Below are 72,089 nucleotides of genomic sequence, written 5' to 3'. Positions count from 1 at the left end.
AGGTTGAAGAAATGAACATGAAAAACAAACAAACAAACAAACAAACAAACAAAAAACAAAAAAAACAGAACCTGATACCGAAGGCACTATATGTGGAAAGATAGCCTGTGATCATAAACTGTCTGAGATGCCCATAGTGATAGAAGCTGTTGATGGTTTCTATGCAGTCCCCATTGAAATTCCAAAGGCAGTTTCTGCAGATATAGAAAAGAAAATTCTTTAACTCACATGGAACTACAAAAGACTTGAGCAAGAAAATCTTAAGAAAGGAGGAAAAATAAAAGAGACTTTTGACTTTCCGTACCTTGCAGAAGGTAAACTGCAGTCACGTGACTTACCGCATGTGCAAGCAGGCACATGGACGGATCCAAATAGAACAACACACACTCATCCATCATCAATATTTAATAAGGGTGCCTATAATGCTTGATCTTGAAGGATAGTTTCTTCAGCAAATTGCATTCAAAGTACTAGGCAGCTGCATCCAAAAATATATTTGTATTTTACCACAAACACAAAAATTAACTCAAAGTGAATTAAAGATTAAAGCAAAATCTGAAGCCATGTAAACCCTTAAAAGAACACATAGGGAAAAACTTCAAGTAACGCTGCACACACTACAACGGGGTAGGAGGGCAGCACAGAACGGGAGGGGAGGGGAGGGCTGGAGGGAGGGGGATATTTGGAACTGCATTTATGGTAGTGGGGTGCTATTCTGAACTATGGCTCTCAACCATCCTAATACTAGGACCCTTCTAATATGGTTCCTCATGTTGTGATGATCCACAACCATAAAATTATTTTTGTTGCAACTTCATAACAGTAATTTTGCTACTGTTATAAATTGTAATGTAAATATTTGTGTTTTCTGATGGTCATAGCGACCCACAGATTGAGAACCACGGGTCTAAAGGATTCAAGCTTGTTAGTTCAGTAACACTAACAAGTCTCTTTAGTAGACATGTACTTACATTGTATCTGTCTTTCACAGTGATCTGCAACACTGTATAACACCTTCCCAGGATTGGAAGTGTGGCCCACATTCTCCCTGACCTTCTGTCTGTCTCTTTTCACTTGTGATTGTATTTGGTAGCTTTGCATGAATGTTTTTCTTATTCTGAGAACAATCAACACAAAAGAAAGACAAAGAGGAACATACTTTGTCAGCATCTGAGTAACACTACAAAACTTCACTGAAGACCTTCACCAACAAATAAATATCTCATGGCGACCAAACTCAACCTTGTAGCCCCAGGACTAAACCTCTTCCGGCCAATATGTCTTCCACACAGCAGTGCTACATTCTGCTGTACCGGAGCATCACAGCTTCATGCAAATGCTTGGCTATGATAAGCTGTGTTTGTGTCTCCATCTTATAACGGGACTCCCTCTAGTGGTACAAGAAAAAGCTAAGGTCTGGCTACTTGGATACAGAGACTTCAAACCAAAGTAAACAGACGGTGGTGGTTAAGAGGTAGCGGCTGTTGTTGGAGGTTCTGAGAGATGAACTAAGTAATAGAATCTCAAGCTTCCACGGGAGGAACTCTGACACCTCTCTTTTGTGACTGCTTTTGCTGCCTTAAGCCTGCCCCATAGAAACAGTTGTTGGGGGGGGGTGTTATTGTTTGAATCCAGGAAGAATGATGAAGTGAGTATAGGTGAACATTGGGAGAAATGTCTACTGTTTGACCAGCGGCAGGTCCATGCAATGATGGTTGTGTGGGACCAGTCCCTGCTGTTTGAACTAAAATGGCAAAGCACAAAGTTTTCTTCCTCTCCATCACTTATTTACTGCCAAGTGCTATGCTAGGTGCACTGTGGGACACCACAGGCTTACAGTTCAAGGGAAGAGATAACATTTTAATGTAGCTATCTAAAACACATTAAAGAAAGTGTTAAATTTCATAGCCAGATGGCCATAAGAGTTACACCAAGTGCACTGGGGATGAAGTATTGACTTCTACTTGGTAGAATGACGAGACACCCTTCACACTGACTGGTAGCAATGATCTATCTATCCATATCCATGCCTGTGTCTCTAACTTTTCCACGCACATATGCACACATATAGTTATACATGTAAAGTCAATAAAAGAAACCCCAGGGTCTATAAAAAAAATAGCTGGCCACTTGGGAAAAAAATAGTTTTAATAAATAAAGAATTCTTACATATGAGAACAAACAAAACCAACTTCTTACTAACAATAAAAGAACTAGAAGGCCTGGCATGGTGGCACACGCCTTTCATTCCAGCACTTGGGAGGCAGAGGCAGGCGAATTTCTGAGTTCGGGGCCAGCCTGGACTACAGAGTGAGTTCCAGGACAGCCAGGGCTACACAGAGAAACCCTGTTTCAAAAAATAAAAAACAACAAAAACAAAACAACATCAACAAAAAAGAACTAGAGATAATAATGTGTAGCAAATGCTTTTCAGTTTACTAGAAATTACATAAATTAAATCTTTCAATTAGTTAAATTAATTTTAGTTACTATTTAACTATTTAGCTAACTAAACTAAGTGCTGTTGATAATGACAACCTAGAGAGTCTAGGTAAAGCAGTAAGGTTTAAAAGGATCAACATTTACTAGTAATCACACCGAATGTGTAGGTGGAGGATGTGCTTGGAAGAAGCCGAATGATGTGGAGTCAGAATGGGAAAGACTTGAATGTTTTGGAATTTCTTGAAAAGGAACAAGCTGCTACCTGATGCAAGAGAGCATCTTTTGGAAATGGCTGGCACTTGGCACTCATGAAATCACAGAAATTTGGTTGGCTGCCCAGTGACCACGCCAGGCAACATGCTAATGAGAATGGAGAAAATTTTCACAAGGCCTCACACCTAGATGAAGAGCTGCAGGCAGGCAATGGTTGCCGAAGGAGGCAGGATCAGTTTTCTTTAGGGTTGATTCTCCTGATAGGTTATCCAAGGAAAGAGCTCAGCCCTAAACATATGTGCATACAGGCAGCAGTAATCAGACTCAATAGGTTGTGTAAAACACATATGTATATGTAACAATGATAATTGGAGAAGTGGAGGTCACGAGTTTGAGGAATTGGGGGAGGAATGAAAAAGGGGGTGGGGAGCAAAAGGGAGGGGGGCAAATGATGTAAATACAATATATTCCTGTATTAAATTCTCAAAGAAATACAAGTAACTTTTTACTGGTGTTTTAAATCTGGTCTAAGTCTGACAGGCCTGCCTTCATAGGTTACTCGACAGTTTTCCCTTACTGCTTTTAATATTCTTTCTTTGTTTTGTACATTTGGTGCTTTGATTATTATGTGACGGGGGAAAATTCTTTTCTGGTCTAGTCTATTTGGAGTTCTGTAGGCTTCTTGTATGTTCATGGGCATCTCTTTCTTTAGGTTAGGGAAGTTTTCGTCTATAATTTTGTTAAAGATGTTTACTGGCCCTTTAGGTTGGAAATCTTCGCTCTCTTCTATACCTCTTATCAATGGAGTGGGTGATTATATGGAACTATTTGAAGGGGTGGAGAGGTGGCTCAGTGGTTAAGAGCACTGACTGCTCTTCCAGAGGTCCTGAGTTCAATCCCCAGCAACCATATGGTGGCTCACAACCATCTGTAATGGGACCCAATGCCTTCTTCTGGTGTGTCTGAAGACAGCTACAGTGTACTCACATACTTAAAATAAATAAATAAATCCTTTTATTTTTAAAGAACTGTTTGTATAATAATCTCCTGGTAACATTCAGTGTAATAGCAGATAAAAGAGCTAACAACATCCAGCCCTAAGTATGTTGCCGTATTGTGGTGGCTAAATAATTGGAGACAAACACAGAGCATAACATGAAAGAAATTCCATATGGTTGGTCTATATCCATAACATTATTGTAAAGAATATTAATTTTAAAGTGAAAACAACTTACAGAAGAACATTGCGACACAGGATGACAAAGACTCTGTCCACAGAGTAAACTCTGTGCTCATTTGAATCAGCTTGGAAGCCTTTCTGTAGCGTTGAGATTACAGAAGCTTTCCTTACAGTTTTACCTTGCTCTGTTGTGTACCCTGCCCCCACAGTTATGACAAATTGCTTTTATTAGCATATAGACCAGTTAAGTGATTTTTATATGGAGAGCGAGACAGCTTAAGAGATTTACCAAAACCCCCATCAAAGTCTCTTAACTACATTTTCCGTGAGGCTTCCTAATCCACACACGTAATTTCTTGCTTCAGTTTATCATAGTGCTGAGGTCAATAACGGGAACAGTAAAGGGGTTCAATCCCTTCAGAACACAAAAGATCCAGTTCACTAGTGAAAAATGCTCTCTTCTGACCCTCTAGGCACTGGAGTGAGGTTCCATACCTTAGGGATTTAGAAAGAAACATGTAAGGACAGGAAGCCTCACTCAGAGGGGCATACCAACACATCTCCATGGTAAGAACACTCACCCCGTCTACACTCTATACTCGTACATACTGGTTCCTTAGGGCCTGGTGCTACTCAGGTTCAAGCTTAAGAACTAAGAAAATGGCTAGGGATTGCTGTCCTACACAAGGAGAGGGTAGAAGTGGCAGAGGAATCCATTGGCCTTATTTTTCTACACTTGAAGTCTCTCTGATTCCATCCTGCCTGTCCAATCATCATGCTAAGCTCTCAACTTCTCCGAGATAGGATTCTCTGTCCTTAATATTGTGGCCAAAGTTACTCTGTCTGTTACTGTAGTGGAGCCAGGCAGAATTGCTCTGGAATCTTAGTGTTATCATTAGTATTATGGTATTATATCATTCTACTTAAGAAATAAGCGAACTCTCTAAATTTTCTTATCTATAGGACAGCATGATATTGTTACATTTAATGCAGGTGAAGTAGAAGGTGATTTAAGTATAGTGCCTAGTGTTTCAGAATTGAAAACCAAACCATTCTCTATTAAAGCAAAGCAGGAATTAGCCTCTATTAATCAGGAGTTGGCTGGCTATATAATTTGTTAAACAAATAAGATAATTTTTGACAGTGAAAGTGTGTTTGCTTTAGTTATGCCAAGGCACAAATGAAATCTGGAACAGTCTCTGGGAAAGTTAAAATGGTCATGCTAGTTAGAAGATTATTAACATAATGCCTTTGATTTTACTTTATTTACAACGACTGGTGCTTTAAGGAGAGTTTGAATCTCGATGGTTTATATAGTGGGAATGATTTGGGAGACTCTGATCATTTTCTGAGCATGTGTGCATCATACCATATCCATGGTGCCCAGAATATTGTACATGATAAATAAATGTTAAGTGAATCTATGTCCAAATGTCCCCAAACTATTAGTTTCAGCTGTCAGGAAATCACGGGGGCAAACTACTCCAACAGTCAGCCTAAGAGAGCAACAATCATCTTTACTGGCTAAGTGTCAAGAATAGAGGTAGCAGATTTCTGTTCTCTACACAACATCTTGGGAATTTTTTAGGAAGACACTCTGTAGACTCTGTTTGCCTGTTGAGTCACATGTTGAGTCTACTAGACTACTATTTTAGGGCAGGTACCACTAAGGTCTCCTTTGTGTTTGTGTTCCCAGAAAGTACAGCAGGGGCCCAATAAATACTTGGAGGAGTAAGAAACAGTAATGATGAAATCATTGTAAAAGAAACAATCATTAAATAAAAGGCACATTGTAATTTGCCATACAAATTTAGAAATTTCATTTACCTTTAGGTTTCAACTTCATAGCCATAGGAGAAAGTTGGGTAATAAAATCTCCTGCCTGCCAGTCAGCACCTGAGTCATACACATTACTAAGAGAGTAAGTTTCTATATCACTGTGTGCTTCATGCTGTTAGATTTGGGTCTGGGAGGACTGGAGTTTGAATGTAACTTTTGTGAAGTCATCCAAGTCTTAGATTCCAGAACTGTAATGGTTAAACTCAGTGCTGTGAAAAGAAATGACTACTACCTACTGTTCAATGTATAGAAGATGTCACCACTACATGTTGTTATCTAAGATTACTTTAAGGATTTAGAGTTCTATTTTTTATTCTAATTGAGTTAATAATGCTCATAAGATAAAAGTCATAGCATTCACATTCCTATTCACAATGAGGAAAAGAGAAAACCTTATTTGATTTAGACCGTTGGGCATTGATAGTGAATTGGTAGATTAAATAAACAGAAATTGGTATGCACTAAAAGCTGCCTATGGGTACAACACATTTTCATAAATACAAAATTCTCACCACCAAGAATAAATGATGGACTGTTGGCACGTTTTCCTGGATTATTGTGAATGACGTTGGTCGCTTACCCTAGTATTTGGATTCTCATGGACGCTCATTATCTGGCTGATTCAGGGGGAGTCTGATAGTCCAAAAGTTCCCACTCTTTCTCCATGAGAATATGAGAATGTAAGTGCATCAGGAAGATTGAAGGGAGTTGAATGAAGACTTGTCAAGTGAGGGGCAATGGTTTTGGTAACTGTACAAGGGTACACATTTGTGAGCCCATGTGTCTACACACGGGAAAGAGGATGTCAGCAAGAAAGAAACACTAGACAAAGAGCCAACAGCACATCCTGAGCCGAGGAAGAAGTCGGGACACCTTGAAGTTCGTTGTTGTCTTTAGAAGAGTTTCATTATTTTTTCTCTTTTAAAAGAATTATCCTACAAAGTACAACTTTTCTTATGCTGTTTGCAGACACAGTTCTTATGGATCGATCCCCATGACCTCCTCCTATTCCTCCTTTTCATGGCCTTATCTCCAATCCCCACTCCACTCTTCTGCCCTCAAAGGTCCCCTGACCACTCTTATACCCTTTGTGTCCTAGTACCTGCCCTCCCCACATGCCTCCTTTAGCCCTCCTTGTCGGTCTCACGGGCCCTTCCCACACTTACCACCATGTAACCATACATATTTAACCATTTAGAAACTAGGGTGCACATGAGAAAGCGCATGTGGGGTTTGTCATTTGGACCCTGGGTTCTCTCACTTAATATTTTCTAGTTCCATCAATTTTCCTGAAGATTTCATAACTCCTTGTGTCTTCAAAGCTGAAGTTCCATTCTATGTGTACATTACATTTTCATTATCCACTCATCTGTTGAAGGATCTAGGGCATCCATTTTTCACAGTTGCAAAATAGTGGCAATAAACACTTGGGTGAGCTAGCACCTCTGTAGCAGGGTATATTACATTTTGGCCCAGAAGGGTTAAAGCTGGGTCAACATCATTCTGTTTTAGCCTTTGAAGCTGCCTCCCATTGATTTACATTGCAGCCACACCAGAGGACACTCCAGCTACAGAGAATATGGTTTTCCCACTCCTCACAACCCTGTCAGCATGTATCCTTTGATTTCTAAATGGTCATCACTTTGAATGGGGCTAGACAGAGTTCCAAGGTACTTTTAATTTGAGTTTTTCTGATTGCCAAGGACTTTAAATAATTAAAAATATTTGTGGTCATTTCTATTTCCTCTATTGAGAACTGTCCAGGTCATCCACCCATTTATTCATTAACAGTTTCTTTCCCTTCCTTTCCTTTTCTTTTTCTGCTTGCTCTCCCCACCCCCAGGTCTTTACATATTCTAGATATCAACTCTCACATATATATCTAGGAAGGAGTGTCTCTCACTGTGTAGGGTGTTTACTCTGTTGATAACCTCTTTTGCTGTCCAGCATGTTTTTAAATTTCATGTAACCCCACTTGTCAATTTCTGGGGCTATTTCCTATGCTGTTGATTTTCTACTCAGAACTTTATTATCCACACCTGTGGTGGTTTGAATATACTTGGCCCATGAGAGTGGCACTGCTAGAAGGTGTGGCCTTGTTGGAGGAATTGTGTCATTGTGGGGATGGGTTCTAGAGGTCTCCTTCTATGCTCAAGCATCACCCATAATTAGAAGAGCCAGTTTCTCCCCATTGCCCTTGAATCAAGATGGGGAACTCTTATCTCCTTCTCCATCACCATGCCTGCCTTCATGCTGCCATGCTTCCTGCTATGATGATAATGGACTAAACCTCTGAAATTGTAAACTATCCCCAATAAAATGTTGTCCTTTATAAGAGTTACTTTGGTCATGGTGTCTGTTCACAGCAATGGAACTAAGACAGCAGCTGTAAACCAAAGTGTTGTTCCAATGACTTTCTTTTGCACTTTCAGCATTTTAGGTCTCAAATTAAGGGATCTTTAATCTGCTTAAATTTATTTTCATTCAGGTCATATTGGACTACATATCTGTTTTTTTGTGTCAATCACATATTACCTTTGTCATTTCTGTTTTGTAGTCTAGTTGAGAACAATACTAAGAATTCAGGGGATAGAGGAAGGAGATGAGATAAAAATCAAATGTCTTTGTCAACCTATCTAAACCTAGAGAAAGAAATAGACATTAAAACACAGAAAGCATTTTAGATGCCAAGTAAATATGAGAAAAAAATATCCATATCATATCATATTATATCATACTATATCATAGTAGAGATGTCAAAACTACAAAACAAAACAAAAATATTTAAAGCTCTAAAAGTGAAACACCAACTAGTGTACAGTGGCAGAAATGCTAAAATAACATTAGATCTGTTATCTAACACTGGAAGCCAGAAGTGATACACTTTATAGTTTTGAAATTAACTGTCAACTAAGATTGACAGTTGTACCAACAAAATTATCTATTAAAATAAATGGGGAAATTGGAATATTTTAACACAAATACATAATGGCAATTCATGGCAACTGAGCCAGAACTTGTGAAAAGGCATAGCAGAATTCTATGCCCAAGGGAAAAAAAAACCCAGTGGTTTAAGACACAAGAATACAGGAAAGAAAACATTCATGAGAGCAATAGACAATAAGAGGAGAGCAGGAAAGAAAACAACCAGGTCCAGCACAGCAAACTAGGAAGCATCCAGCAGTATTAAGAGAAGATCTGCCAACTAACCAATCAGAGAAAGATCTACCAGCTAGCCAATCAGAGAAAGGTTACCAGGTAACCAATCAGAGAAAGATTACCAGCTAGCCAATCAGAGAAAGATCTACCAGCTAGCCAATCAGAGAAAGATTACCAGCTAGCCAATCAGAGAAAGATTACCAGCTAGCCAATCAGAGAAAGATTACCAGCTAGCCAATCAGAGAAAGATTACCAGCTAGCCAATCAGAGAAAGATCTACCAGCTAAACAATCAGAATGATAAAGAGCAAAGCAAGCTGTACCAATGTCTTCTCCTTACTTCCACTGCCTTTCCAAGCACTTTATGAAGACTTATCAACTTTGACATTTACAAATCTATCTAGTTAGTTACACTTATTGCTCGATATTCCCATTTCAAATATCTTCTTTACATTTCTGAAACTTCACTCAAGACTCTAGTGGAAATACTGACAAATAAATCTTACTGTATTCTATGTATTGTGAAAACAACTAAGATCTAGTCAATGATGTAGCAATCCTGTGAGTTTCATTCTAAATGCCAGATACAGAAACAGTTTCAGTCAGTTGTCTTGGATGTTTTGTGGCTTTAAAAAAAAGTTGTTACTTTTTTAAGAGAATAGAGGAATGTAATCCTCAGAAAGCAGAAAGCAACTCTATCTCTGGGTAACTGAAGCTCAAGACTCCCCTTGTAAGTCTGTGGCTTTCTGGGCAAACATTCAACCCTGCATGGAGAACCAGCTGGAGAGTCTAAAATGAACTGTCTTTGTTTAGCTTAGACTCACGATGTTCTATTTCAGCCTTGAAAATAGCTACCTTTCTGACCAAACTATTTCTAAGTGTTTATTATGTGTTTTGATATCCCCAAAGAAGTAGAATGAAAATTTGGAGGAAAACTTCCCAGTTCTGTAAAATATACACTGAAATTGTATATATTTTTGCATGTATATGCATGCATATAATATGATTTTCTTGTACAACCTTTTACATTGTTGTGGCTAGCACCTTTGTGCTGTCCAGTCACTTGCCTGAATGATTAACTAAGCTGAGATATCAAAAATGGATAGAATGTTAATGGAGTTGACAGGTATTTAAGGAGGAGAATTTTTTCCTTCTGGGAAAGGTCAGCTGGTGCTTTCTCTGCCTCTCTTTCTAGCAGGCTTTCATCCCACTGGCTCCTGAGTTTTCACTGGTAAAAATCAAACAATTGGAATTTAGTTTTTTAAAACAACAAAACCCTCATGACAACTACTCTTAGGCTGTCCTTTCAAACAGTGGGTCCACTTATGTGCATCCTCCCCTTTCAGTCACTGCCATCTTGTCCATTGTTGGATGAATTGCTCTCCTAACCTTTTGCCTCTGGTGTCAATCATGCAAACCTTCTCCAAATGATCACTGGTTCAAAGCAGATGTTTCTATTTTCTTTCTTTGAGTAAGAAATGTCACAATCAAAGTATTGATTTTTACTTTAATCATTAAAGTTCAAGGCGTGGTTCTGTCACTTCCTTCCATAAACTTAATACAAAGGCAAATCTTTTCTATAAGTAAATCTTCAATAATGTTGAGGTTTGGATGGGTGGTGAATGGTTCTCAAAGGAGGAGTTCCTAGAATGATGCTACAGTAAGGTGATGGGAAGCTTAGAAGTTAAATTCAATGATAAGTTCTTATACCACTGAGGACTGGCATTCAAAATAAGCCAGGTCTATTCTGCATGTGGCTTCTGCCCTCCTGCTCATGAGGTAATTGGTTTGTTCCACCACCAACTCCTGCCACAGGGTATCTAATAACTACCTGCTACTTGTGTATTCCTATCCAAAACTCAACTTTTATTCCAGAAATTTACAAGAGAAAGAGTAGCCAAGCCCAAGTTCCTCTGAGACTTTATATTGAAAGATTAATTTTAATCAAGTCAAAGTATACACACTCATTTTTTCTCTGTTCTTGAGCACAAGATCTTCCACTCTGTCTAATAGGTTGTTCCAAAGTAGTCATCTTCCTGCTACCTGACAAAAACATCTCTCGTGGTGATGGATGCCCCCTATCCCTTTTCAAACTAGATCCTACTGTAGTGAAATAGACTTACCATCAAACACCCCCACTCTGCTGAAGGAAAGGGGAGCTGCTGGTGACATTGAGAGGTAAAGGAATCTTCAAAGAACTCTCAGCTCAGCTTACAAGGCCCGCAGCCTGCCTGTGCCCCACAGCTATCACTCAAGAGTATTAGATGGCAAGCTCCAAATCAAAGTGTGGAGTACAGCTTGGAGGGCCTCCTTATGTCTCAATGCAGATGCCCTCAATACACCCAACCAAGGCACGCCATCAACTTCTGCATCATAGTCATCCAAAGACTGCAACATCTCTGAAATTCCACACTCATAATTGTGACTGGAACAGTATATGGGTTCCAATGACCACCCATCCTCAGTCCACATGAAGGAGCAGCAATGATACTGTTGCTTGGGAGATGAAAACTACCCTCTGAACCATCAGTATACATTTTTGGGGAAGCTATGAAAATGTGTTCTTATTCTGTTGGTCTGGTCATGCTTACTGAGATGCAGATCAGAATTTCCTGTATGGAAATATTTCAAGGTATGATTTTATACATTTCTGTTACCTCGGGTAGTGTTTAAAGAAAAGTGACGCATCTGGCTCAGAGTGTAAGTAGTTGAAAGTTCCAAGAGCCTACTGCTGGCTCTGGTAAGGTGGTAAGGTTCACTCTTGCTGTGTTACACAACAGAGGATGCCATTACGACCAGAGTGCAGTGTGTGAGAGAGATCACACACTCTTGCAGTGATAGGACAGGGAGAGAGAGAGAGAGAGAGAGAGAGAGAGAGAGAGAGAGAGAGAGAGAGAGAGAGAGAGAGAGAGAAATTTGCATGAGTCTGCCACTAGTTGGACTGCAACCAAGACAGCTACAGCAAGCTTCAGAGGTAAGCTAAGATACTTGCTTACCTTGATAAACACTGTGAAGATACTGTCCACCATTGCTCTGGAATGAGCAGAGACAGTCTCAGAAATATAAAGACAGTCGACAGATCAAAAATCTCTTTGTATTTACTTGGTGCTGAACCAATGTGCTTCCTGTGTAGTGACTCAGGGAGTCCTTACAACACTATTAAGTAAGAAAGGCTTTCATTCTCATTTTACACATTAGGCAGGGGAAGGAGATGAGTTGTAATGATTGGCTCAAGGTCACATAGTTATTAAGTGACAAAATTAGAATTCTAGAACTATGTGGATCCATGTCTGAGGGCCCAGCTACTAGAATAATTTCTCTTACGTGAAATCAATCAATCTCTCTCTCTCTCTCTCTCTCTCTCTCTCTCTCTCTCTCTCTCTCTCTCCTCTCCTCTCTCTCTCTCTCTCTCTCTCTCTCTCTCTCTCTCTCTCTCTCTCTCTCTCTCCCTGAAGAACTATATTTGACTATTAAAGTGAAAGGGTGAAAGACAACAGTTGAGTATAGGCATACAAGGCAGAAGGGTCTCACAAGCCTTCCCATACAGCAGCAGTGAAAATGACTGATCTTCCCAGGTGAGGGGAGGGTGGTCCATTCTCCCTGTATTCTCCCTGTCCTTGATCAAGATTGTCCTTCTGTCCTGTCTTGTGTTATGATTGTTTGTCCTTTAAGGCATGGTTAGGAAAAAGTGCTTGCAAGTTGTGGCTTAGCTAGATGTTTGGGTCAGAATCGGGTATATCAGAGAAAGGGAGGAGTTTGGAGATCATCTAAGTGAAGATTTCAGAGGTAGAGAAGCTTGGCAGGACCGGAAAGCCCAGAGTTTAAGACTGCCAGTGCTAGAGTCCGTGGATGCATCAAAAACAGCAGAGGAAGAAATGGAAGTCAAACTGAATCTTTAAAAGCTCACGCAATGAGTTGGATAAGATAAATAGTAGCAAAAATTGACATTAAGATGTTCTGTCTCCTGTTTAAGGAAGCTGATTAACTCACTTGCATACACTCTCACATTAAACCTCATCGAAATCACACGAGGCAGGAATTTAAAATAATGTTTGGTCAATTCTTTGAGAATTTCGTACGCTATATTTTAATGACTGGCAGTCTCTACCTCCCACAGACTCACAGATTTAATTCCACCTCCTTACCCATCCACTATAGTCAGCAATACATGACCAACCTACTGGTTAGTTACAAAACTAACTCTGCCTCTTTCAGAAGCTGCTAATTGCCAATAGCTCCTCCGCTAGGGATGGAACTTCATGCTTGTCCCACCCCTGATCCATGCTGGGATTTGGTCTGGCTCTGGCTTGCACAGGCCTTGCACATGCTATCATTACTACTGTAAGTTTATATATACAATTGTCCTGTTGTGTCAGGATAACACTTTTCACTGTAATCGTCTACCACCCATGGCCCTTACCATCTTTCCTTCCCTCTTCTGTGGTGATTCCAGAGAAGGGTGGAATATAGATGTTCCATTTGGGGCTGAGCAGTCTAAAGCCTCTTATTCTATGCACAGTGGTCAGGCTCTGGTCCCTTCTGTCAATCACCAGCTACTGCAAGATGAAGCTTCTCTAATGAGGTTTGAGAGATGCACTAATCTATGGATGTAGCAGTCAGTCATTAGGAGTGGGGTTTGTACTATATCCATTTAGCAGAAGGATCATCTTTCCTACCACCCATGGCCTATCTTGCCTTAGGTTCTTGGCCCTGACAATGGTGCCAGGTAAGGGTTGTCTTGTGGATCAGGCCTTCCCTTCAATCCAATTATAAAGTGTTTGGTAATGCCCATAATATTTGTGCCACTATTGTCCAGGTGGCCTATTTTGACAAGCTAGTCTTTAGTAGTTCATGGGGTCAACAGATAAATTAGGTTGAGTAGTTTTTACTCTAGATGTGTGCATAGCACCTTCCAACACTATGAAAGCAAGACTTTTGGGATGAATCTTCCAGGTAAGTACCAGCTTGATCTCCCCATGTTCTATGACTCAAGTGTTTGGTAACATCAGAAATGAGTTCTTGCCATCAAGTTCTGGAGGGCAAGCAAGAGCAATGACAGCAGAACTTAGGGACATTTATGAGTCCCCAGTGGCCAATACTTGTTACCAAAAGAGGTAATCCATTTCTATCACTACACTGTAGTTTCTGGTATCAGTATTATACTTCTGCTATTGTGTAACTCTATTTAAATTATGTATATATATATATGCATATATATAGAGATATAGGTATAGATATATAGATATTCCACCTGTCTTTTAAAGAAGATAAGCAAGGTCTTTTCTCCCCCAAATGTCCTGTGTTTTTACATGCTCAAATTGCATTTTGTAATCTCTGCTATGGAACATTGTTTTTCATTACTTTTGTGTACTTTTACATATGCATTTCACAGAACACTATATATATATATATATATATATATATATATATATATATATATTATAGTTTAGAATGCTTTTGCAACCTCAGTCTTTCATCTGACTTTCTCAAAAGGCGTTTAGAGTTAGTTTCCTTTCTCTATGCTTTCCTCTCTACTCTGACCTCCCATTCTCAACCTCACTTAATCTTTTCTGTCCCATTATTCCACTCTCCCCCTATGTATCAGTGCATGTTATCTTCACTCCCCATAGTTCTTTTTTAGTTTTATGGCATCTATGAATTTTTCACATAAATTTCTGATCTTAGCCATTCTGACTGGTGTGAGGTGGAATCTCAGGGTTGTTTTGATTTGCATTTCCCTGATGATTGAGGATGTTGAACATTTTTTCAGGTGCTTCTCTGCCATTCGGTATTCCTCAGGTGAGAATTCTTTGTTCAGCTCTGAGCCCCATTTTTTAATGGGGTTATTTGGTTTTCTGGAGTTCAGCTTCTTGAGTTCTTTGTATATATTGGATATTAGCCCCTATCGGATTTAGGATTGGTAAAGATCCTTTCCCAATCTGTTGATGGCCTTTTTGTCTTATTGATGGTGTCTTTTGCTTTACAGAAGCTTTGCAATTTTTTGAGGTCCTGTTTGTCAATTCTTGATCTTATAGCACAAACCATTGCTGTTCTGTTCAGGAACTTTCCCCCTGTGTCCATATCTTTTCCCCACTTTCTCCTCTATAAGTTTCAGAGTCTCTGGTTTTATGTGGAATTCCTTGATCCACTTAGACGTGAGCTTTGTACAAGAGGATAAGAATGGATCAATTCACATTATGCCCCAGTATAAGAGAATGCCAGGACCAGGAATGGGAGTGGGTGGGTTAGGGAATAGAGGGGAGGCGGCGATAGGGAATTTTTGGAGGGGAAACTAGGAAAGGGGATAACATTTGAAATGTAAATAAAGAAAATATCTAATAAAAATGAATTTTTCACATAGGAAAACACCCATCTAAAGATTCAAAGCTGTCTTAGTCAGGGTTTCTATTCCTGCACAAACATCATGACCAAGAAGCAGCTGGGGAGGAAAGGGTTTATTTGGCTTACACTTCCATGCTGCTGTTCATCACCAAGGAAGTCAGGACTCGAACTCAAGCAGGTCAGGAAGCAGGAGCTGATGGAGAAGCCATGGAGGGATGTTCTTTACTGGCTTGCTTCCCTGGCTTGCTCATCCTGCTCTCTTATAGAACCAAGATTACCAGCCCAGAGATGGTTCCACCCACAAGGGGCCTTTCCCCCTTGATCACTAATTGACAAAATGCCTTACAGCTGGATCTCGTGGAGGCATTTCCTCAACTGAAGCTCCTTTTTCTGTGATAACTCCAGCTGTGTCGAGTTGACACAAAACTAGCCAGTACAAAAGCTATTATCCACATGTGAGAGAAAGCATAATATTTGCCTTTATGTATCTGAGTTGCTTAATTCAGGATGACTATGCCCAGCCCCATCCATCTGCCTGCAAATTTCATTTTTCTGAACAGATGAGCATTCTGTTACAAAGATGTATTATGGTTTTATTGTCCCATCATCAGCTGATGGACATCGAGATTGTCTCCATTAAGGATATTGTAAATAGAGCAGGAAGGAGCATGGAGGAGCAAGTGCCAGTGTAGTAGGATATAGTGTGCCTTGGGTTTATGCCTAAGATGAGATAGCTGGATCCTGGGGTGTATCCACTTCTAGCCACCTGGGAAACCTACACACTGAGTTTCGTATTACCTTCTCCAGCTTGCAATCCCACTGTCTCCTCTCTCCCCACCTCTTCACTGTTAATTTTCTTTCTTTTCTTTTTTTTTTTTTTAAATCCATTCTGACTGGGTAAGATGAAATCTCAAAGCAGTTTCAATTTGCATTTGTATGATGACCTAAGTGCTAAGTTCGATAATAACTTTGAAAACATATTTCTCAGTCATTTTTATTTTGTCTTTTGAGTGCTCTCTCTAATTATTTGCACTGGTTTTTAATTGAGCTGTTCTCTCTCTCTCTCTCTCTCTCTCTCTCTCTCTCTCTCTCTCTCTCCCTTCTTCCCTCCCTCCCTCCCTCCATGTCTGTCTGTCTGTCTCTGTCTCTCAATGTTTAGTTTTTCAAGTTCTTTGTAAACTAATAACCTTTTTACCTTTTTTGTTTGTTTGTTTGTTTTCGAGACAGGGTTTCTTTGTATAGCCCTGGCTGTCCTGGAACTCACTCTGTAGACCAGGCTGTCCTCAAACTCAGAAATCTGCCTGCCTCTGCCTCCCGAGTGCTGGGATTAAAGGTGTGCGCCACCACGCCCGGCCTTAAACTAATAATCTTGATTCTAACCTTCCATTGGCAAAGGCTTTATTACCTCATTTATATGTAAGATAAAGGAAGCTCTATGAGATCAAGGAACTTGCTTAAGAAGATCCCTACTGGCCTCTAGTCTCAGCTGGCCTGGAATTCACTACATCACATTTGCATAGGCTCAGACTGAAGGGTGAGAAGAGTTTTTACTTCACAACCTCAGGCCGTTTTTTAATTAAAGAGCATTTTGCAATTCAAAAAGCATCTCAAAGACCAGACTGGTTAAATGTAGATCTTAACATTCTACCATGGACAATACGTGTTAATCACAGAGGCAGAAACAAAGTTATCATTGAGATAGTAAGCCAGACAGTTAAGGGGAAGAATTAAAACCTTAAGTCTCCATCACAGGATACAGAATTTATTGTCTAAAGAGGGAAGAAACCTCTAAATGAATCAAGGTAAAAGTTTCTAGTTGCAAAGGCTCAAGACACATCCCTTTGGGTATGTTTCTGGGTATTCTAAGATGCTGATCATGTTTTACCCCTTTGGGTGTGTTTCTGGAATGTTCTAAGATGCAGATTACATTTTATTGATTAGGAGTTAGGGATTCTCTGTTCATTGAAAACTTGTTTTCTCTGAAAGACTTAACCTTGTATCTCGGCGTATTTCCTTTTTTTTTTTTTCAAATGCAACACAGCAAGAAACATTTTAAAAACCCTTCCTCAGGAAAAAGCAAAGAATGGAAAAATGTTTATTTGAGCTGTTTTTATTTTTGTAATATAGGATGAAAGGTCTTTGTTACTGGAGGAGAAGGATACACGTTCAGGAAAGCTTAACACATCAGTAGTGAAGAACCCTTCACAGTTACACTGCCACAGCCTTGGAATGGACCCGACTAAGGAACTAAATGTCTTGTCCTATCTAGGAACTATAGTAAAAAAGATGTTTTTCTCACCTAGTAAGGAAGAAAATCATTACCAATATAGAAAGGCAACAGTCATTAAATAAATTACAAGCATCTTTAAACTTTTTCCATATACATATAATATATATTCCAATTGCCATGGACTGTACAAGCATTAAATTTTCAACTAAAACATTTACAGAAACTAATGTGAAAAGTGGAAGAGAAAGCTTTGTCTTTAGAAAAGTGGAGATCATTTTATCGTTCAAAAGCCACATAGAAACACTGAGAAATCAGATTTACCCAAGCTTCCTTACTCAGTTGCTTATTCATCCTTACGTGTCAGGAATGCATAGCTATTCTCTAGCCCAACCTTGATTCAACATGTTCAGACATTTGCTACTCGGTAGCATGGAGAAAATGTAAAGCTTCAAGATTAACTGACTAGTGTCACTAATAAGCATTGTATACGTCAGACTGATGATACTGGTACTCACATTGTTTTATGAAATATTAAATGGATAATACAAGTTCTCTACAGAGATAGTAAAGCATTGTGTCAGTGAATAGATGAGCATCGGTGAAGACGCAGCTAGCTAGGGTAGGATTTAACCTGGAACACTGCAATCCCGAGGTAAAGGCACTCGATATTCCAGTTCCATTCTACAGCATTAAATTCCTTAAATTATATATCATTCACACAGGTTACAATGGAGAGTTCTTAAAATACTGCATGGATATGGGGAATCCCTTAGCTGGAATTCTAGGAAACAGTTATGAGAAATAGAATGCATAGATTTGAGCCAGATGGGGTCCCAGCGCTGCGAACAGGAAGTAGACAAGGCTCCACTCCCAACGAAGAGCCTGTCTGCAATTGATACCCACTTGCAAAGGAAAAAAAAAATAGTTTTCTTCAATGGAGTGTCACTGGGTATATTAATCACACTTAATGGTAAACCCTATGCCCAGGAATAAGTGGTCAAAATAGACCAACTCAGTGATATTCTTGTAGTCTTTTTTTAAAAGGAATTATTTTCTTAAAATGTCTGTCTGTCTGTCTGTCTGTCTCTGTCTCAGTTGCTGTTTCTGTCTTATTCTATCTGTCTTTCTGTCTCTAACTTTGTCTGTCTGTCTCTGTGTCTCTGTCTCTGTCTCTGTCTCTCTCTGTCTCTGTGTTTCTCTCTCTCTCTCTCTCTCTCTCTCTCTCTCTCTCTCTCTGTGTGTGTGTGTGTGTGTGTGTGTGTGTATTTGGTGTAAGAATGGCTAGGACACAGATTGAGAATAGAAAAAGAATGATGTTGAGAAGGGAGAAAGGGCAAGCAGATTTTATTTAGAAAATAGCATTTCAAAACGTAGTGCTTTTTCCCATCAACCCCAAAATCATAGGAGAGTTTTCAAAATCTTGTATGGAAATGTGTACCAAACACATTGCAGATGAGGCGCTTATTTAATATTGCACTTAAGTAAAGTCTATTGATTTAAATGCCGGCCAATTTACTTTAATTCCCCCTACTAGGAGTCATTTTTTTCCCCATGTGCATGGTATTGTACCTCCAACTTAGAACACGCTGAGAGTATGGCCAGCGGCTGTTTAGAGCAACAGTCAGTGGCCTTTCTCTGCTGCCGTGCTGAGAAAATGTCAAAGCTCAATGTGGGCTTCCTTTTGCATGTTAACCATTAATCAAAGTTAAGTTTTAGTTAGTCAGTACTTGAGAATTTTTATCATCCCAAGAAGACTTGACCACACTTGTAGGATTTAATACACAAAAATTAGGAATGGATTTGAGTTTTGAAAGGCAACAGAAAATAGAATATAAAAAGCTGAGAAGGGACACAAAGGGTTACCAGGGTTTGGGGTTGGTGGATCTTCAGGAGAAGTGAAATTAAGAGTCTCAACAAATCTACTCAGGAAAATAAATTCTATCTGACGAAAGACCCATGAATATGTAGCTTTGTGTTTCTGTTTTGCATTTTGCTTTCAAATTTGTCAGGAATTTTGTTAAAAAGTAATTTTATTCCCCACTGGAGTTTGAATGTCTGTAACTTCTTCATGTTAAAGGGAATCCAGGCAACCTTGGTCCTTGCACTTAGTCTTTCAAACCCCCTGTGTCTCCTTGAGAGTTAGGACAATTCCACAATATGTTAGGGGCTTTCAAAGTGGAAAGAGCTTTGCCTGGATGTCTTATGTAATAGCCTTCAAATAGAACACTGCACAGTGAACCTGTTGCTTCGTCTGATTTATGAACAGAGATACTTGCACCATTTCTGTATCTGCTTATTATGACCCCTGAAAGGTGATGTATGGAACAGCTTTTTAGAAACCAAACTCTCAGCATGTCCAGCTAAACAGATCAGCCTCTTGCTTTACCCATGGGAGTTGCCATGCCCTTAAAACATGACACACTCCATCACTATTTCATAATGACTAAACAGCTGATAGCTACAGGCAAAGATGGGAAAAACATATATTCTGATCTCATACATGCTCTGTAATGGAGCATTTATATCTAATCATCATATAAGAGTGATTTAAGATCAGGAGTGTCCTCAGAGACAAAGTGACCAACCATCTATGAAGTGAAATCACTTCCATCTTCCAGGTAATTACAGTTACCAGAAGATCTTTAAATTTTTTCAGTGTGTGTGTGTGTGTGTGTGTGTGTGTGTGTGTGTGTATAGAGGTCAGAGGATAACTTGTGGCAGCTGGTTTTCTCCTTCTGCCATGTGGGTTCCAGGAATGCTTTGGTAGCAAGCACCGTTACCCACTGAGATACCTTACAAGTCTGTTAATGAAAGATAAAACAACTTCCAACAGCAGAAATCAAAGATGACATACTTATGACAAGTGGAAATGGAAACTGTGTCTCTGTTGACTCTCTTTCCTGGTGAATAATTTTTGTAGGCTTTGATGGAGTATAGGGTCCATGATTGAGGACAGTGTCTTGATCTCTGGGGAGAAGACCCTAGAAACAGGTGTGGAGCATGGTAGTCACCACAAGATAGTAATTCACTTGGTCATTTCTAACAACGGCTTGTAAGCCTCAACATCCATGAACAACGTCACAGGAAGAGAGAGTATAGTGGTAAGGAAACTTTAAAGTTAATAACTTCAGGAAGCACTTCCTAAATTACCTTAGAGCAAATGACAATATGTGTAGTGAAAAAAGAAAAAAGAAAACTACAGAAGAACGACACCCGGGGTTTTAAAATTGAAGCCTTTGGCTCTCTTTTTCTGGGAGTCAAGGCCTTGAAAACATCTGTATTTCCAATCAGTGACACGTTGCTCTTGGCATAGGCTCTTGGATAATGCAGTCATCAGTGGATTGGTGCTGGCCAGAATATGATATTATTGACGACAACAAAGGAATGCCATGATGATGCAGCTATAGAACCATATTAAGGAAGCCTTTTCTTTTTCTACAGGAGGTACAGCGAGCTGACACACGCACATTCAAACTAGTATTCTGCACACACTAGCTCGACTCACACCATGATTGTAGAGAAAAACCCAGGATAGACAAGTCTCAGAAACCTTCCCGATGAACATCAAAGAAAGATGGGTGTTTAGCAGTTGCAGTCTGCTCAGGAGCCTAAGGCAAGACACCTAGTGAGAAAAAATTCCAAGGCTCCTATCTACTTCCCTTTCCTCTTTTTATGAGTAGCAACAAATGATAAGTTATTGCTGTCATTTCCCACCCAATCTTAAAGCCCAATACAAAAATAAGTCACTGTGTTCTCTAACACTTCTAAAAAACCAGGTTGAGTAACAATTTTTCTTATGTGATTAAGAAACAACAGAAATAGAGGTCCACGTTTACTAAAATCTCACTTTTAGTTACATTCAAAGGAAAATACAGTCCGGTTTTGTTTGGTGGGAACCTTCAATCTATTTGTTCATTTTCTTCCTGCTATAAAACATCTTTTGGGACAAAATGCATTGGCAGTGCAAAAAAAAAAAAAGCCCATAAAACCCAACTAATGATTGGATGGAGCATCTGTGAGTTCTTGACGAGGTTATCTACAAGCACAGGAGTCTACTGTCATGTTGGGATAGACTTTGAGCACTACATTCTTGTTTTCATCAAAGAACAAGATGCTGAGTGAGGACATCTTTTCCGGCACACAGCAAGGCTCGGGAATCCCAGAGACGACCCCCACCGCTCGCACTATGCTCTGGATGGTGGCGTGATTTGATGGCTTCAAAGACTGGAAAGAGAAATAAGAGCAACATGTTAGGTGAAGCCGCTCTCCTCGGGTCTCGTCACAGACAATGAATTTGTTTGAACAGTCCTAAAGAGGCACACATCATTGAATATTCAGCCCAAACTCATCTACCTCCAAGGATGTATCATCTATAAAGTGCCTGTTAGGGTCCGGGAATTTTGTAGGTGGTGCCTTTAATCTTCACAACAAATTGGTCACGTTATTTATTTATTTATTTTTCAGAAACTCAGAAAGCTAAATGACATGTCTGAAGTCAAACAGCCGGTTAGTACAATGAAACTTTGAACTCCATTCTGTTAGCAGGAATCATTTAATTAGAAACAACTTAGCCCCCAACCATGGAATTAATGTATTCCCCATGTTTTTAATTAAAACAACAAACAACAAGAATTGTCCCTGACCCTCTATGAACCATTAAAGAACTCAATAAACACACTGACAGTAACCATCAACTATAAAGGAGAATTTATTCACTGTTATTAAAATTAAACTAGGTGGAGTAAAGGCTAATTATTAATTTATTTTGTTGTCATAAGGATTAATCTTTTATTCATATTATACAACTATCCAGCTCAGATTACAAATTGGGGTTGACAAGACCACACCTTTGACCACTGGGGGTCACTGTTGCTCCATGGGCAATTTAAACTGGGTGGCTTGGTAGTCTTAAAATGGACTGTGTCCTTTGGGAGTGAAGAATGGGGGTCTAAGCTTTTCTCGTGGATGACAGGAGTTTGGTCAAGGAAGCCTTGATCCAATCTCTTCCCTGAGAAAACAGAATGTGTTTTACTTAGGAAGCAATGTACAGCTCTACCCTCTCTAGAAGTATTGAAAAAAGTCCCAATCTCAAGCCCAGAGTGGTCAGAAGAACTCCAGGAGAGAAGCCGCAGTGCCCAGAAACACAACTCTCCTAGTATTTCCCTAGGTGGATGTAATTAGCTTTGTTTTAAATACATTTAGAAGCAGAAATTTTAGGACTGAGGTTGTGGCTCAAAATCACTTGCCCATTATCTGTGAGGGCCAGGGTTTGATCCCAGCTGTTCCTCAAAAAGACGGATACAACCCTGCAATCCTAACTCACGAGTTAAAGGCCAGCCTCAGCTTTGCGGGTGGAGCAGAAAAGCTCATCCCGAGGTTACATGAGACTCTCTGCTAAAAGAAAGACAGAGAACAAAACAGGGAAGGAGTATTTGCCACAAGTGGACAATTTTATTTCAGCTAGAACTCTTATTTCTTACAGCTCAGAGGCGTTTGGATTCGTGAACTGGGACTCGAATCCAGCCTGGAAAGAGCACCAGGACAGGAACATGGGGAAGTTAGGGGGCTAAGGGTGCATCCAGGCCAAAGGAAAAGAAAGTGATGTGGAAAGCTGATGTACTGTCAGAAAAGCAAAGCAAGAGAAAGAAAGGACCAGTGCTGGCAGAAGAAGGGAGATGTTATTTGAATCACTCCATCTTTTAAGAATCCTATACACTACAGTTCAATTTTTGTAAAATGATTTTTAGAAACTACTGTCAACACTACAGGATGTTTCTACTCTTGCATTCTAGTAACTTGAAGAATGTCTTTAAAAAATAACTTTAATTGGCTGATTAACTGGTCAATTAGTTCTAATTGGTTACAAAGCAAAGTATTCTCACCTTGAGCTTTAAAGGCTCCTAGTATTTGTACCTTACGTATTGTTTGTCCTGTATTAAAATATGTTTACTTTACTGGATGAAAATTATCAGAAAAAAATGTGGGAATCAAAAGAGGATTCATGAGTCTATGAAAATGTCACAGTGATTCCCATTATTCCACATAATTAATATTCAAGAATAAAAGCCAAAGACCTCTGTGAGTCTGTGAAGTTTACAGGATGTGCCTTGAGCATTGGAACACAGCAGGGCACATGCTGGCATGAATATTGTTGGCTTCCACTTCTTCTGTTGACTGAAAGCTATTAGAAAGCTTCAGCCTTTCAAATAGCTTGCTTCTAAAGTGTTAGAGGCAGTTATAGTCAGTTTGTCTGTTGTTACTCTTTCTGGTTAATGTTTAATGCCTGGGTGTCATGTAGTGTAGGTGGCCTTAATCAAATGAGTACTTGAGCCATTGGTATGGCTACGCGACCCCTCCCTCGGTGCCTAGAATAGTGTATCTAGACACCGTAGCAGCAATATTGTTAAGTGGCTGAAATACTTAGAAGAAATATAGTACACTCTCCATTTTACCCATTTATGAGGAATAACTCCTATCAACAAAAATAAAAGGTTCTGTGCAAGTGACTTGGCATAGATATGGAAAATATTCATGGGTGTTACCTAGGGGAAAATTCCTCTCTCTCTCTCTCTCTCTCTCTCTCTCTCTCTAAGTCAGAACTGATGGGTTTAGGAATGGATATCTGAGTAATCTCTCCAGTGGGCTCACCAGAGTCAGGCCCAAGCCCTTGATTCTGGGGTGTTTTGTATCAGGGACCTCTCAGATGACTAGGGAGTATCCCCTATTTTCTTGCTATGGAATCCTCTGACGGAGCTACCCTTACCAGAGATAGTCACATCATGCAGAAGTAATCCATGCTGTCATTTGCTGGTGCGAAGCATGCTGCCAGTAAGAATTATTGTTTTCCAGCTAGGATCATGTTTCTCATGGCTCTCTCTCGTCTAAGCTTAGAGCTGATACCAGCCAGTCCCAAGTGCAAATCTGAGCTCCTCTCCACACCTGCCACGCTTTTAAATGACAGGGTGCACCTCCTCCACCATTCAGGTGAGACTCGGCTGAGGTTGGTCAAATTTTGTGTTTGTGGTGTTCATCTTCCTGACCAAGATGACAACTGGAAGACCCTTTAAGAGCCTATCATTTTGCATTCATTAAATTTGAAACTCTTTATAGGGAGTGCTTGCTTCAAAGTACTTCAATGATGTGTTGCTCAATTCTACATCTTTGCTGTTCCTAGCTTTTGCACATTTCCTCGCAGAACTAACTTTATTCCTCTAACCCTTCTTGTTTCCTTGGATCTCTGTCAGGAACCATGGATCAATCATTTTCATTTGAAATTTCTGTTTTCCATTGCTGCTAAGGTGGTGAGGGAGGCAGAGGCACAGAACTTGGCTCTGCCTATCTGGGTATTTTTTTTCCATCATATGGCATCCTTCCGAGAGTCCTTCTTGGGGAGAACAGACTGGCTGTAAGAGCTGGAAATTAGGGGGAAAAATCCAAAGTGTTGTGTCTGTGAGTGAAATCTACAGGGGCCAGGCTTGCACCTGCCAAGCTGTGGATGCTTTCCTCTGGCTAAATCTGATCACAGGACATTAGAAGGGGAGAGTGTGTCATCGGCTGAGAGCTTCATTCCTGACCTGGGCCATGAGGTTCTCTCTACACGATTCCAGTCCAGCCCACATGGGTGTGATGGCCCAGAGACTATCTAATTGAAATCAGCGAGAGGGCAAAGCCTGGAATTTGGGGAAGGCAGAACACAGATGTTCTGAATTATAGAGCAGGTTGTCGACTTTTGCAGACAAAGAACCCCGCCATATAGGCCGGGATTTCGCCCAGGAGGCCAAAAAACCAGGAGGCCCCTAAACAGAGGAATCTGGCCTGGGAGAACTTTCCTCCGAGGCAAAATGTATATCTAAATTCTGAGAGTTCTTTGGCACTTCAGCCAGCCCACGTGTGCTCTGCTGATCTGACCAGAGGCCTTCATTTCCCTCTGCTGCTCAGACTATATTTTTAGTTAAATATCCCACTCTGGATGCCACCGCAGGCACTTGCTAACGGTACATATTAACCACCCCATTCCCTTTACATCAGTTTTTTCCCCATCCTCCTTTGTTACTGTACTGACCAAAAGATACAAAGTCATGGGAGCTTAAAGGGAACCCCTAACACACGTCAAATGTTAAATGTTAAGCAGTTCCACACAAGGCGACACCAAACTTCCGCTCTCAACTTGGGGAGGGGAAATCTCAACCTCAGAGAAAAGACCTCCACCTGTATCCTTGCTACCTGTTGCTTTTCCAAGTGTCAATTAATGTGATGAGTCCCGCTACTACAACAGGTTCTCTTTCGATTCCATTCTCACCCCAGGAAGAAGGTCCCTGGAAGAGCTCATGGGCTGTTGAACCCAGAGGAGGGGGAATTCTCTTTTCAGTTTTGTGATGTTTGTAAAGGGGCTGAAATTTTACAAAACCTTTCTTGCCTGGTGACTTTCCTTGCCTCCTGCCACTCTTGCCTTCCCTGCGCAGAGCTTCCTTAGACACCAGCTTAGTTAACTCTACTATGCCACTTGGTCTCCTCAGTGGCCACTCGTTAGATCAACAACAGACAGTTACAGAGTACCCATTCCATGTAGGCTGCTCTACTGTTTCATGTCTTTCCAGTGTTGAAGAAAAAATTAACATGCAGAAAGTTTTATGGACTTAATCTAAGGGGCCATTGTTGTTTAGTCCTGTGGAACCAACATCCAAGCCAAAAGGAACTAATTACTTTGCTATTCCAAACAGCAGGTTTGTGAACCAGCAGGTTAACCTTGGGCACTGTTAGATGCACAGAGTCCACTGCAGCCTCCACTTCACACGCACAGCGTCAGATTCTACGTATTAACAGGATCCCAAGCTGTTTGACTTCCACTTAGGACCAAGCATTATTAGTTAATTCTGTGAATGCTCTATCGTCTGTTTTTCCCTAAATTCATCTCTGTGGTTCTTAACTTATCCCCTGGAAACTTCTAGGGATGATTTCTTCTCATCACTAGGAACCACAGTCAAGTTCTTATAAAGAGAGTGGGCTCATAAACAGCAAAAGGAGGTACAATGAAGCCGATGGCCACAAGTCGGGAAAGACTAGAGAGAGGTGGAAACATCCAGAAGCAAAAGGACCGAGCATCTACATCTGTGTGGTCTCTGGAGCCTGGAGATTGGAGTGAGGAAGGAACAAGACTTTTTTTTGTTTAAGCTACCCAGAAGAACTTCATCTCATGGGGCTAAGGGAAGGAGGTTACTTGGACAAGTCCTAAGACCTACCTAAAATCAGGTACTCTGACATAAAGTCAGCTTTGGATTACAACCCCCGCATCTCAGTGTCACAAAGCAAGCCACACTGTAAAATAGGACATATCTCTGTTTTGTACAGTCACCATCTTGGTTACACCCAAGATTCTAAGTGTCACCCCAGTTGAACACATTTTGTCTGAGCAGTGAAGGTCTTTCATGATTCTTCCAACAAGAAAGGGCACGTGACACAGCCCTGAATTCATAATCCTTACTTTATGTTTGGATTCTTTTTAAAAGAATTATAGATAGATAGATAGATGTAGATAGATAGATGTAGATAGATTAGAGATAGAGATAAGAATAGATATAGGTGTGTGTGTGTGTGTGTGATTTATTTTCATGCACACCAGAAGAGTGAATCAAATCCCATTACAGTCAGTTGTGAGACACCATGTGCTTGCTAGAAATTGAATTCAGGATGTCTGGAAGAGCAGCTAGCACTCTTAACCACTGAGCCATTTCCCATTTCGTTAGCTGCCCATGTTTGGATTCTTAAAATAAGAAATTACAAAAATCCCACTGGAAAGACAACTTCGTAAGGGATGTACAAAGCTCATCTTTCTGAAACAACTAATGAAGAAAATAGGGTTTCAGATGGGTTGTTGGCCCAGAGGCTGACTTAGCCTTGTGTAGAGCCCTTTCTATGTGCATGCCAGTCAGTGAGTCTAGGAATAGACCTTAGCATACCAATACAATAATAAAGATCCCTGAAGTGAAGCTGACAGTCTAAGAGGCGAAGGATCATTTTCTCTCTCTCTCTCTCTCTTTTTTTTTTTTTTTTTTTTTTTTGGTTTTTCGAGACAGGGTTTCTCTGTATAGCCCTGGCTGTCCTGGAACTCACTTTGTAGACCAGGCTGGCCTCGAACTCAGAAATTCACCTGCCTATGCCTCCTGAGTGCTGGGATTAAAGGCGTGCGCCACCACACCCGGCTTTTTTCTCTATTTTTAAAAGCAGAACTGATTCATAGTTTACTAAAGATGCTCTTTTCTTCCTTTTCTACATTCTGTCCATTTGGTCACCGTATGGTGTGCCGTGGAGATTTAAGCTGTTGTAAGTTGAGATGGAAGTGAAGCAGTATGCTTAACTGGATGTTGGAGGGTAGAGCTAACTCTTACTGTAGGGTGTGCTCTTTAGGGAGCTGTCCTTTGGACTTGCTTTGAAGGAGAGTCATTGGAGTTGGAAACACTTCTGAATACATGCTGATATAAAATGCGGTCCCTGGTCCTTCTGAAATAAACGGAGGTAATTTCAGACAGGGGGAGGGCACCCTGTTTTGCCTTTGTGTTTTGTGTTTAGCAGTCAAGCAAATGAATTAAGCATCTGCAGGGTTTCCGGTCAGTTCACCTAGCTGGACCCTGATCTTGACTGGTACTGGGACAGCTCAGCTCACAAGAAACTGCTTATCTAAAATTACTCTACATCAGAATATCACACCCGTTAGCACTTCCTCTTGCTTCTACAATATCCCTCCATCCCTGGAACACCACTCAGAGGCCAGCTTCTGCCACCTAGGGCCTGCGCACTGTGGACAGGTGTATCTTTACAAGTGACCACAAGGCTGGATATATGTCATGTTTGGAAACAAAAAAAAATGTATATTATGCACTTAAGCTTTTCATAGTCTTCATACCTCCTATTACATTAAAGATCATCAAAGGAAACCCAAGCATAGCCACATTGCCCATTTTGTTAGACTTTAGAATGTTAGGAATAAAGGTCTGAATAGAGGTTTCTAAATGAAAACATACACTTAGCATACTCCTCTACCCCGTGCAAAAATGAAAGGAGCACAAGGTGAAGGGCGGCGGCAGCGGCTACCTTTGGCATTGGGAACTGGCAGGCTCCAGAGCAGTAATAAGCATCAAATGACTTGGGGGAGATAATCCATTCGCTCCAGCCGATATCAGCAAAGTCCACTTTAAGGTACCTCCTGGCACAGTTCCGAGGTTCAACCCACTGCTTTCGCCTTGCCTTCTTCAGGGTCTGCTCATCAAATTGCAGCGTCTGTCCCTTCTGATGGGACCCTTTCCTCTGTTTCTTTTTGTTCCTGCTCTTCTCAGGGGGCTGAGTCTGAAGGCTCTTATAAGGCTTTCTCTCCTCCCACGGTCCCTCCTCCTTGTACTGATACTCTGCCCCAGGTAGCTCATTGTTCTGCAAGGGCAGCAAGATCCCAGTAGAGCGCTTCTTCCTCCTCTCAACCGAGAGGGCTTCTCTGACGTGGCTATCCAGTCTGGGCACAGTTCCCGCTGTGAAATCTCGGTGTCTCTGTAAGCTAGATACCACGCTTTCTGGCTCAGAAATGGCAGCATCGTTGGCGTATACCAAGATATAAGGTTCCGGGAAAAACAGCATCTTCTTGGGTAGCTCGTGTGCTCTGGAGGTAATGTTAAACCCAATGAGAAACTCCTCATTTTGCTTGGCCTTCCTTAAGAGCTGAGTGATGTCTTTTGACAGCCAAGACACGCTGTCTCTATAAGGTCTGACCACATCTACAGACAGATGACCCAAGAGCTGGCTTTGGTTGGATTTGAGGATCCATGCAGAGAGGTCTATCTGGATGTGTTGTCTCTGAGTGTGATGGGAGCATCCTTGGGGTTCTGGACAGCTCAAGCTGATGTTCACTAATTCTCCAATGTAGAAATACAGTGTGGCTGACAAAATGTTCTCCGACTTGGTTAGAGAAGTCAGATTGAAGGTGTGCAACCCCTTCCTTTGAAGAGTTCCTAGGAAAGAAAAGGAGAGAAATGGAAGTAAGCAGGAACTACTATTTTAATACAGCATTCAAAATTCAACTCAAAATAAATCACTGCTCTCAATGTAACAGCTAAAGCCATGAAATTCTTAGAAGGAAACATGGGGCAGGGATCTTTGTGACTTTAGACTTGGTGACAGATTCTTGTATGCCACAAAATGCATTCGGCAAAAGGGAAAATATGTCATCAAGTAAAACTTTAAAAGTATGGACTTTATCAAAATTAAAATGCCTGCACATTCAAGGTAGGTACCAAGAAAATGGCAGGATGCTCTACAGAATGGGATAAAATGTTTATCATAAAATACTTGCTGCCTATGATTCTAAACGTTTAGTAGCCAGAATACAATACATAAGTAACAGTTTTAATTCAACAACAGAGATACCGATATTCACAGAGGACCTGAAAAGATATATTTCCAATCTATTTCTATATATCAAATACATACAAGTGACTGGTATGGATGTGAGAACATACAGAAAATCATCATTGAGATAAAAATCAAAATCTCAGTCATGTGGTACATACTATAGCGGTGTGGCATGTATCACAAACAACAACAAAAAAGCCTCAAATACCAGAAAGGTTGTGGAAAGAAAATGGAACTCCTTCTAAACATTAGAGAAGATATAAATGGATTCAGCTATTGTTGAAAACACTTTGGTATTTCCTCAAAAAACAAACAAACAAACAAACAAACAAACAACCTAACCAGGAAATTAACATATGATAAAATAATTCCTCAGGAACTGGAGACAGGCAAGCACTCAAGTAAGTGTATACACAGTAGCCAAAGGTAGGACCAGTCCAAATGGTCCTCATGGATACCTATGACCTCTCTAAGCTAGAGAGCATGCTTTCCAGCTCAGAAATGGCAGCATTGTTGGTATATATGAAGATATAAGGCTCCTGGCCTTCCTTAAGAGCTGAGTGATATCTTTTGACAGCCAAGACACTCTGTCACTATAGGGTTTGACCACATCTACAGACAGCTGACCCCAAGAACTGGCTTTTTGATTGCTGAGCAGATAAGCAACTCTTGGTGCATCTATGAAACAGAACACTGCTACTGTGAAAAGGGGACAATAATATGTGCTAAAAACATGGATGGGCCTTGAAAAGTTAAGCAAGACAAGGAAACCACATGTCAAAGCCCTCTCACTGTTTAATTCCATTTGTACACACTATCCAAAATAGTTAAATTCATAATGATAGGAGCAGAGGGGCCCCTTGGGGCATAAGCGGCAACTGGGAATGAGGGAAGAAAGTCTTTAATTTTTCTGAGGCTTGATTTCTGGCTGATGGAACCTAGAACTCCTAATTATTAGAGTAGATATGAAGGTGTGTTATCCGGAAGACGTTAACTCCCGCTTTATCATCCATTCCCTTTAAAATAGTTAATCTCATGTTATGCAACTTTCCCTTCAGTGAGAAGGATCAAGGAGAGGTCCATGTTGGTGTCTGAAGGGAGGAAAGGCGAGGGAGGAATTATGAAATTATATCATAGTCTCAAAAGAAATAACTTTTTATTTTTATTTTATGTACATTGGTATTTTGACTCCATGTATGTCTTTGTAAGGGTGTCAGGTCCCCTAGAACAAGAGTTAAAGACAGTTGTAAGCTGCCATGTGGGTGCTGGGAATTGAACCCAGGGCCTCTGAAAGAACAGCCAGTGCTCTTAACCGGTGAGCCATCTCTCCAGCCCAGAAATAACTTCTTAAAAGAAACCAATACAGAACAGATTCAACACATTTTCTTGCTTTTTTTTGGGGGGGTGAGGAATTCTATTAGGAAAACTCTCTAAGGTGACAGGAGTTAATTTTGCTAACCCACACTCACATTTCTGACCCATAATTGTTCCTGTATGAAAGAATTACAGGGATGGAAACAGAGAGGAGCCCGAAGAAAAGAAGGTCCAGTGACAGGCCCAAAGTAGGTTCCAGCTCAAGGGGAGGTCCCAAGGCCTGACTCTATTACTGAGGATATGGAGAGCTCACAAAAAGGGACCTATCGTGACTGCCATCCGAAAGACCCAACAAGCAGCTGAAAGAGTCAGCTGCAGATATTTGGACCCAACCAATGGACAGAAGCAGCTGACCCCTGTTGTTGAATTAGGGAAGGCTGAAAGAAGCTGAGGAGAAGGGCAATCCTGTAGGAGGACCAACAGTCTCAATTAATCTGGACCCCCAAGATCTCTCAAACACTGGACCACCAAACACACATCATACACCAGCAATATGAGGCCCCCAACACACAAACAGCAGAGGACTTCTGGGCCTGTGTTCATTCAGAGATGATGCACCTAACCCTCAAGAGATTGGAGGCCCCAGGGAGTTTAGAGGATAAGTGGAGTGGGGGTAGGGAGGAGGTGTGGGATGTGGAGCAGTCGGAGTGGGGGCAGGCAGGGAATGGAATATGGAGTGTAAGAAATAAATTAATTTTTAAAAGAAAGGTAGAAAAGTGTACAGCAAAGATGGATGACCAGCTTTTCTAGTTTGGTTTCTCTTTGTTGATGCACCATACATGTATGGAAACTAAAGTACACTAGTATACTTTGTGTGTGGTAGCGGGGGATGGGTGAGCTCTGGGGAATACCAAGAGCTCATCAGATGGTACCTCATCACAGATACCTCAGTGACCCATCTACTCATCCTCCTAGTGCAAGCACAGGGTTTCGAATTTGAACTGGATTTAATAATGGCCTCAGTCCCTTCTTAGCCTTGCAACTCTGGGCGAGCTATTGTTCTCATTCATGAAAATGGAAAGACTGTTGCAACAGACACTTAGAAACTGTTTTCAGATAAGGAGCATGGACTCCCCCCACAGGGTCACCAGACCACGAGAGCATCATGGAAGCCTGGCATCTTTGTGTCCATGTTGTATCTCTCCTTGACTCTGGATCAGATTCCTGACCAATGGGACTCAGACTCATTCCTGGCTGAGGGGATGACTGACTGCCTGAAATCTGGCTGGCGGTGCAGCCTGACAAGACCCAAATGTACACAACTTCCCCCTCAAGTATGACCACAGAGAGAAGAGAGCAAAGAAGGCATTTCACTGTCAGCCTCTCCAGTGCCACCTTCTTGTCCCCTTTGCCACAGGGGCTTTGACCTCCCAGACATGTGGTCACATAGATTTCCAGCAAAAGGAAAACCTTACAGGCCTGTTGACCTTATGATGGGGTTATCACCTAAAACAGAACGACCACGTTGTCATGGTGGATGCTGAAACTGTCCCTAGACCCCTATAGGAGGAATCATTTGGGAAAACATAATGTCCTTTTAAAGGATAAGGATTCACCCAGAGTCACTAGAACTTAGACAATGCACACAGTCAGACCACAGTTTGTCCAGGACTTCTTACTTATGCATATATTTGCATGCTGCACCTTTTTTCCCCCTCTCTGGAAACCCAAAGCTCTCACGTCAGTACCCTGAAGATGATCTGAGATGTCTGTTATTGTCGTATTAAATCACTTGCCTACTTTACCACTATGACTTTTCCATCAGAATTTTTGTGTGAGGAGCCACATCTAATTTGTTGGAAGCCACCAAACTAGTCTTTGACTAGAGTGTCCATCTCCGGTGTCATCACAATTAATGGGATATGTGTATCATTCATGAAAGTTCTAATGTTTCTTAAATTAGTAAATTAGTATTGTGATCTGAGCCTGCACTGTCATTATTATAGGAATTATGGCTCCTTCTCTCTACTTTACAAAACATGGACTGGGTGATCTTAGAATTTGTATACTGTGGCTGAACAAATTAGCCACGCCTTTAAAAATGTAGCAACATAGTGCTGTTGCCTGAAGTTCCACATTGAATTCAAACTCTAAATGTAAATAGTTCAAGAAAAAAATGAGTGAAGTTATTAAGGCACATTTCTCATTCTTATAAGTGAGAAATATGTAACTGAAAGAGCAGGGAAGCTAGTTAGTAAGGGTAGAAACCAGTTCTCAAAGGATCGCCTAGTGAGTTCCCGCTAAGCTGAGGCTGAACTGGAAGAATCCCGCCCCCGGGGTCTGTCCCAGAGAGCCCGCCTCCATGCACTTGTTCCATATACGTACTTATTTCAGAAACACACACACGCAATCATGAAATTATGTTCTTGATCAAAAACACGTTTCAGCAAAAACAAAACATTTTTATAAAGACGTGGAAAACTTAAAATGAGTTCATCAGGTCCCCAAGCGCGGGGGAAGTGCAATGGGAAACATATTTTGTTCATTTCTAACATTGTGTGAAGCAAAGGAGAAAACTGCCATTTGTACACATTCGTATGATCCATGACACTGGGGTAATATCTTACAGACCTCTGTAACAAAGCCACGGCATTAGGCTGTCCAGGGGCTCTGCCCGTAATTCAGCCCAGTCGCCACAACATACACATTTCCCCAAACTCCACACAGCTGAGGGGTATTTAAAAAGCAAGGAGGAGAACACACCCTATTTTTTGTACGTGGCAATGAGCGGTTACCCACAGGCACACTAGCCTGGGATGGATGAGCGCTCAAGGATGGGGTGTCGTAATCTCACTTGGTAAGCTCATCTGCTTCTTTCCGCCACCCCCATCTCCAATCTTCAGTCTCAACTGACTCTCGGAATTCTCGCATTGCCTTCTTCCATTGCCCTCATTTCAGCCCAGTGCATTATCTCAAAGTCTCGACCTCATGATCAAGACTCAGATGCACTGTAGTTAATACCTAAACTCCCAACGTGCTGGACTCTTCACCTATAAAGCAAACGTAGTAGGAGTTCTACCTACAGAGCTATTGTGAGGATTCATTACAAGAGTTTCCATACAGGACTCAGCACACAGGCTCATTAAACAGCAGCTAACCAATGTCTGGGAAGGTTGTGTCTAACTGATACATGCTGGAAGTATGCGGTACTCCCTGGATGTCAAAGGCCTCAATACAGACAAGAATGCAACATATTACACGCATATACTAAAGAGTTTCATGGGGTTGAACCCATGAGTACATAGCAGTAGTTAAGTGTCATATAAACACTGGCAAAGATCCTCCAACTATGGCCATGAAAGAAACTCTTGAAAGCTGGTAAGAAGAAGGGGTTCAGTGGTAGAAAGAAGGGAGGCAAGACAGAATAACTTGGGGTAAAAATTACTAAAATTCATTATAGACGTTATGAAATTGGAAGCATAAAATTTTTAAAGAGAGAGATAAATTCTCCCTATGAGAAATTCAAGGCAATTACTAAGCATGTACTTTCTGACTTTTTCTCCTTTTAGATCTTAAAGTAATTTAACTTTCCAAATACTTTTATTGCACTAGGATCTCAAACTACATCTCAGACTAGACTTGAACTTGGTTTCGCACTGGACGCACATAGAAGGCCTCCTGTCTCAGCCTCTGAAGTGCTAGGACTGTAGACCTAGGCCACCCCATCTAAACTTCAAATAATTGTTTTTGTGAAATGAAAAAAAATTAGGAATTTTGCATGCTTTTCTATTTATCCGAGGTTCCTGTACAATTTTCCTTATATGCTTGAGTATCTAAGTTTAAATATCAGTGAGAGGAAAGTATTGTAATAACCACTCTTGTGTTCTTAAGTAGGCAGACACATGGATTTAAATTTCCAATCACAAATTTAAAATGGACTTTAACACTTTTCTAAGTGTCAACGACATTGTACTATGAATAAAAAAAAAAGATGGACCTCATTCGCTTACAAAATTAGCTCATACACTTACAGTTGCCTAGCAGCAAGTACCAACTGCACACTGCACCCAGCACATGCACACGCAGCATCATTCTTAATCCTGGTCCTCGTCTAAATTACTGAGGTGGAGAAAAGTAACTGAGAAAGTCCTGGAGATGAAGGGATTGGGACGCACACCCCAGCTTCAGATTGAATAAATAAGAATATCTGACAAGGAGAAAGAACACATGGACTGACAGCTACGCAACGATTGTTTGCTCTCTTTTAATTTTTAACTAAATACCTTTTCAAATGTTAACATTCATCTAACTTTATTTTACATGCATGGGTATTTTGTCTCCATGTGTGCCTAGGCACCATGTTGTATGCCTGCTGCCTATGAGTCCACAAGAGGGCTTCAGATACCCTGGAACTACTTAAGGACAGTTGTAAGTAATTCCCGGGTCCCCTGGAAGAGAAGTCAGTTTTCTTAACCACGGAGGCACCTCTCCATTAGAATATATGTTCAATTAAAATAGAACTGTATCACTCTCCCCCAACACTTCCTTTCTCCAACCCCTTCAATGCCCCCTCCATTCAACTCTTTCTCATGTCCTCTCCTGCTGGTTTAGGTCAACTCGACATAGGCTAAACTTATCTGAGAGGAAGACATATTAATTAAAAAAAAATGTCTCCATAAGATTGGGCTGTAGGCAGCGCTGTACAGCACTTTCTTATTTAGTGATAGGAGAGAGCCCAGCTCATATGGGTGGGGCCATTCCAAGGCTAGCGGTCCTGGGTTCTGTAAGAAAGCAGGCTGAGCAAGCCATGGGGAGCAAGTCAGTGAACAGCACCTGCCATGGCTTCTGCAGCAGCTCAGGCCCTTAGGTTCCTGTTCTGTTTGAGTTCCTGTCGTGACTTCCTTGATGACAGAGCCAAATAAGTCCTCCCCTCCCCAAGTTGCTTTGGTCATAATGTTTCATCACAGCAATGATAACCATAACTACGACCCCCCCTTTCAAAATGATACTCTTCTCTTTTCCTTTGATCATGCCCCCCTCTCTCTCACACACACATACCGTACACATATATAAATACAACCCGCTGAGTCCATGAGTCCATCTTTGTGTGTGTGCATGCGTGTGTTTTCAGGACTGACCATGTTGTGTTGGATAATTGACTAGGGAACGTATTCTTGGGAGAGGTTTCTCCCCACCTCTCTCAGCAGTCGTTAGTTCCCTATAGTTCTTGTCTAGGGGTGGACCCTGTGACATCAGTAACATGCTCTCCCTTTGGTGTGAGCATATATATCGACACTGTTGTTATTTAGACCTTGTGTGTACAGCCCACTTCTAATAGAAGATCTGGCTTTCTGGCTTCTATACATGTTCTTCCTCCTTTTCCACAAGGTTGCATGAGAAATGGATGTGGGAGCCATGTAACAGATGTATCCGCTGGGGTTGGGAATCTCCGTGATCAATTGATCTCCTCACTGTGTCTAGTTGTAGCTCTGCAATGGTCACCATGTGCTGTAGAGAGATGCTTCATTGCTGAGGAGCAATAACTACATCCTTTAAGAGGGGCTTCAGATCCCCCTGGAGCTAGGAGTTGTGAGGCACCAGGTTAGAGGGAAGGGATGTGCTAAGAAGCAAACTCCAATCCTATCCAAGAGCAGGATACAATTTTTAACCTCTAAGCCATCTCCCCAACCCCAAGAACTGTTTTTGATTATGTGAGAGGCTTCAGAAAGGCATGCCTTTCCAGTGCCATAGGTGAGACTGGTATCTGAGAGTCATAGCCGCATGCAATCTGGTTCCAAACTCATATAAGTCATGACTCTGACTTAACTGCGAAGCGTCTATGGGACATTCAGGAAGGCATCGCAAGTCTACTGCTATTGGAGCGTCCTCACACTGTGGCAGAGGGTGTTCAGGAACCAGAGAACGTCTTAGTCTTAGTACTCTTGGGAAACAGCAAAATCACAACAGGTTTCTTTCTACAGAGAAGACAGTGAGAAGGAGGCTGTGGTTTTTTTTGTTTTGTTTTGTTTTTTTAAACAAAAATTCAGCTACCAAAAGGTGGCGCCATTTTCATTCTATTTGGTGGCAACTCAGAACAAGTTCAATTTTCCTCGCCACTGCATTTTGGTCAGTGTTGCCAATTCCGACCTTGTGTTCTGACTTTAAATCATATCTGAGAACTGGAAGGAGGCTTTCTGTGCTCGAGCTTGAACCGAGGGTCTTGAGCAAGCCAGATAAGCTCCTCCACCTACCTCCTCCACCTAGGGCTGAGATGTTTTTTGTTTTTTGTTTTCCCTTGAAAGCAAAGACAAGCTTATCTTAACAATCCATTCCCTTGGCTAGGACCCTGTCTCTGTGATCACTCTTCATGATTCGTTCCTGACAAGGCGAGCTCCATACCGACAGGGCCATGGTTTGCTCTCTGCCTTCCTAACTTTCGGGTAGGGCTTGGACGGTCAGCAGAATTCATTAAGTGCTTTTTATTCTGCTGTGTAAAAGGAATATACCAGTTTTATTCACTTGTCACAAATGAAAGAGCACAGAAGCCAGCTGGCTCCTTAGCAACTGTTGGAAAGGGGAGCTGGGATGGCCTGTTCCATGCAGTGATCTTTCTTTTTTGGTGGGGGGAGTGGGTTCGAGACAGGGTTTCTCTGTGTAGCCCTGGCTGTCCTGGAACTCACTTTCTAGACCAGGCTGGCCTCAAACTCAGAAATTACCTGCCTCTGCCTCCTGAGTGCTGGGATTAAAGGTGTGAGCCACCACGCCCAGCTTGCAGTGAACTTTCTAAGGGGTCTGATCATTAAATAAAGATGGAAGATGCCTTTCTGTTTCTATCTGAAAAGCAAAACCAAAATTGAGCTTAGGGAGTGGACTCTAATTCAAGGGAGCTTGTAATTAGGCTTTAATTTAGGGGGTCTCAGGACCATTTTGCCCCCCTTTTGTTCAGTCACCCTCTGTGAGTAGCTGAGACAGTATCTCAGGAGCTAGGCAGAGGAAGTTCCTGTCCCTAGTGACCGCCAGAGAAAGGCTTCAAAGGGAATGAGCAGATACAATGGAAAGCTTTCTGTGCAAAGTCTGATTTTAAAGCAAATAGGCTAAATGAAAGCTTGATGACTAGTTAAATCCCCAGGAAGGAGGGAAAAGGCCTTTCAGTCATACTGAAAATATGTAACCAAGCACAGGTCTCCACACCCACTCTCTGTTTCTTTCTCCAAGGGACGCTGAATTGCTGGAAAGGTCCAGTGCCTGGGGTGGGGGTGCAGGTGGGGACAGTGCACAGAAGTCACTGGCTGACTGTCCTCTGCTGTTAACTTAGGCCTCACTTCTCCAGGCTACCTTCCTTTTCCTGACAGGGGCTCTGAAGCGAACATGAGGCATGACATTCTATGTTGTTTGGAAGACTCAGTCAAATGCTTAAGTTTTGTGGCATCCTCAAACAGCCATGCTCTGTGTCCAGAGAATCAAAACATCAACCGAAGATGAGATAATGCATGTGTTCCTAGAATGGAAAACTGTTCACTAATTATTTACGTGCACAGAGCCTCCACCCAAGGGCATTCCGAGACTGTGAACTCCCCAGGGAGGGGAGCAGACAGGTCCTGCGACTCCTTGAACACGCATTGCTTAGTTTTACACTCTGTATCACTATGCACTGAGGATCATTTGTTCAATTTGTCAGATAGACAACTGTTAAACTGACCAAGTTCAAGTGTTCTCTACTTAACACCAAAGTGAAGAGTTTGTCAAGTAAGTTCCAATCCCCCAAAGCTGGTAAAAGCCATTCTTAGTCTGAGGACCCTCTACTTTCCCTTCCTGTTCATTTTTTTAAAAGGAAGAATTATTTAGAGCAGCTATTTTATGAAGTAGAATATTCTCATTTTCTATGTTAGTGATAACATGCCCTACTGGAAATTATTTTAAGGCTAATTTATTTTTAAAGCTGGGCTTCCTGGCTGGTAGTTTTGCTACTCTCTTTTCTGATCTTGCAACTTAGATACTGTGCATTTAAGTTCAAGCCAGAGGGCAAACTGTGGCAGGTTCCCCAGTCTGTGGGAACCCCCACAGAAAACTATGGCAGGTTCCCCAAAACAGCAAAATGAGATAGAAACTCTGCCTTGGAAAGGCTGACTTGGTAAGTAAATCCTGGCTCCATTCTCTCGCACTTTAACACACCCACTAGGTTGAAAACCCTTTGCAGGTGTGAGAGAGAGGCAAGCAACTTGGCTGTCAAAGCCTCCCTAAGGGACAAAGTGGCTATTGTTCAAGGCAGAGATTTCTTTTTCATCTATCTAAAATAGCCTTGTGGATGAAATGACCCTAAAGTGTTTGTTGACTCCTCCTTCAGGCTACTTCATGTTCTTCTTCTCAGGGCAACAGTAGCCTTGGCTAGACTGGAAACACTAACACTTAAAGTGCTTGGGCAAAATTATCACCCTGTATTACTAACTTCAGCTAATTCTCTTTTATTTTACTAAGTAAGGGACTGTCAAATGCTCTCTCTCTCTCTCTCTCTCTCTCTATATATATATATATATATATATATATATATATATATATATGTGTGTGTGTGTGTGTGTGTGTGTGTGTATGTATGTTTATATGTGTGTATATATATGTGTGTGTATGTTTATAAGTTCATATGTGTGTATATCTTTATGTGTGTATGTGTATGTATATGTGTGTGTATATATGTTTATATGTGTGTGTGTGTGTATGTTTGTGTGTGTGTGTGTGTGTGTGTGAAGATTTGTTGTTCTACAGCTCTCTTGTTTTAGGCAGCTAGAGTGTGATATGCTATCACCCATTTGCCTTCTGTCCCGTGGTGAGTTCACGTGAGGACTGGCCTGAGTGTAGCTGCTGAGTTGAGCTAAAGGACTTTTCTCCCAGAGGAAGCTTTTCTTTTTCTGTCGGCTAAGCCGAAGAGCTGGGTTTGAACCCCGTTCTTGGCTATGCTGCTAGTCTCTCTAACACTTATGCTGCTAGTCTCTCTAACACTGCTAGTCTTCACTTCTCATCTGTGGAGCTGGCAAACCGAGCCAGGGTCTGTCTCTCAGGAAAACAGAGGGCAACACCATTGACAAAGTCGATGTAAAGATACAGGATGAGCTTAGAATCCTGGGATAGTCTTCAGATGTTTCAGAAGCGTCTTCATCCTGGTTTCCCACGAAGCACGAACGCACCGCAAACGTCGGGAGTAAGTACATATTGGTGAGCACAGGGCATTGTGGAAGGTTGTGGACACAGAGAGCTCACCTTACAGTACAACCCATGCTATTCCAAACCCGTTTTTTCAGCAAGTGGCTAGTTCTGTCTTACCCTTGGCTGCTGAGCAAAACAGGGTTGCAAAGATACTTTCTAATCGATTTCTTGAGGCTGGTTAGTGTTCTGCTGTGGGGCACGGCTCAGCAGCAAGCACCTCATCAAGAGGTTTCTGTCGCCCACAGGACCTTCTGAAGCAAGTTATGGGGCTAGAGCTTGGGTCTGTGCTTTTGCCTGGAGTGTGGGAGCTTCTGAGCCTCGAGGGACACTGCTCTGGAGTGACGCCAGAGTGTTCGGGATTCAGATAATTCTCACGGAAATGTGGGTTACTACTCTATCTTGTGTCCCATTCAGCTCTTTTAGTGACACTGAAGTGGACAAAGGCAATCCTTGTACTATGGTGAGCTTCTCTTTGGAAAGTGATGTTCTCCCTGGTGGAGGAAGGTTATGGAAACTGTATGTCTGTCCTTCTCACCTGTAGAGTTTGTGACTAATGGGTTTATTAAAAGGAAAGACACCTGACCAGCCAACCTTTGGAGGGCAGAGGTTCATCTTCTCAACACTCCAGCTCCAAGGGATTTGACACCCTCATCTGGCTTGCAAGGGTACCTAGATATGCCATAGCATTCTCTCACACATACAACACATGCCTTCTGCCTTCTCATCCTCTCCCACCCCCAAATTCTGTTTAATGACATATTCCCTAACATAACCATAAGAAATCAAACTTTCTGATACTGCTACCACAGTAAAATGATGAAGACACTAACTACCAGGATTTGCAAATCCAACTAAAGGGAAAATCATCAAAGTTTGGGAATAAAAGTTCTGTCCCATAGTGTGTCACAGAAATATGGTTATAGCATAGACGATGGATGTGATAGCATTTCTGTTAAATACGGCATACACTGGAGAGAAATAAAAGACTTGAGAGAGGTCTTGAGTGAATGTTTCTGAATGTGGACCCAAAGACTGGTGAAGTGGTACTTACCCCCACTACTGTATTGCTCCACAAATAAGATAACTTTTTCCTTTCAAGCCATTATGCTGTCTATAAAACAAACAAAAATCAACCACAGGGGAGAAAACAACGAAAGAAAACTAATCCGGAGGAGGAGGAGGAGGAGACGAAATGCAAAGTCAGAGACTCTGCAGTTAAAGAAGTTTATAACCTGGAGAAAAGAAGATAGGGCGGTGCCAAATGGACCCACATCTAAGAAGTGATGATGCAGTCTCGTAACCCCACCCCCCTAGCCCTGTGAGGGGAGAGCCCAGCCTGTGCACAGCGTGACACTCACTGAATTTTGCAGATCTACTTTTATGGTAAATTAGGATGCTTTTAACCCAGTGTTTTTCCAACTAGATATCCTAGGGCCATAATTCTTAGAAGGTTCTTTTGGGGAAAAAAAGAAAAAAAAATGCTCTTTTAAGGGGAGAACAGCCCTTAAAGGGACAGATAGGTCCCACACTGTTCATTCTTTTCATCTCATTTGACCTTGGCACCTCAATTTTATAAATACCTTCCAGAGACCCCTTTCTGTGAAGTTTTCTTTTATGCAATAAGATTAGGCCACTAGGAAGAAAGGGTTTTGAAATTAGCTCTGTATGCTGAAATTTTGTTCAGCAGATATATTATAACGCCCATTTCTCCTTCCATGAAAGAACCTGTTCTCTTCAATATTCCTTCCTAAGACAAAAGTTTATAATGCAAAAGTACTTAAAAGTAAATTTGGCCTTCATATTTCTAGTTAAAAATATTTGAAACAACCGAACAAGCAGTTATGAACTTCCACAGCTCAGGTAAGGTATGTCTTCCTTTCAGTTCCTTACTACACATAGATTTTAGTCCATAAAATTGAGTAAACCATCTGCTTGAATGAGTTACTGGCTTAGGAGTTTTTCATACTGACCTCTGTTGGTCTCCTGCGGTCTTTGAGTGTGCGTAACTTCACTACAAAGCTACATTTGAATTTTTTTTTTAAATATAATTCATTCTCTTTTTCCTTTCCACCCAGCGTGAATAATCGAGAATTCATGGTATTATGGATTTTTAAATGTCAGGGATTGTAAAGCTGTCCTGCTTATTACAGTAAGACTTCATTAGAGGCTATCATGTATTCAAAGTAGTGTGTAATTCAAAGCAGCTGTGTACCCCAGCTCCTCTCTTCCAGATGTACTATTGTCCTCTAAATAAAAACATCATACAAGCCAAGGACTCTATAGCTTCAAGCTTTGTTTCTAGGTGCCCAGAACCTTGATAACTATATTCCAATAAAGTTATTGCATCCTATTGCCATGGAAACAACAACAACAACAGCAGCAGCAGCAGCAACAACAACAACTTGCACTTTCCCATTGATACACAGATTCTTCAGGGCTTGGGCTTCTAGTCAAGTAGTGATTTTTCAGGCCTGGGTCACATATCAACTTTCCTACAGCCTTATTGTTAGCATTGCTTTTTAGAAATATGTTAAAATCACAGTTCTTTATATTGAAATGTTTTGGTTCACAGTAGGTAAGGGTCCCCTGTCATTTTCCACTGAGGTAAAATATTCAAGTGTGAGTCTGTGTTACTTCAATATTTCCTTCTCTTATTTGTGAAGGCAAATATATTTTTCTTAAAGATGGTATTTATCCACTGGGGCATAATCTTTTCATAGTTGAGTGTCATAAGTAGAGATAGCTTTAAAATAAGAAAATCAAGCTCTCGTTGCTTTTCCTAGAGACCTTATGAGTAAGACAAGTAAGAACAAGTGTCTATGGAAACAAGAAGCATAAATTAGGTACTGTAAAGGATCAAGACAGGAGAAAACCTCAAGAAAAATATTATGTCAGCCCATAGTAGCTAAGGACAAACTTAAACCAAGATTAAAATAAAAGCTAATTCCGTGCCCTTCTGTCTCCGGCTGATGGCTTTCTATCAACGTGGCCTTCTTTGTCATCCCTAATTTTGTGAATCACTTTTTGCAAAGGGAAAGATAAAGCTCACCTTTATGTAAACTCTTACATATCAGAGGAAAAGCTTATAAGACACGCCCCCCACAACTCCCAGGCTCATGGTTTTGGCACATTGACCTCCCAGAGCTGAGAGAGGAGAGCAGAGTTTAGCAGAAAGTGTGTTTAGGATCAGTGCCACCCACCATCACAGTAGTCAGAGGGAGACCACAGCAGCTACATTTCAGATACTCTAGGTCCAAAACAATGAATGATTTTAGTCAGGTGAGCTCCAGGGAGCAAATGGCTCTCTAAGGCTGTGTATCACTCAGAGAGCCTGGCAGATCATTGGGCACTCTGTACATGGAGCACAAGCACCTGACTACCCACAAAACCTGTAACATCTTTGGTATAGAGGAGCGCATATGTTGTGGAACTTCAGCGCGTTGAACTGGGAAGGTTGATCTAAGTTATTAACACAGATAGTGTCTTTTGCCTACATCAACTCGGGTCACCCAACGAAGGGCGTGTCTGGATAGTGGTGCTGATGAAGGGAGAAAGAAGTACAAAAGCTTTAGCCCCTTCTGGAGTCCTGCCACCTTATAGCCAGACAGGTCTTATAACAAAATCCTTTCACTGTGTGAGCAACTAAACACTCTTGGAAAGAGTCCAACCTGAGCCACTTCTCCAGGAGTCTCTAGGGAGGTAACATGACACTTCAGCTTCCACAAAACAACACACACACACACATACACACACACACACACACACTAGTGTCTACATTTGATGAATAAGTTATTAAGACAGTTTGTAGGATGCTAAGAAATTACTTTTCTTGTCAGGGAGCATAGCCTTGTATATATGTTCACAGGGGCAAGCCATCATTTCAAGGGAGTGTCTGGCCTCTGCTAAAGAGTTTATCATCTGATGGTATAAGACACAGTGAGGCTGACAATGGATGCTGGAATTATAATGAGTAGAAAGAGCAAGAGCCCAGATGGCAAATAGTTGTTAACCAGGACTTAGTCTAAAATCAGTAGCTAAACAATATGTGTGGAAGAGACAAAAAAAAAAAAAATCCAAATTTACCTTCAAATGTTGTTACACGTGCTAAAAATAAAATCTGTTAATGCAAAAATGGCTTGTCACTTGGATACCCCAACTACTCTCTGGGAACATAAGCAAATAGAAATATCGAAGCCAGGATGATTTAAATATCTTCCTTACTGCCACCTGCTTTGCCCACCCACCAGCTTCCTTCCAGACCTTGTTAGTCCCACGGTGCTCTTTGGCTCAGCTCTGCCCTCAGCAATGCACTAATGTAAACAGATGGGTCACTGGTGTCAGGGCTATTAGAGAGGTCTCTTCAAGTGGCTAGAATGCTCAGCAGCAGGCAGAATAGGTTTCTAGGTCCTAAGTAGAGGACAGCTCTTTCCAGATCCTGCCCGTGGGTCTACGAAGCAAGTGAAATTTGGCTTAGCTCAGCTTCTAGCTAAAGACTTCTTCTCTGCATTAAAAGCATAACTCACATTTATTGTAAATGGCGTCGTGCCCGTTAGCTCCAGAGTGAATTCACAGTGGCTTTCCTTGGTGGATATCCCCCCCTCCCCGCTCCCAGCCCTCATGAGTGAGGTCAGGAGAAAATTCATCTAGTGTTTTGGACAGAATGGAGAGAGCACTGGAGACCCAGCCTCCACCCTTGAACATTCCTGACTGTTCTTCAACCCAAATCTGGAAGGCAGCCTTTTCAGTCACCTTTCCTTTAATCCTGAACGTAATGTACACAAACCCCAGTGCATCCTTAAAGCAGATCAACAGTGAGTGGCCAGAAAATTTGCCCTCACGCTGTTATTATAAACTGTTCGCTTCAGCACAGGAGCTGGCAGGGTTAGGGGTGGAGTGGCTTTAAGACATGAATTTCAGCCTCAAGGATCTGTGTTGAAAAAAAAAAAAAAAGCTGGGAAGATGAGATTTTCATCGCTGATACTAAGAGGTGTTTACTCTCCACCAGAGGAGGTCTCTTCCCAAGCTAACTCTTCCCAGCTTGGATCTCGCAAGACTTATTTGCCAGATGGGTTAGAAATAATCTAAACACTCACACACCTGGTTTTGTTTGTGTGTTTGCCACTAGGGGACTATCAAGAAGAACGTGTCAGATATAGCAACCCAAAGGTCGCAGGAGTTAAGAGTGAGTTCTGTGTCTGGAGAAGTGCCTGTTGAGTATGCTTTTCTCTCTCTGGGCCCAGGGTTGGCATAAAATGGCATTCACTTCAATCTAAACGCTGCCAAAGCCCGTCGGAGGGAATTTCTGCCGAGCAATTAAATCATCAGCATAAGATCTCCGTAGGGGTGCCTGGAAGAGGGCTTCTGGACCCTGGGTGTTCTCCCTTGGCCTCTTTCCTGCTGCACCTCTAACTGAGCCCTGCCACTGTCCCAGCTTTTCTTCTGCTTTCCCATCTCAGCTGGGCTCAAACTGGGCTTATCCGGAACGCCCCTGGAAAATTCCGAGAGGGCAGAGGGGACCGGATGGCAGCATATGAGAAAGGGCCCTACAGTGTACTGCCAGGAGACAGTGGAGTGGCACGGCGGGAGGGGCTGTCCTCTGCACCCCGGGGTGGGATGGGCTCCCTCTCCCTCCCACTCACCTGTGGCTGCGGCTCTGAAGCTGCGGACCGTGTTACCACCGCGCAGGGGCTGAGGACCCGGGAGCTGCGAGCCCGGTGTCCCGGTAGCCTGGACTCTACTGCTGCCGCTGTACCTGTCATAGAGCCACAGCATATGCTCCGACACCTTGTCGTGCGGCCGCAGGTCCGGGCTCGGGCTACCACCTGTCGTGCGGTCGCTTGGCTCAGTCTCACGGAGTCCCACGAGGTGCAAGTTTGGTCTCTGTCCCTGTGCCAGGTTCAGGCAGAAGTAACCTAGCCACAAACACAGCAGCCCGCGCGCCCCGGCCATAGCGAAGTCCTGCTGTCGCACCACGCTACTTCGGGTCGCCTGGGACACCTCGGAGACGAAAGGGATGGTGGCAGAGCCTGGGTGGCGCTCCAGCTGCGGAACGGACACTGGGCGCCGGGCAATGCTGGACCGGGGCCGCGAGGGTCGACAGGTGGGCTCTGAGTGGCAGCCGCGCCCGCTCAGCTCCTCTCGCCGGCCAGCCGGAGGGCGGAAGGTCTGGGCGAGCGCAGCCGAGTTGTCAAGCGCGGGATCTCCCTTCCGTGCCACCTGAGACTGGGAACACCCGGCCGGGCGGCCGCTATGGGGATCTGGATCTGCGCTCCACCAGCCTGGGACGCGCGCCGGGGCGGGGTGTGCGCTGTCGCAGCCAGCTGAGTTCTCAGAGGACGTGGTGTGTGTGCGTGTGTGTGTGTGTGTGTGTTGTGTGAAGAGAGACAGACAGACAGAGAAAGAGGGAGACAGGGAGACAGAGACACAGAGACAGCGACGAACAGAGAGACAGAGACAGAGAGACTGGTTCTGTTCCTTCTTGTCCTGATCTGATCTGTCCGGTCCGCCTGCAGCGAGTTCTCCCTCTAGCCTCTGGCTCGCCTTCCCAAGGCAGCTGGGGCAAGACTACCTCCAGAAGAGAGAAGCCTGGAGCAAAGTAACCAGGGAGCCAGAACCAGAAGGGTAGGGAGAGACTAGGGAGGGCGCACGGGGAGGGGCAGGTGGCGCTGGAGGATGGAGGAAGAGTAGGAGGGACTTTTTAAAAAATCTGAGCACAAGTAGCTACATTCCTCCTAGCAAAAAGGCAGAGGCAAATAGCAGTTTCTTTCCCCTTATTTGTTCTTATTTTATTTTTTGGTTTTTGTTCCCTTTGTTTGTTGTAGAGGTTTTTGGCTATTTGCAGTTTGCTTTGTATTCCGCTGATTCCAAATAAAATCACCACGATATGAACACCACAGTTTGCTCCTTCCCTGGGACACTTGGGAGGGCCGTGGACCCAGATACCTGCGCTGCCTTCCTACAGCTTATCCGTCACAGAGCTTCTTTTCACATACATCCTCATCTTCTTCGGAGGAGATAAACAAAATGAAATTCCACCCCATATTTTAAAAAGATAAGCTAACTACCACAAGTCCGGCTCGCACTGTCAGACCCCTCTCAATAGGTTTCCTTGAAGACAGCTGATGTGAGAATGAGTTCTTCCTGAAGAACCTGGTGTGCAGACTCGAATATAACTAGTTCTGTTGTCCACGCCATGCCAGCGCCCTAGGGTGTCAGAGAAACATTAAACTGTTAGCCAGCACTGTTTACTGCAAATACCATATCCTAGGTACTTGTCATCCCCTGTGTCCAGACAGGATTTCACTGTGTAGCCAGGGCTGGCCTTGACTTCAGACCCCTGCTGCTTCAGCCTCTCTAGCACGCGGGATTCCAGGCCTATATCACAAATCATGGGCCGTAGGCATTGTGCATTGTTTTCAAAGAACCTTCAAACAGATCCCATGTTGCAGACTAAAAGACTGAGAGAAAAGATGATTCCTAGCAGGTGGCAGAACTGGACTCCAAACCCAGGGATCTGGACTTGCCTGACTTCTACTCTAGGATCTCTACATACTTAAGAATGGAACGAACATTTAAATTGGCTTAAGCAGACTATGCCTTTGCCGTGGCTCCTGGCAGTAGGACTCTCAGTCAATGTCCCTTTTGGGAAACTTTCCCATCTCTGATGCATTGATATTTTTGAAAAGAAATAAGTAGGTTCGCAGGTCACAATGAGCCTTTAACATTTAGTTTCTCCTTTGCTGAGGAATAATGATAAATCCTCCTAGAGTTTTGTTGGAGTAATACTAGGAACCAGTACTCAGTGAGTGGCACAGGTCTGGTCTTTAGTAGACCCTCAATCCTTTTATCCCAAATTATCCCAAATGTATCCCAAATGCAGACCATGGTCTCCCCCTCTCAGTCACTTCTCAACCCACTGTTCAGCTGTTTGAATTCTGCCCTTAGTCACCCTGGGAACAGCTCTGCAGATAATGCCATAGACTTCAAGAGTGGTCGAGAGGTTCCAATGAGATCATGTGGGTGAGCTTCGCCTGGCATAGAACACATAATAGCTTTTGTGATTAATAATAAAAACCTAATTGCAAAATTCAATAGGCACTGGAAGGCTAACCCTTTGATTTCCCCTGTGAGCCTTTGTGTTCCCTCCCCTCTCTGCTTTTTCTCAGTTGTGTGAAATGTCCTTGCAGCAGCTTCCTGCTCTGCCTCAAAGCAAAGCCAGATGGAGAGGGAAGTCCTCCACTCCTCCTGCATAACGTGGTCACTGTGACCCATCAGTATATAGTTTCTCACGGCCAGAGCCCTCAGTATGGAAACTCTATCCTCTTTCTCTTGGTATCTCCAAGGAACTGCCTCCCTCATGCCTTTAACTCTGGTTCATATTTCCACTGCACAATTTGTTGCCCTATTATCTATATGGTTCTTTTAATTTGTACCGAGCCACAGCACGGGAATTGGAAATGCTGCATACCTGCATGCCTTCGCTCCTTCCTAACTGAATAAACCATCATTTCTCTGTGCTTGTATTTTCTCCATTGCTCAAATAACATACACACACACACACACACACACACACACACACACACACTTACACAGAAGGCCCAATATTTGCGGGATTGTACATTGGAAACCAAACCCTAGTCTACATAGCAAGACTAAGACCCTTCTAAAGAAGAGGGAAGACGGAGGGAGGGAGCAAGGGAGGCAAGGAGGGGATAAGGATGTTGGTGATTGGTGTGTGTATAATATTAACATAGTTCCCAAGATATTTTAATTGCTTAGGGAAGAGTTGTCTGAGTTTGAGAATGGCCTGCCAGTTTGTTATCAAACAGATATCAAACCATATCCATCTTTATACTTTAGTGACCAGCTATTAGATTCAAACCAAGCAAAGTAACAGGGAGGTGTTCGATGTAGTGGAGTGATCCCTATTAGGGTCTTTCAGCTGTAACTCAGAGACTAGAATAGAATCTGGATATGGAAACCATTGAACCAAGTGGGTAACACTAGGAGAAATCTAAACCCTAAATTGTTTTATGTCATGTACATAAATGCCCTACCAATGACTGGGCCCTAGAGGAAACAGGGAATCCAGGAGTGGTGTGTCTAGAAAAGACAAATCGAGGTGCCCATCTCCTAAGCAACTCTTGGGGGAATTGATTTGAAAGCAAATTGCATTGGAAATGAACTGCTCCCTCATCACCCCTCCTGAGGCTGCCTCTGTGGGATATGTCAAGACAGCAGGAGTGTGATTTCTGTTGTCAGAGCCATAGAGTCTCAGAGCTAGTCATCTAAATAGTTTCAATGTTGTTAGCATCTTTTGATGCCTGCTCTTCTAAAACAGTAAACAACTAGATCATAGGCTTTCTAATTCTGGTCAGATTCGGGTTTAGCGTTTCTTCATTTACAGAGGGGACTTCAGAGCTCAATACATCACTAGTACAAATACATCTCTGGTCTTGTACCTGATTGCTTTATTGTGTCAGATTGAGCTGTTTTAATTTTGGTTTGTTTAGATGGTTTTTCAAGACAGGGCTTCTCTGTATTGCCCTGGCTGTCCAGGAACTTGTTGTGCAGACCAAATTGGCCTCAAAGTAACAGAGATCTGCCTGCCTCTGCCTCCTGAGTGCTGGGGTTAAAAGATTGCACCACCATGTCCAGAATGTCATTTTAATTCTTAGTAATAGGACACTTCTGCTTTACCTAGTGTTACTTTTTCATTTAGCTATGGAGACAGGGACTCATTCTCCTCTCTTTCTTAAATGCAAAGAGTTGAAGAAAGGCTTTCTTATTGCTACAAACCACAGCAAAACACAATTTTAATTTTAGTGGAGTTTGTTGAGTTGGTCTCTACTTTTGGCTACAAAAAACTAGATCTATATATATGTGAATGTGCATTGTGATATAGAATATATATACTTAAGCACTATGTGTAACCAAATACTAAAATCTCCCTATCATAATGGTTATTGAATGCTCAGTATGGCATAGCTAGGGCAGTTGTGATAACCTACATAAGATTTTCACTAACATTTCTCTGAGGGTAAGGAGGAGGTATTTTGAGGAGCAGGCAGCACGTGAGGCCCCATCCTGCTCCCAGTGAAAATGTAAGTGGCTAGTGATTTTTGGGCAAGGGCTCTTCTTTATTGATGTAGCCACTGGTTCGTTGCTCAGGCTCCTGTAGAAAGCCCCTTACCCGTGCTCCTATATGCAACCACAATTAAATGAGCTGGATTGGACAGAGTTGTTTGTCGGTGTTGGTCTGTCGTTGGTGCCCTGGGAGTGAATCCTCATTTGTTCCAACAGCCCCGGGAGAGTTAACATTGCATCCTGTAAGGCTGCATTTGCAGCTGTGGGGCCTGGCTCCTGTCTTTTTTATGTCTCCATCTTTGTTTCATCTTTCCAGTAAATATTTAGCATCTGTTTTGATCGTGACACTTAATTTAGTGTCAAGAATAAGAAGATGATATCATAATAGTGTCTCATCCCGGGAAAAGAGTCTTCCAGGGACATGGGATAGCTTATTAATTAACTTTGGAAACATTGATGTCATTTTGATTGACTGAGTGCTTTTTTTTTTTTTTTTCTGTTAACCATAGAAGACACACTGTACGGAAAGGGTGACATTGAACGGTTTCAAAGTTAAGAAACAGATTTTCCAGGAGACTTTTAGATAAAATATTCAGTGCAGAGGAAGAGTCTCATTTACCCAGGGGTAGGGAGGCCATTCTTATGGATTGCTTTGCTTCTCGTCCAACATCCTCACCGCATTTCCTCAGTTAAGTCACAGTAACCGTGCGCTCCTCTTAGCTAGCTATTGTGGGACAGCTGCAAATGACATTGTGGACTCTGGCTTCTCTATGGGGCTTTGGCACCTACTTTTAATAAATGTATGGATACCCTGTTGATGTCATGATTTTTGCTATATGGAAAATGAAACTAGTCATTGTCACCCTGGAGGCATGGTCTTGCTTGAAAACTTTTATAAATGACTCTGTTATCCGTTCAGTCACAGGATTCCATGCCCTGGCCTCTTTTCTGACGTTTCTCAGATCTTCACATCGAGTCCATAGATTGCATCTATTCTTAAGATTTTTTCCTATCCACTTTCTCCACCTTATTTATTTTTATTGCACCCTCTTTCGCTGAGCTACTCATGTATTTTAAAACAGATTAGTTTTATAATCTTAGAAGTGGACCTGAGGGTTTCTATTTTTTATCTCACTCCAACCGTGCTTGGTTTCTATTGCTGCGTAAGAAAGTACCACAAGCACAGAGGCTTACCCAATGCCCATTTATCACCTCACAGGTCTAGAGTGCAGGCAGGTGTGGGGAGTTCTCTGCTCTGGGCCTCACAGTGAAACTGTTGGTCAATTTGGTGTTCTCATTTGGGGGCTCTGGAGAAAAGTCTTTTTCTGAACCCATCCATTTTCAACCATCTCTGTTGTGTTGTGTGATCGAAGTCTCATCTAGCCAGCTGTTTGCCAGGGTTTGTATCAATTCCTGGACGCCACCAGCCATTTCTTCTTTCTGCTCCCTTCCATCTTTAACTAGCAGAGAGGAGTTTCTTGTATGTTAACTGTGGTATTTTCTAATCTCTCTACAGAAAAAACAACACAACAATGCAACAACAACAACAAAACCCAAAGTGAAACAAAAACAAAGATTAAAAACCTTCTTTTAAAGAGTTGACCTGAGGTTAGGCCCACCAATAGTTATCCCTGTCTTTCAAGGACAGCTTCGGCATTCGAACTAAGCTGCTCATCTCAGTGAATGCTGTCATACACACTGCTTCTGCCCACGCCGAATGGAGGGCCCCTGAAAGATTCAGGTCACTAGGAGTTGTTTTAGAAATCTGAGTTTTTAGAATGCTGAATGCTCTAGTATCCAAGCAGCCAGCTACTGGATTTATGCTCTCCAGACAGTCCATTCTTATTATAAACTTTCTCCCAGAGGCAATACAGAGCTGCACATTTCAACTACATTAAAAAAAAAAATCAAATTGAGACCTCAGGTTGGCGTTTGAGCTTTTCAGATTTTCCCTAAACTTAAGTTTTGAGCATTCCTCTCTCTCACACATTTCCACTCTCTCACACACAATAGGTACTTTGTGCATTCCTCTCTCTCCCACATATTTCCACTCTCTCAGACACAGTAGGTGGCTTGAGCATTCATCTCTCTCACACACACCCAGTAGGTGCTTTGTTCCAACTTTCTCTGCTTGCTGGTGTCCTTTGCCTGCTTTGTGATTTTTCTCCACATAGAACTCCATGTAGTCCAAGGTGTTTTCTGTCACAGCACTCAGTGCTTCTCCTACAGTACTGAAGAGTCTGCTTACACTGCTCATTTGCTCTTATAAAGCAAGATCCACCTCTTTAAAATGATAGTGATATAAAACACACCCAGTCCCCTATCAGTGAGGGATACCAGGATCTGACCTCTGACCTCTGAATTTCCATCTGCTCCATTGTTTTCTTGTGGGTTCCTCCATCCACAGAATGCAGGGAAGTACTGTGCTATGTTCTTCTCTGCATGGGGGTACTTGGCTATGTTCTTTTCTGCAGGGAGGTACTATACTATGTTCATCTCTGTGTGTGGGGTTACTATGCTATGTTTTTCTCACTCATTCTGGCCCAAGCTTAATAGGTATTTCACTCTCCTCTGGGTCACAGCATTGACACATTAGAACTTGCAAATAAAATTTGCTAAAGGATCATGGGAATAAACACACTAATTTTAACACACAACTACACAATCTGTCTTGCATGACATTCTTTCCTCTGGTTTTCTGGCTTTTAAAAACATGACAAAAATTTATGTGTGTTTGTATGTGCCTGTGTGTCTGTATGAACATATGGTATATATGCAGGTGCCTGAGGAGGTCATAAGAGGCATTCAGTCTCCTCTGGATTCCGGTAAGCACAGATGTCCTTACCCACCGAGCCATCTTTTCAGCTCTGGTTTTCTGTCTTTGGGTGTTTTTCTTTGCAGTTTCTGCCTTTTTGTCAGTTTTGCAATATCACCAGATTCAGGACATGCTACCTGCTGGTGGGACAGCTGGGAACAAGGTGATAGTTTAAGGGGTTTTAAGTCTAGAGTCAAGATAGACACGGAGACTGAGAGGCAGATGTTCCTCTCCTATTTGTGTATAGATCTTAACTGAGTTCCTGCTATGAACCATGCACATGATGTTCTAAAAGCTTCCATGACTTCCTACATTGAGCACAGGGTCTTAAAACATTGAGAAGTTTCGTCAAATGAACAAAAAAGTCACAGAAACACCTTGAAGATAATAAATCAGAGTTGTAGGATCAAGGGCTGTGCAGGAAGTAGAGCATTGCTCTATGGTAATGAGGTCAAGAAAGGACAGGATTTGAGAGGGAACTTGGATGATCTGAGCAGCCAGTACAAGATGCTCTGCAAGAAAGCTGCCTGGGACAAGCATAGAGATGGGTGAGGATGGCCTGCTAGGCATCTTCTAGTGACCAGTTCCCACTGTTTTCTACTAAGCAGCATCGAATGACAATCTCTCACTCTCTAGAAATTTACATAAAACATTAGACATCCTGGATCCATTCTCTGATTTATAGAGCAACATCAAATGAGAATGTAAGGGTGTCTTGGGTGTGGGGAGAGCTGGTTGTAGCTTCCCATCAACTTACTTTTGTTAGTCTTTGATGTAGGGATTGGTTGTCTAGCTTTTTTTCTTGCTGTCTCCTTCAGGGTTCTTCTACAGGATTGCCTTCTATAGGAATACCTACATATTCCATATTTGCTGACTCAGTGGAACTGAATGATGACACGTGGAATGAGTTTCCCATTAAATCTGCCAAACCCATTTGTTTCTCTTAGAAAATGCATTGAATTAAATCATTTTTCTATTCTTATAAAACAATATGATTTGCCATTTGTTTACTTTCTCCTTTTATAAAAGTCACTCAACTTGTTTTCAATTAAGGCATTCCTTAAAGTTTTAACGATATGAAAATTAAAGATGACTAAACAAATATAATAAGAGAGAAGAATTAGTCAGTTCCTCGAGGGCACAGGCTGTGCTTTATATATTTCTCCATCACCCATAGTCACAGGACTCAAACAAAACCAAAATTAGCATTTTAGAACATACTTTCCACTCGCACTTTTTCTTTGCCTAGGGTGTAGAATATTTCTGTGTGTTGATTATATCTTTATAATCATATAGTATTTTGATTTTTTTCTACTTAATTAAAAATAGAAATTATGAGGGCAGCATATCTCTTTCTACAGTATTTTATTATCCTTCTTAATTAACAAATCAGAACAGCATGCATACAGAGTTTCCTAACTGAGCGGCGTATGTACTTGACTGTACTTTTCTTTATGTTACTGCATTCTACATTTTCTTTTTTTTTAAAGATTTATTTATTTATTATATGTAAGTACACTGTAGCTGTCTTCAGACACTCCAGAGGAGGGCGCCAGATCTCGTTACGGATGGTTGTGAGCCACCATGTGGTTGCTGGGATTTGAACTCTGGACCTTCGGAAGAGCAGTCGGGTGCCCTTACCCACTGAGCCATCTCACCAGCCCGCATTCTACATTTTCTAAGTCTCACTTCTAAAAACAGTGCTACAAGAATTTATCACAACATCCATCAAAAACAAGCTAAAAGTCGACTTGCACCAATTGTCTGTTCCCATCAATGACATCTTTGAGTCAAGCCTTAGTCATATTAAAAAGAGCTTTATCTTATGTGCTCCAGTAACTCAGGAGCCTGGAAGGGTTAGCCTGGGAGCTGCTTCCACGGTTTTCCCCCATGCTGCCTATGGACTCTGCCTCCTGGATGGATCCTCTCGTAAGCCTAACCAGTGTCTCTCCATAGACTGTTCAGGTCAAAAAGCTGTCCTTACATTCTCAACAGCCTCTGATAGGCCTTCCTTCAGCAATGGTACCTCCTCTTTCTCTCTTTGTTTCTCTTTCCCTCCTTTCACTTTCCCCTCTGTCTGCCTGTCTTTTTCTCTGTTTCTCTGTCTCTGTCTGTCTCTATCTCTCTGTCTCTGTGTCTCTCTCCTGTCTGTCTGTCGGTCTGTCTTTCTGTCTCCACGTCTTTCTGTCCAGTTCTGTAGGTAGTTGTTTTAGTGTGTCTCTTGACCTTAGAAACTGACTTTAAAAATGATTTTCTCTTTAGAGCCCTTCTCTGCGTTTTCACCCCATTCCTTTGGTGACTATTCTTACTGAAGTGAGTTTCAAAACAGGAACACAAGTACATATTTTATACATGGCAACGGTGTCACACATGACTCAATGATCATTTCCATTCTCATTTCTGCTCTCACGTAGGAGGGGCCAGAAGGCTCTCGTAGGGATGAGTCTTGTGGTTCTCCCTCTTCTTCACAGTCTCTGTGTTCTTCTCTTTACCCTCCTCCATGCCTTGGCCTCCCCACACCATGTTTAGATGCTGTGGGGCAGGGGATGACCGATGGTCCTGACCCTCCTGGATCTGGAGCTTAGTCACTGAGAGTGGTGATCTCACCCGTGACCCATTCATTAGCTTCTCACCCTCTTGACTCCAGGTGTAGCTGCTCAGATGACCCACATAAAACCTTAACAAGACCAGTTAAAGTTGCTGAGGTAAGATGACAGTGACTTTGTGTACATAGATGGATGGGCGGGGGGACTATTTTATTCGTTCCTTTTGCTTCAGAGTTTCCAGGTATCTCTCTTGTCACTTCTTCCTGGAGGCAAGTCATTTGAAGCTGCCCCTCGATATCTGCCCACAGAAACGCAAACAGCTTTCCATGACCACAGATGATCATCTACCAACAACTCCCCCACCCTGTTTTTCAATTTTTGAACTCTGAGGCTAAGTCTTGCCTTATAAAATTAAGATCAAGATAACTCTGGCAAGGAGCCAGACCCTGCAAACAAGGTTTTTTTTTTTTTTTTTTTTTTTTTTTCTGGGCAATGAAGAGTGATTGCATAAACACTATATAAATATTTCAAGTATCCATGCTGCTGTAAACAGGGCAGAAGTCCCGAAAGGCACTGGGAGAGCTCAATGGGATCTGACCAGACAGGAACTACAATGAAGTGGAAGCTGAAAAATCCTACACAGTACAGTTCACAGGGCTACAGCTGTTCTGTTTCCATAATCCCACATTCTATTTTCAACATGCAACACATTTTTATTGAATTGTATGTTTTGAAAGTGGTACAGATAAATGGGATTTCATTACCTCTGTAACCAGTTCAGTATATATTTTTGAATCTCTGACACTTCAGATTCATCAGTTTGACTCATTGACAAGAATTCCCCCGACACATGTCTGTCCTGCAATGGTTGTTCTTGCTGAAGCTACCCTGTGGCAAATTTCCCTGGAATGAGACCCAGTGATAGAATTCAGCCTGAACTAACAACCTTGTTCTGACCAGCCAGCTTGAGACTACCCTTGTTTCCTGGGGCTTCCTGCAGGACTCCAGGTGGTTCTGATGGGGCACATAAGCATGTGAGAGCTAGTAACGGCATGAATGGGCACCTGAGCACACACACACACACATCTCTCCTGAGAGCCGGCTTCCGGACGAGTCATTCCTTGTGCCAGGAAAGCTCTTTGCTTGTTTGGTGAATCACTATTGAAGGGTGACAGAGAGGAGCCAGGGCACAGTCAGTAAGGGCACAGTCAGCGATTCCTCTTTCCGACTTGTCAAGAGAAGGGAAGACAGTGAGAACTTTCTTTCTCTTTTTCTTTTTTTTACCTGATTGTAACATTGTCCCTTACATTGATAGCAAACACTTATTCCCTTTTAGCAGAAACGAATTCCATTTTATGTCTCCTTCAGAGAAACATCTTTTCATTATGACAGTGATGGAGGCCTACTCGGAGCAGTCTCCCTCTAGGTTCAATGGTTCTTTATAATGCAAAACTCTTCTCTAAATCACTGGCATGACGCACGCCCTAAAGATGTGGAAGTGGTCCTCAGGTTCCAACTTCCTAAATGGAAACCTTTCTCTTGAATCATTTAGAAAATTTTCTATTTAAAATTAATGAAGACTATCTAATGCAAGTCACAGCCAAAGGTAGAGACAACTAGGAATTTTCCTGGTGGCTTCAAATTTTTGTCTAAGAAGGGGTTTTTATAAGAAGGGGTTTTTAAATGTTGTCAATCTCCTTGGAAATATGGGAAATGCCTGTCCTGCACAGTGAAAGAAAGCCCACCAGCAGAAGGGTTTGCATTGTGTTTCCAAGAAACAATTCACTTGCAAACAAAAGGTGGGTACAAAACCCAGATCCACACAATGTTGGAACTCTTCCCTCCCTGTTGGGGTGGCAAAGCCAGAAACGTAGGATCCCAGCATCACTTAAAAGACTCTCCCTCTTTTTCACATTTCTCTTTAACATCAAGTGAGACCTCTCATTCTGACTGACATAGGAGGAAGTTTCTCAGTGGAGATGGTCTCCAGCAATCAAGGTCCAGGGGTGCAGGGCCCCTGGGTAGGACACTCTGTGCTTTAGGGACAGGAGCAAGTTTTACGTCAGAGTCAACGAGTTCCTTTTCTTTGGAGCTTGTCAAGCGTCCAGCTTTCAAAAGCCCCCCAATAAAACAGAGATATTCCTGGGAAGGCTAACACCTTGAGCACTATCTACTGGTATCAGTTAACACCTTATAGGCAACTTAGGAACGTTGCCAAAGATTGGTACAGGAGGAAGGGGAAGTAGGAACAGTGCCCAGCATGGAGAACTCCTTCCATGTGCTCAACTCAGGATCAGCCCTGTTCAAGGTCTCAGAACAAGTGGACTCTGTCTTACCTCAGTGGCCTTGGACAAGTGAGTTCTTCAGCTAAACTAGTTCCTAGTTTACCTGTTAATTGGAGAGCGTAATTATTTTTTATCTCATGAAGGGTGTTGGGAGAATTTATGGCCTATAAAACATTTGAGATTTTCAGTGTGAGGCAGTTCACAAGTACAAAGTATTATTATTTGTTTTATGGTGGGACTGTAAACGGGATTAGGCAGCCGTAGAATGTTGATATGTAGTGGAATTGCTTTATCTGTATTCTGTAGAGAGCTGGGTCTACTTGTATCTGTAGCCAGGTCATGGTAGAAGTCCCACTAAATAATGATGAATATAGATTAGGTCCTAGTGTAAAAGCGATGCTGTTGGATTTTATTACCTGACACAGGTGTTTTATGGCATGCCTTATCTATGAGTAATATCCGAACGTGGAGCCTAGCCCAGCTCAAAGTCAGTGTGAGGAGGAATTTTTATTTTTCAATCCTGTGAAAAAGTGAGAAGTCCATCTTTTCTTTCTCAGTAGTCATCACTGTCTCCGTTCTTGCCAGCAAGACATACTGACATCCGAGCTGGCTTAGACTTACTGCTTGTTTTTATCTTCTCACGTGTAAAATTAGGACCAGGATACCCATGATGACATCTCAACCAGTATTTACTAAGGAATTCACAGCGACTCCCCAGGGACCAACATTTGACATCTGAACTTCTCATTCCAAAGTCCGAGAACATTTATCAGTCTACTCTGTCAGCTTCGTTTTCCTTTCCATTTTCCCATAAACTCAGTACATCTAATCTATTTGTTACAAATAGCCCAGGCTCAGATGTCAGTCCTATGGTTCTGATGGCAATCTGAGAACTTATTGACTATTTAGTAGAACTGTTTAATGTATGGATAAATAATTTCAAACCTGAAATCCTTTCCCCATTTCTTTCCTCTAATCTATGTTTCCTCAACTCTCAGAATTTGGTTCCTGGGACTTCTTTCTGATTCTGTGGGCTATATCAGTGGATGCACATGTGTGCGTAATTACTGGCTCTCCATGACCACACCCATATGAGTATTGTGCTCATCCTTCTATTTATTCCTCTGATTTTATGCTTAAAAATGCTTTTGGTTTAATGTATACATGACATGTTTTGCATGAGAGAACAAGCTTAGATGTCAGATCTGAGCCTTGGATTTCTTCCAATCTAAAGGTGATCTTAATTTAATCAAGTATCTCTTATTTAATGGAGAGAGTACTTATTTCCAATTTACTGAGCCTCCCTAAGGGTCGGGCAGGTCCTCTGTGTAACACACACACACACACACACACACACACACAGAGAGAGAGAGAGAGAGAGAGAGAGAGAGAGAAGAAAGGGGATCATATTTAGTCTGAAAATATGAAGCTTCTCCAAAATCCAAAACTTTTGAGTACCAAAAAATATTTTAAAAAACCAAATAAATAAAAAATAAAACAAAACAATAAACAACAACAATAAAACCTTTCAGATACTGCACTACTTAGAGTTTCAGCCTGGGACTGGGATGATCAGCTGGTGAGATCTATACAAATTTTTCAAAATCTAAAACCCCAGAAAAATTACTCACAAGCACTTCATTTAAGGGACATGCCATCTGCATCTAACTATCATCTATTTATATAGGAATATTTATATATCTATAGCAATCTCTCTGTGCACTCTCTGGTTCTCTCTCTCTCTCTCTCTTTTGTGTAAGCTCTCTTTCTCCCCCTCCTCCCTCTCTCTATCTCTGGGTCTCTCTCTTTTGTGTAAGCTCTCTTTCTCCCCCTCCCCCTCCTGGGTCTCTCTTTCTCTTGTGCACTCGCTCTTTCTCCCCATGCCTCTCTAATTCTTTCTCTTTCTCTTTCATAAGGGTTTGGCTCTTATGGCCATGGGTCCAGTAAGCAGGCCAGCAGCATGAAAGCTAGAAAAGGATCTGTCTGCTGTGGTTTGAGAAAGCATACCTCAGCCTTTGCTCTTAATATCTTTACTGGTCAGATTCGATCTACCTATGGACTCAGGGTATCAGGGTAATCTGCACTATTGAAAACAGTGAATTCTATATGCCAATCTCACCCACAAATAGTACAGCAACATCTTGTTATAACAAGATGTTGTAACATTCAAACCATTCTGTTTTGATAAAACAAGTAGGTACCACTACCTAGCAGAGTCAATGTAGTATTGGATATTACAGAGTCTTTTCTTTAATGCTTTTTGAAACTTGTAAAGTCTCCAACACCATGATCATAAGAAAAAGGATGAGAGCATATTTCAAGAAGGAAATGGACAAAAATGTAGATATTTATAGTGTCCTTTTATAGCTGAAATATGAAGATGAAACCCATCCTTACATTTGATGTAGAATTGTGAGTTACAGGTGCTGGAATAGCTGCCTTCCTATTAGATGATACCCAGTTTATCTGAAAGTATGAAATACAAGGCAGGTGGAGAGAGGGTTGCCTTCTATGTACTGTGTATCTCATCAATGTGAAATAATTATCTTCTTAGTTCTTAGGCTGTGAGCCAAAGAATGGTTAGGGTATAGAGGATATATATATATATATATATATATATATATATATATATATATATATACTAAATTACACAGTGATTTGAAAGACTCTATCAATACATGGTATTGCCATTTAAGTCTGTATTAAAATTCTTTTAAAAATTGTTCATAGAGCCAGGTGGTAGTGGTATATGTCTTTAATTCCAGCACTCAGGAGGCAGAGGCAGGCAGATCTCTGTGAGTTCAAGGCCAGCCTGGTTTACAGAGCAAGTTCCAGGATATCCAGGGCTACACAGAGAAACCCTGTGTCAAACAAACAGATAAACAAACAAACAAAAAATTGGAAAAAATGATGTATAAGACAGACAAAGACGTGAAGGGACGAGAGGGATGGGTGAGTCAGGATGGCACTTACTGTGCAAGCGTGAGGATCTCAGTTCACATTTTTAGCACCCATGTCAAAGCAAGGCAGAGCAGTGAGTGCCAATGATACCAGTACTGGGGAAGTGGAGACGGGGGAATGTCTGGAGTTTGCAAGCCACCCTGCCTGTCTAACAGGTGTGCATCTGTTTCACGGAGAGACCCTATCTCTAAAGCTAAGGCAGAGACTGAAGACACCCAATGAAGACTTCTGGCTTCTGTATGCGTGCACACAACTGCACACACATGAACATATGCACATGTTACCTCCGACATGAAAACTACAGATACAGGGATCATTCCTACTGATGCACTTGAGGATATATCTATGAAGCTACTCCCGGAAGTGGTGCCCTATCTCTGTTCTAGAACTTAATCATTACTTATAGAAGTTTCCTCCCCAGGCTTGTTTTGAAATGAATTTTTAACAGAGTCAATCCTCTGTCATGTGAAGTATTTAGCATAGTGATTGTTATTCACACATCTTTGCACACATAGCCAACTTTCAGATTTATTCATCTTGTATGGATTGTCTCTCTATCTGTGGATTCATCTGGTATCATTGTACTCTGATCAGTACCTGACTTGGCTCTCCCTTCTGTGTACCTTGTCCTGAGTCTGAGAGGACATACCTAGAATCCCATGTTCTTATTCAGTGTTAGGTCAGCTTTTATTTAGCATGTGACGGCTACAGAGAGATTAGTCAAACACTCTTGTCGCAAACACTTGTGTTGACCATGTATGAGTGCTATTCGTTTCAGTGTCATCCCTGCAAGCGGACCTCAGTTCTTGGTGTCCACATTATGCCAGGGAGTTAATTAGGCCTGGAAGAGTTAGTTGCTATTTTAAGGCCAGAAAGAAAACAAGGTAAAGAGTATGTTTTGAACCCAGCCACTCAGATTCCAAAACTTATGCTTCGAGTCCTTATGTCACACAATTTGCAAGAGGGCATTAAGGTTAAAGACTTAGTTATTATTGAGTTGGTTACTTCTTAGATGGATGTCCTGAAGTAAGTTACATTTGCTCTCCAAATCTCTATTTCTTTATAAACAGTAGCAATAGTTACAAATCACAGTATTTATCTTTCTCAGATTCTGTGTCTGTAAATTTACCTACTTGCTGAAATTAACTGTGTGAACTTGACTAAGAATGGGACACGTCAGAAGCCATGCATGGGCATGCAGAGAGGGGTGAGAACTGTGAGCTGTATAACATGAACATGACCAAGGCAAAACCCTCCCTCTTATTCAGCTGGTGCTAAAAACAGCTGTCTTTTTTTCACAGTCTTCTTTTGTGCTCTTTGTTAGTGATTTTGCCTTTAGAACAACCCCCAACCATAATATTAAAGTGCTGGTCAACATTTTTGAGCCTGAGAGGGCTTGCTGCAATGTATTGTAGAGAGAAAGAAGGCATTGGATACACTTCATTCAAGCATGAGGGACAGTGCTTCCGGCTGAGTACAGTGGTAATGAACCAACAGTATATATTAGATAAGAAGCCTTTGAATAGAAACCCATGTAAAACCAAGTGATATACTGATTCCTGAATGGAAATATTATGGCCAGAGACTCCCTGTATGGCAAGGATTTAGCAGACACTAGCTCAATATCCATCATGACTTTAGAGAACAAAACTACTTCGAAGATGATAATTCACTCTTTGCCATATGGCCCTCATACAGATGAAGATAATACAGTTTGTCTTGCAAAAAGTAAGAACTCAGTAAATTATCATTGGCTGCTTTTGAACACTCCAGTATCATTGTAACTTAGAGGTCACTAAGTGCAGATCTTACTGCAGTGTTTCCTATGCCGCCTCCCAAGGGCATGTTGATAAACACGAGTTGTAACTCTCCCATGGGAATCACAGATGTTATCAGAATGGGAGAGCAGGAGAATAATGAGTACACCCTCTCCATCAGATGTGCAGATATGGGATCCATAACAGAATCCAGCCACCCTTCTCACCTAAACATGCTTGTTGTTTAGTTCTCATCAAAAGGATGAACCACGAGTAAAATCAATTGGTAAGTTTCTATGTGTTCACACATAGACAAATGGAATCTTCTGTGTATTTTAAAGCTGGCAACCATCAGGACCCTTTGAGAAGAAAAACCATGAAGGAAGCTTTGAGAAGACCTGGAGGAACTCACACACTGGAGGAAATCCTGATCTGACAAGATACTGTTTTAGAATTTCCTATATCTGTTTCTCCTCAGAAATCCCTGTAAAGGACACAGATCATACTTAATTATTTAAATGCCTTGTGAATTTTCTTCAAACTTTTCTTCCAAATGAGGATAATTTCTTGACATCTTCAATCCTGTTGCCCTCTTCTCAAAGATATGGAGGCTGGAAGGATGCTGCATCCATTAAGAGTATTACTGTCGGGGCTGGTGAGATGGCTCAGTGGGTAAGAGCACCCGACTGCTCTTCCAAAGGTCCAGAGTTCAAATCCCAGCAACCACATGGTGGCTCACAACCATCCGTAACGAGATTTGGCGCCCTCTTCTGGAGTGTCTGAAGACAGCTACAGTGTACTTACATATAATAAATAAATAAATCTTAAAAAAAAGAAAAAAGAAAAGAAAAACCATAAATTAAAAAAAAAAGAGTATTACTGTCTGCTCATCCAGAGACCCCAGGTGTGATTCCAAGCACCCACAAGAGGACTCACAACCATCTGTCATTCCAATGCCAGAGCACTCGTCTGACCCCTGAGGGCACCAGGCTCACACATGGTGTATACACATACATGCAGTGAAACCCACCTATATGTATAAAATAAAAATAAATAAATTAATTAAGATATTATTTGCTGGAAAGAAAAGCGAGTTACAAGATCACTTTCAAATGATAATTATCTATCCAATCTTCTTTTCCAATACTTTTTAGAAAGGTTTATTATTTTTTACACGTATATGTATGCATCTGTATGCGTATCTCTGCATCATATGTACCTGGTGTCTGTGAAGTCTAGATGAGTGCCTCGGTTCACTGGCACTGGGGGTACAGGGAGCTGTAATAAGCATCCATGTGGGTGCTGGGGAATTGAGCATGGATCCTCTACAAGACGCAGCAGGTACCCTTAACTGCTTTGTCATCTCTCCAATCTCCAGGCCGATGTATTTCACTGTGCTGATCATGAGTTCTTCCAGTACCACTCTACTGGTAAAGGAAAGACAACCTCAGTAGATGAACAGAGCAGACTTCTGCTCAACTGGAGAGCCTAAGATTGGATTTGACTCTCTACAGGAAGTTCTACAGCCCAGAAGGGATTTCTCTCTCTCTCTCTCTCTCTCTCTCTCTCTCTTGCTCTCGCTCTCTCGCTCTCGCTCTCTCTCTCTCTCGCTCGCTCTCTCCCTCCCTCCCTCTTCTTTCTCTCTCATGACCCCATATTGCTTAGCCTATAGAGGATGCCTAAGAACTCTTGCAGAGCGAATGACAGAATGAGTGAGTCTGAGGTCCTAGCTTAGTGCTTAGTACAACACGGTATCTCTTTCTTACCTAAATCATGTAGCTAGTAGAACAGGGTTAGAAAAAACAATGGCTTTTGGTTTCTTTTATCTTTTTGTTTGTTTGTTTGTTCATGTTCTTTTTTTCTTTATCTGATATTACTTAGACTTTACTTTTGCCTTTTAAAGTCCGGTTTCTGATCCCTGAGGCCCCGCTGTGTTCAGAAAAGGAGATGCGCTCTGTGGAAGGACATTCTGAAGAATAAATGAGCTGTTGCTCTTCTCTGACAATTTTGGCAGGATGAAGGGCAGCTCCACCTGAAGAGCAACCTTAGCTCCACGGAGGCTGCATTACAGTTAAGCCAAGAATAGGTAGGCCCTGCCCCACCCTTGACCTCTTGACCTCAAGGGCTGTGGAGTTGTGGCCCTTCTAGCTTGCCTTTTCTGTTACTGTGTTAAAGGCTGAGTGGACTTACCCTCTTGACTTTCTCTGCTTCTTAGAATGATTCATTCATTTAAACTAAGAAGACTTTCCTATTAAGCCTTTCTCTCCATTTTCTACTTTCTTTCCTCTTTTGTTCCATGATGCCCCAGCTGCTTATAAATCTTGTCAGGTAACAAAGACCTGGTCCTTTTATTAGTACATTTATTGTTTATTATTATTATTATATTTATTCCTCAACACAACTCTAGTGATTGTTACCTTGTCCTCAAGCCATGTTAATACAGCAACCTTAGTTGGCAGTCTTCAAACCTCTTCAGTCTCTCCACCCTCCCTCCTGTTCACCCACTCTGTAAGCAGCTAGCACAGTTCTCTTGCTCTCATATAAACTGATTGTGACTTTACTCTGAGAAAAGCCGCAGTGAATGTTTTTCATTGCCCACTTCAGCCAGGAAAGAGGACCTCAGTACATCTGGGCGTAGGCACGGATGTTCTTCTGATCTAATGACAAAGTGGATACTGGGTCCACCTTTGTTCACTGCTCTAAGCCTGGGATTCAACTTGGCCTACAGCATATTCGTAAGTGTTTATGGATCCTGTTTGGTTGAACAAATCAATTTCAAAGAGTAAAATTGTCTTTTAACTGCTATCTGAATTCATACATAAAATATCTAATTCTATGATACTTCTTACACACATGCACATACATGGACACTGTGTCTACAAGGAAATACAACATGCATTTAGTTTCACTCCTATTATTTCTTTATCATCTGTCTATCTATCTATCTATCTATCTATCTATCTATCTATCTATCTATCTATCTATTTGTCTATCTCTGCATCTGTCATGTCTATTTATAATCTATCTGTCATATCTATCATTTTATCTATCATGTATGTATGTACCTATTTATTTATCATCTATGTATCTATGTATCTATGTATCTATCTATGTATCTATCTATCTCCAGCCATCCAGCCAGCCAGCCAGCTGTTGGATTCATCTATCCAGCCAACTGTTTTTAACACTTCACCTTTGTATATCGAACATTCAAGAAACAGCAGTGATGCCTTGGTGATTGATGTTTCTGCCTTCATAAGCTTGCCTGGCTATTGCTTTTATTCAGATTACAGAAAGCTTTAGAGTAGGGAGATGATGTCAGGATGGCCGTGTTATTAAATATTTTCTCGCCCTGTTTTTCCCCCACATTGCAAGTGAGTCTTCAGTTTCATCTGCCACCGTGTAGTTGGTAGAAATGGTTAGTAGGAAGATTCACCTGCGTATTGCCTCTGTCAGCCATTTCTCTTCGGTTGCATCCCCAGTGAGGCTGCTGTTCTGCTACAGACTTAGCTTGTCTAAGATTGCATCACTTACAGGGAGAAGTACCTGACTCTCCTCTTCCCAGGCTGTGAAGATCAGGTCTGTCATTTTTGCTGCTGTTAGGAAGAGCCTCCCAATCCTCCCAGTCCTCCACTGTTGACCGCTCTGCCCATTACAGCTTCAGACCTTTTTTCCTGGATGGTACAAAGCTGGGCTCAGCTGTGACTTTTTAATTAGCTCTCCTGGGATGAGCTTGCTGGCTTTATATACTTCTTTTTGGTCTTTTTATTCCTTGTTCCCCTCTCTTCTTCGTGTCTTCCCTGCATGTTTGTGGTCTGGCCTCACATCTGCCCTTGGCCCAGGGGGCAATTTCCAGCTCTAGGCATTGTCTATTTTCTTTCTTTCTTTGTTTCTTTCTTTCTTTTTTTTTCTTTTTCCTTTTGTTTTATAAAAGAAGATCTCCCTCATGACAGAAAATACACATCTGCATTTCAATAGCAAGTCCTGGATATGTTTATAAAATACCACCCACATGTAATGAATATTTAGCCTAGGAAGTTCTGTTTCAGCTTCATGTCTGTCCATCGTGAAAACCCTTCAGCTTTCAGGAAAGGGCCATGCTTTTCAGCCCGGGTCAGCCCAGCTATAAGGGCAAGTGAAGGTTAAAACAGCCCTGCCTAGCGCCGGGTGCTCCTTGTACTCTGACCCTGTGATGACTGTACTTCAGCTCAGGGAGGTAACTGTTCTTTCACACCTTGTTCCAGTGCTTGACCCATAGGAGGAAACGCTGACGCCTTCATACTCCACACCTGCCCCAGAGAGGTCCAGTCACTCCAGAGAACGAGGAGGAACGCAGTCTCTTGCTTCTTCTTGTGCCCCAGTGCCCATGATGTCCTTTCCCACTCTATTTTTAACTTCATCCCGCATCTGGAGATATGTACACAATTTAGTGGGAGAAAAGTCGGCCAAATAGTAGTTTGTTTTGAGGAAGTAAGATAAAAATTATGTATATGTTCGTGTACTTCAGAGAACTCATTTGAAAAAATTCCCACGGCACTTTGGAGTAGGAAGGATTGTGAATTCTTTTTATTTTGATAACTATTTTTCTAAGGAAGAGCTAGAGGTTCAGAACGATTGTTATTTTTCTAACAAGCAAAGCACACACCCCACACACTATTCTGCTGTTTCCATCTCCCTATAGAACAAACTATAGTTCATTGATAGGTCCATTCATCTGAGGACACACCCAGAACTTGCTATGAGTGAGGCTTGGTATTGACTGCATGGCTGGGCTAGACAATATGCTGTGTTAAATAATACGACTTGAAGTTGTTCAAGCAATGGCTTAAAGAACCTTTTTGTCCCCTGACCCCTGCCCAACAGGTTGACACAGCTTTGGCTCTGCACAGTTGACTCTTATGCGTTAAATCATTGCTTCCCCTCGTGGACTCATAAGAGCTGGCTTTTGTGAGAATCAGGGCCTCATAAGGACTGTATTTTATAATAAGAATTTTTCAGGACATGGTGGATTTTCATTTGTTGGCCTCATATCTTCCTGTTAATAGATTTTTTTTTCTGTATCATTCTACTATTTTGGTTTTCTACGGAAGGGCAGAGGAAGCTGCCCTTAGAACACATATAACAATATTTTGTGTTCTAAGCAAAAAGTACGTTGAGGCATTTCGTTCCAACTTAGTCTTTTATTAGATATAAAGATGTAATTTTAAAAAATAATATACAAGTGAGAGAAACTACCATCAAGAATAGTTTTCCTTTAGTGAGATACTAAGCCAAGGAAATATCAGCATTGTTGAGGACATGAAAAAGAACATTTTTTTTGTATTGTGATAGAGTTCATTATATAACACCATGCTAATAACATACTATAAGCTAAAAACAATAAAAGTTTGAGAATTGGTTAAATTATACCTACAGATTCATAACTCTAGTACAAAGTGCACATTCTTCTATTGTAGAGAGCCATTGTTTGGTAGAATTGGAGACAATCTGCCAGAGATACATTCTGAGTTCTGAGAGTCACTTTTGAAATGAAAATATAGTACCTCTATATAAACCTTGTCCAATACTTAATTAAACTGACTGATATTTTGCTTATATATAATGTCTATTAGAAACTTAATATATGCTAGATATATTATATGTAAGATATATTACTGGCCAAGGGAGTAAAAAATATTCAATGATAATAATAATAATATATGATAATAATTTAATTTTACAGATAAAGAAACTATAGCCCCTGGAGTTAAATTATATCTCCTACTTCAAATAGCTAGCAAGATTTTTAGAATCATGGAATTTTAGGATTAATGCCAAAGTTTATTTTATGCCAGAATATTTTGAAATGCTATTTTCTTACAAGGCTCACTAAGGTAAAAATGTTTATGCTATCCATATTTTCCCCAACAAAACACAGTTTGATAGCAACATAAGAAGTCAATGAGTAATTTCAGGTGCTGAGCAGACTAGAGCATTTTGAATATTATTTGTGTTCTTCGGAGTTGAATGCTGATATTATAGTAATAGGAAACTGGGCTTTGGGGAAAATGGTGAAGAGGTGAGGGATCTGGTCTCCAAGGTGGCCAGTGCTGAGGTGGCCAGTGCTGAGGTGGCCAGTTCCTTTATTAGGAGGTGAAGCAGGCACCGTCTCCTCCTTAGTGGGGAGAGTACACAGGAGCAGAGCGAATCCTCATCAGACACGGACTAAATCAGCAGCACATTGCTCTCGCACTGTTGGCTTCTGGACCCATGAGAAAATAATTGAATTATTTACAAACTACGTAGTCTGTGAAGGAAATTTTTGCAATGCCATGGAGTAAGAAACTCCTTCAGACAGGAATCTTGTTTGATATTCTTTTTCAAGGGCTACTAGGGTCCAGCTAGTCATTCAGTCACAATTCAATCATTCCTGTTTCTTTCTCTTTTTTTCCCCTTTTCTGTGTATTTGATATCCCAACAATGTACAAACTAGTTGATTGACTGCGTGCTTGGCTTATCTAGCAGAGCGGAAAGTCTGAAATTACTTTCATTTTATAGATAATCAACCTTAATTTAGGCTTGAGGCAACGTTACAGCACATTTTACTTTTCAATTAGCGCACACTCTCTGGGCTCGCCGGAAAGAACATTGAAGATGGGATTGTCATTTAGAAAGCAATGGGAGAGAGGAGGGTGGGAAGGAGAGGAAGAAATTCTTGTACCTTTAGTTTGTTTATTAAGCTAAGTCAAACATTTCAAGAAGAAACATTGTCCGGGTTCCTAATGCGAACTGAGGTCACAGCAACCTAAATCACCATCTTGGAAAACTCAAATCATATTGTGTCTGTATCTCACAGGCACCCAGCTTAATGCCAGGGAGCACACAGTGCGGAAAGATCGTTCTGGGCTGCAGAAAAAACAACCAAACAAGAAAAAATAAAAGCCAAAGGCCAGAATGTATCTCCAATTGCTAGACTTTTCATTTCTAAAGCCCCTTCTAGGGCCACTGGGCCTTAATTCTGAGGGCGGTTTACATATGAGTGTCACTGCACATTTGCACACTGGGTGTCAGCCAATGAAAGTCCACAGTGGAAGGAGTACCCGGGTCTGTATACTATTACTTTTGGCTTGAGGAGTTGGAACAAAAACTTAGCTTTCTTCTTCTTCTTCTTCTTCTTCTTCTTCTTCTTCTTCTTCTTCTTCTTCTTCTTCTTCTTCTTCTTCTTCTTCTTCTCCTTCTCCTTCTCCTTCTCCTTCTCCTTCTCCTTCTCCTTCTCCTTCTCCTCCTCCTCCTCCTCCTCCTCCTCCTCCTCCTCCTCCTCCCCCTCCTCCTCCCCCTCCCCCTCCCCCTCCTTCTTCCTCTTCTACTTCTTCTTCTACTTCTTCTTCTTCTTCTTTCTTCTTTGTAAATCAAGCCCATCAGAGTTTCCTTGCTGACCTGGGCAGATGGAAAGAATTCATAGAGTTATTGCAGATTTAAGAAATTATTTGAGATTTGGTTTGTGTTGATTCACAAGCAACCTGCAGCCTTGGCTGAGTCCGATAGCTCTCTGAATTCCACTTTAAGCACAGGCTCGCTCATTAGTTACTGAATCATGTAAATGACCATCATCGTAACAGGGTTTCTCTGTGCCTATCTTATAGATATTTACATCACAAAGTGTGATTTCTCTAAGACAAAGCAAAGGTAAATTTCTCAAGGACAGTTTGCCTGTCTTCTTTAACAGCATTTGAGGCAGGATCTTTTATACATTTGTAACTTATAAAAATAACCAGATTACAGGTATTTATTTATTCGTTCAGTTATTTGTTGTTGTTTTTTTTTTTTTTTTTTTTAAGAAAGCAGTGAGTCATGCACTGCTTCTGGTAGAGATTTTTATAAGGTAAGTTAAATTTAGGTGCATCCTGTATCATAACAGAAGTGTATTTCTGTAGGATAATTATATTAAAACAGGGTTTTGAAAGGCAAGGGAATACTACAAGAATAATTAGTTTAGCATGACATCATGTGCCACGAGTACATACAAATTTCATTTATCAACTAGGACCGATAAAAAAGACAGTGGAACAACAACAAAAGAAATGGGTGAGTTAGCTGGAAGTCATCTCTTGTGTCAGCTGGCATGTGATAGGGGGCTGTATCACTCAATAGGAAGGCTGACTTAAGTTCGTAAGTAATTTACTACAAATAATATCAGGCAAATGTCAGATGGGGGTTGAAGCAACCAGGGAGTCATGATATGCTTACATCTCGTGTTTCACTCCGTTGATTTAATATTCCCAAGTGACATCAGTGTTTAAGATTTGTATTATGTAATTTTAAAAATCATCACTGGATTAGAGTGGATTGTATCCTTATGGGAATTTGACAACCAGATACTTAGAAGCAATTTAGTATTTCAACATCACTGTTCTGTGTATTTGTGCCATAACATCAGTTATAACATCCCATCTTTATCTGAGATTCAAAGTCTTCCTTTAAAATGTCACTTGAACATGAGGTAGGCTTGTCATCAAAAACTAGAAATGGGAAAAATAAGCATTGGGAACATTTTTAGAAGCATGGTGCAGGGTGAGAGAAGTGTGGCCCCGGGCTTAAGAGTTTCCATCCTGGTTCTTCTCTTACTTCTTAGGGTCTCAGTTTCAGCATCTGTAACATGAGGACACAGAATGATGTTTCTCTCATTGTTCTGCTGTGAAAATTCACACAGATAATACAAACCAAACTCCCAGAATACTGACAACATGGCATCTACAAGTGTCATATCATCTACCAAAAAGAATACTATCATTTTCAGGTATGCTAACTCGAGACTGTTCCTTCAGTGTGTGAAACAGGATCCCTAACAGGTAGATTATTCTCCCCTGAGACTGATTAAAGAGTACCAGCGGGGGATTTGGTTTGACCAGAGGAGACAAAAAGCAAATATTTATCAGCTTTAACTTAGACCTGGTCAACTAACAGGGCATCATGTAAACTGGTTCCCTTGTCAGGTCAGCTTACGGTGGAAATATAGACTTCAAGGATGCTTCAATCAATTTAAAATCCTTTCTACCTGCTCCTTTTTTCTCTCGAGGCCCTATAATGAGAAGGTTTAGTGTTGGAAGAGATTAGACTAGTCATTTTGCCCAATTGTTACAATGTTCCTGGTATCTGCATGTCTTAAAATCTTTTTTCTATACTCATCTTGGGATTATACTAAGTACTTATCAGTTTTACTTAGAAAGGCAAAATGCTGCTGTGCTGAACCTCAAATTGGGATATATACAGCAATCTAACTTTTTAAAAAAAATTTAGATTATTTTTCTCCATTCTACCTATAACACACACACACACACACACACACACACA

At 41.6% G+C, this 72,089-nt stretch overlaps 1 protein-coding gene and 1 long non-coding RNA gene across 3 annotated transcripts; both read right to left on the bottom strand.

The window, feature by feature from the left end:
- Positions 1-17,285: 17,285 nt before the first annotated feature.
- On the bottom strand, positions 17,286-46,863 carry Bmp3 (bone morphogenetic protein 3). 2 transcript variants are annotated; one of them, XM_021163917.3, is made up of 3 exons: positions 45,949-46,863; positions 28,423-29,397; positions 17,286-21,628 (listed from the first exon to the last, which is right to left on the bottom strand). In XM_021163917.3, the coding sequence occupies exons 1-3, from the start codon at positions 46,256-46,258 to the stop codon at positions 21,504-21,506; spliced, it is 1,410 nt and encodes a 469-aa protein (XP_021019576.1). In that variant the 5' UTR covers positions 46,259-46,863; the 3' UTR covers positions 17,286-21,503. The 2 variants fall into 2 exon arrangements, with proteins under 2 accessions (XP_021019576.1, XP_021019577.1); XM_021163918.3 differs by having other exon boundaries at positions 28,493-29,397; positions 45,949-46,858.
- A 484-nt stretch (positions 46,864-47,347) lies between these two features.
- Positions 47,348-66,433, bottom strand: LOC147005298 (uncharacterized). Its single transcript, XR_015046848.1, has 3 exons — positions 66,294-66,433; positions 63,979-64,186; positions 47,348-47,512 (listed from the first exon to the last, which is right to left on the bottom strand). It is a non-coding gene; the product is annotated as an uncharacterized LOC147005298 (long non-coding RNA).
- Positions 66,434-72,089: the final 5,656 nt, after the last annotated feature.

The sequence above is a fragment of the Mus caroli genome, unplaced genomic scaffold (assembly GCF_978045245.1).
Source record: "Mus caroli unplaced genomic scaffold, Mus_caroli_1 scaffold_4, whole genome shotgun sequence".
Taxonomy (NCBI): domain Eukaryota; kingdom Metazoa; phylum Chordata; class Mammalia; order Rodentia; family Muridae; genus Mus; species Mus caroli.
The sequence above is the reverse complement of the archived record's forward strand: the minus strand, read 5'-3'. Positions and strand labels throughout refer to the sequence as shown.

Coding starts and splice junctions, on each gene's coding strand:
- Bmp3 (XM_021163917.3), bottom strand. CDS start 46,258: ATGGCCGGGGCGCGCGGGCTGCTGTGTTTGTGGCTAGGTTACTTCTGC. Junction 29,398..45,948: donor CTTCAGAGCCGCAGCCACAG/GTGAGTGGGAGG, acceptor TTTCTTTCCTAG/GAACTCTTCAAAGGAAGGGG. Junction 21,629..28,422: donor GGTAGAGGAGTATGCTAAGT/GTATGTTTTCAT, acceptor TTCTCTTTCCAG/TCTTTGAAGCCATCAAATCA.